The sequence below is a fragment of the Phyllobates terribilis genome, unplaced genomic scaffold (genome assembly GCF_046119375.1).
Source record: "Phyllobates terribilis strain yellow unplaced genomic scaffold, ASM4611937v1 Scaffold_49__1_contigs__length_9717188, whole genome shotgun sequence".
In the NCBI taxonomy this organism is placed as follows: Eukaryota; Metazoa; Chordata; class Amphibia; order Anura; family Dendrobatidae; genus Phyllobates; species Phyllobates terribilis.
This window is the reverse complement of record NW_027362809.1, coordinates 3,917,035-3,989,123: the sequence shown is the minus strand read 5'-3', so window position 1 is coordinate 3,989,123 and position 72,089 is coordinate 3,917,035. Positions and strand designations below refer to the sequence as shown.

The window sequence follows — 72,089 nt, the reverse complement described above, 5'->3', positions numbered from 1 at the left end:
AAGACCCCATACGGAATACTTGCCCCCATATAAGGCCCCATACGGAATACTTGCCCCCATATAAGGCCCCATACGGAATACTTGCCCCCATATAAGGCCCCATACGGAATACTGGCCCCCATATAAGGCCCCATACGGAATACTGGCCCCCATATAAGGCTCCATACAGAATACTGGCCCCCATATAACGCTCCATACAGGATACTGGCCCCCATATAACGCTCCATACAGGATACCGGTCCCCATATAATGCTGCATGCAGGCTGTTACCCCCCACATAATGCCCCATACAGGCTGTCCCCCCCCTTATAATGCTCCATGCAGGCTGTTACCCCCCACATAATGCCCCATACAGGCTGCCCCCCCTCTTTATAATGCCCCATGCAGGCTGTCACCCCTCCTCTTTATAATGCTCCATGCAGGCTGTCACCCCTCCTCTTTATACTGCCCCATGCAGGCTGTCACCCCTCCTCTTTATACTGCCCCATGCAGGCTGTCACCCCTCCTCTTTATAATGCCCCATGCAGGATGTCCCCCCCTCTCTTTATAATGCCCCGTGCAGGCTGTTCCCCACCTTATAATGCCCCATGCAGGCTGGTCCCCACCTTATAATGCCCCATGCAGGCTGTCACCCCTCCTCATTATAATGCCCCAAGCAGGAATCCCCCCCTCTTTATAATGCCCCATGCAGGCTGGTCCCCACCTTATAATGCCCCATGCAGGCTGTCACCCCTCCTCATTATAATGCCCCAAGCAGGAATCCCCCCCTCTTTATAATGCCCCATGCAGGCTGTTCCCCACCTTATAATGCCCCATGCAGGCTGTCACCCCTCCTCTTTATAATGCCCCAAGCAGGATGCCCCCCCTCCCTCCATACATTAAAAAAAAAAAAAAAAATCAAATACTCACCTCCCTTCTCCTCACCTGCTGCCCGCCGCTCGCTGCTCGGCTCCGAACTCCAGCGTTGTCGTTTCTTCCCGCTCAGCGCTCCCTGTGACGGCTCAGGGGAGGGCGCGGTGTAAAGACGTCACCGCGCCCTCTGACCTGAGACGTCACAGGGAGCGCAGAGCAGGAAGACAGCTGATCTGCGGAGGCACGGGGAGAGGTAAGTATCCAGCTGCCGGGGCCCTGAGCAAGCGGCGGAGAAGGGCGGGCGCTGACACCGCTCTCCTCCGCCCATAGCCCAGCGGGGTGCGCGACCGCCAGTGGGCCCCTCTGCCTGCTCAGAGCCCCGGCATTTGCCCGGGTGCGCCGGGTGCTGACGCCGGCCCTGGTCAGCGGCGCCGCGGACCGGCTGACAAACCCCAACGGCCCGGTCCTGGTCCGCGGACCGGCGGTTGGGGACCTCTGGTGTATAGCACTGAAAGGACCTGACAATGAACGCTGGCCTCGTTTTGCTTTCAATAATCCCACAACACCAATGCTTTCAGAACACATTGCTGGTGCACCATCCGCTACCACAGACACCAGTTTATCCCATGGCAGTCCTGCTGGGTTAATACAACCTTCAAGTTCTTTAAAAATGTCCCGACCGGTCGTTGTGCCTTTCATTGGTGATAAATCCAATAATTCCTCGGTTATGTTTAGGTTTTCATCAACCCCACGAATGAACACAGCACAGTATGGAGTATCTGTTACCTTCAGTAAATGGTCGTGAATGATTTGCTATCATGTTACTGAGTAGAAAACTCTCTTTTCCAGAATCTTCACTTGACCCGTTAATACTTGGGAAGAAGTTTCGCTGTTTTTGAAGAGACGCTTTCAGCTGCTGAAGCTTTTCCTCTCTGTTTGCCGGACATTGCTCCATACTGTCCTTCATGCTGCGTCATGTAATGTCCACGCACATTGTAGTCCTTAAGCTGCGACAAACTGAAGACAAATCAGACTCCGGGCTCTCTCTCCGACCTCTGTGACAAAATATAAGTTTTCCCACTTTTCCTGAAATATTCGTTTTTCATCAGCAATCTTGCTCTTTTTTGATGACGATGCCATTTATGATGTTAAACAGGTGCTCTGTGTATTGAAAAATATGTCTGTTAGCAACTCCGTCCTGCTCCCATAGAAATGCATCATAGTCTGTGGGCGTATGCAGAGTATGGACTATAATGGTGCTGGCCGAGTGAACATGCGCTCTGTCGTGCATCGCCTACTTGAGGCAGACACTCGGACACAGTAGACTGCGTCCAGTAGGTGTATACGCCCGAAAATGATGCAGGACAGAGCACACGTTGAGTCTGTCAGCACCATTATATATTCTATGGCCTCGTCGGCACATACGTCCAAATCCCATTTTTTATTGGTTCGGACATAAGCCCCGACGGGACCAACGAACATGGGGAAGAACACAATGTGAAAGGGGCCTCAGCAATATATGAGGCTGCTATGTTCTGCCCATACATTGCTTAGTTCACTGCCAGAGCAGTTTTCAGCTGATAAAGGGATGGGCCGGGTGCCCGCACCCCACTGATCTCAGATCACCGGTTTATTCAACGAAGTGGCCATTTAATCATTAAAGGGGTTGTCAGACAATTTTATTTTGATGGCCTATCATTAGGACAGGTGATGGATATCTGATCGGTGGGATGCAACATCCAGCTCCCCCCACTGATCAGCAGTTCCCGGTGCCCGTGGTATGTGCTCACTTGCGGAGCTGAACTACACAGCTCCATCAACTGCATAGTGGGCACGGCTGGGCACTTCATATCCACTCTTATTGAATAGGCGTAGATTTGCATTACCCATTTGCAGCCATTATAAAGGATAGCCCATCAATATAAAAGCAATGGACAATCCCTTTAAGTCCTGCAGAATCTCTTTATGTAGTTTCTCACCATAGCAATGCCATACATGTCAATATTAAAGAGAACCTGTAATGTTAGAAAACACTATTTACCTGGAGATATAGGGTTAATCTGCAGGTAAATATCTTTACAATGCTACATGGCCGTCTTACTGTAAGTGCAGCTACCAGGATAGAAGTAACTTATTTTCTCCCGGGAGCTATGGGCTTTCAGTCATAGAAGTTACATTCATCGCTCACAGCACTGCTCACTATACTGTAAGCACGCCCCAGAACTTCTGATTTTCTCCGCACAGATGCGCTGCACACTGAGCTGGCAATCCAAGTGCTGGAGCGTGCTTACAGCAACTACTCATAGTGTAGTAAGCCGGCTTAAGCAACTCCTTGCATGACTGAAAGCTGATGGCTCTTGAAAGAAATATAGTTCAGTTTCCCAGTAGCTGAACTTTTAGTAAAGCTGCCAGGAAACGTCGTAACACTATTTACCTGCAGATTATTCCTTTATCTGACGTTTTCAGCTATACCATTTTTGGTATATGGCTTTTTGATCATTTTTTATTCTATTTTCTGACAGTATGATGGAAAAGATACATTTTTGGTGCATTTATTATTTTTTATTCATCATAAGGCTATGATCACACATTTTTGCAGTGTTTTCTCTGCAACCAAAATTTGCTCTTGCTTATAAGGGTGCTTTCACATGTCAGTATCTCCAGTACGAGTGGTGACAGTTTCCACACGTGCTGGAGACATCGATGCACGATGAATGAATTGGTCTGTGCACATCTCAATGTGTTTCCACAGACCATGTGTCAGTGCACTCCACGTGGAGAATGAGCGGCTTCGGAGCTGCGCTCAGTGAGTGAAAGGACACGTCTCCTGAGCTCAACTCCGGAGCCACTCATTCTCCTCGGCGTCAGAGGATTACTGCGGGGGACACCTAGGAGAGATGAGTCTGTGTTTCCACAGACCATGTGTCAGTGCGCTCCACGGGGAGAATGAGCGGCTTCGGAGCTGCGCTCAGTGAGTGACAGGACACGTCTCCTGAGCTCAGCTCCGGAGCCACTCATTCTCCTCGGCGTCAGAGGATTACTGCGGGGGACACCTAGGAGAGATGAGTATATGGATTTTATTATTTTATGCTTAGTTTTACACAGGGACACAGCGGGAGCAGACACTACCACTACCCTCATCCTTGTCCCTGCTGGTGCTGATTGCAGCGCAGGCAAGGAATCATGATGAGGGCCGCGTTCAGCATCCGGCGCTTGGGAACAGCGCTAACTGTACGCTGATTCTCAGGCGCTGGTATGTGTGATCCTGATGCGGCACATGGGTCGCACACGGATGCAACATGTAAAACGCTCACGGACATCTCCGGTAACGGAAATATATGCGAAACTGGCCTAAAAAACAGGTTTTGTGGCTTTTTTTGGTGGAGATTATAGGAATCTACAGTACGTTTAATAAAGTCAGTTTTATTCACCAAAAAAGCTGCAAAATCAGTGTTTTCCCACTTTCTTATTGCTATGGGCAAAAAACGCTTTTGTTCAATGTCCCCGTTGGGGCATACGTTCGAACCCTACAAGAAAACGGGATACGGATATATGTGCCTACAGGGCCATAGACTGTAAGGATGCCGGCAGAGCAAACGTGTGCTGTGCATAATTTTCGGGAGTGCACGCCTACAGGAGGCGGACACTCAGACATAATAGACTGCATCTGAATGTCTGCTTCCAGTATGTGTACACTTCCGAAAATGAAGCCGGCAGAACGCACGTTCGCTCTGTGGGCACCATTACAGTATAAGGCCCCATAGGCACATATGTCTGAATCCCGTTTTGTGGGGGGGACTGGACGTATGCCCCGATGGGGACATTGAGCGTAATGTGAAAGCACAGTAAGCCAGGGATATGGTACAGATTTATAGTTTGGATCATTTCATATGGGGAGATAATACACATGTGTACTTTTTTTTTCACTTTCAAGTTTAGTAGCAGAATACTTTTATTTCATATTTTATTTAGATTTTTTTTTAAGTAGCTTTAACTTTTACTTTACAGTCACTGATCTAATATCCTGCAATACTTCTGTACTGCAGAATATTAGGTCTGTCTGTCTTATATTGACAGTTCACATGTAGGACCCTGCATATTCCAGGCCCCAAAGATGGCTAACCCAAAGGCCATTACCTGGCCTCAGGTTACCATAGGCTTAAGAGTAAGCCCCTCCCCTGAAATAGCCATCTAGATGCCGCTGTCACAATTGATGGCGGTATCTAAGGGGTTAATCGGCTGCGATCTGTGTTAAAACCAATCGTGACCGTTAAAGTAGGTTGTCAGCTGTGATGTACAGCTTACCTCAGCGGATGATAGGGTCGGCTCTTCATGTGAGCCGGCGCTATCAACTCGCTGTACACGCACAGCCACAGCGTATGTCACCTGCAAAATCCAGCAATGGGGGGGGAGTCACGCCTGCGCTCTCTGAGCGCTGGTGTGATGTCATCACCCAGCGCCAGAGGGATGTCATCACGCAGCGCCAGAGGGATGTCATCACGCAGGGCCACAGCCACTATGGAGCAGCGCACTCCTCCTCTCTGCTAGGGTGAGACTTGTGGGGCCGCGTGTTTGAGACCTCTGCTTTAGAGCCTTTATGTGAAACTAAAGGGAGTTTAGCCTTGTTTAACCTAATAAATAATTAAAACAAACAACATGGGGTCCCACTATTTTTTGTAACCCGCAAAGGTGAAGCAGACAGCTGAGAGCTGATATCTGGTTGGAAAGGACCCTGGTTATTGGACCCTCCCCAGCCTAAAAATACCAGTCCACAGCCGCCCCAGAAGTCGCGCTTCACATGAATTGCACTGATGCGTTGACAATCAGTATAAAGTATCTTGGGGTTAATGGCAGCTGTGGTTTGTCAAAAATCACAGCTGGCATCAAACCCTGGTGATAGTAATGGAGAGGTGTCTATCGGACAACCCCATTACTGACTCAGTAATCAAAAATAAAAAACAGACTAAACAATATTTAATTTGAATAAACACTCCCCAACACTGTTCCTGGTTCACTAATTTATTAAAACCGAGAAAAAACGCTTGCAGGTCCGACGTAGTCCACAGAATCCGACGATAATGGTCATTCCCACCATATATGTAACATAGACCCAGCTGCGCCACCACACCGCCTGCAAAGTCTGACACAGAGAGGAACATCCTATGTAGCATAGTGAGACAACGGTACCATGTAGATAGAATCTTATAGTTTTTCTTCTGAGCATGGCAATACATAATTTGTGGCAGAGTATGAATGTTTTTGCCAATCCGCCTATGAAATTTGACTACCCAATTCCTTCTCCCAACCCCAGTAAAGGGTAGGGGGTCATAGCTGGTGTCCCTTTGTGTTGCTTTGTGTAAACAAGATAGAAGTTTAGTACAAGGACCTACCTGAGTGATTAACCCCTTTCTGACACAGGGCGTAATAATACATACCTGCACCTTGGGACTTAACAACCAGGTATGTATTATTACGCTTTGGCGATTGCGCCCGCATAAAGGCTGTGCGAGCGAGATCGCTGCCAGGTGTCAGTTGATTTTGACAGCTGACACTCGGTCCTGCACTGCTCCCAGCACATTAATCCCCGAAATGCTACGATCAAAGTCCACCGCAACATTTCTGGGACAGGCAGAGATAATAGCACCCCTCTTACCTTAGATCGGAGACCCTGTGCTGTGAGCACGGGGTCCAATCGTTGCCATGGTGACCCAATGTTGTCATGACGACATCCGGTAACCAGGCACTAGAAAGTTAGATAGAAAAATAAAAATATACTGTACTCATAAATTAATATTATGAAAAAGAAAAAGTACACCTATTTGGTATCACCATGGCCAGAACGACCTGACCTATAACAGTGTCCCACTAGTTAAGCCCTTTAGTGAACACTGTAAAAAAAAAGAAGCAAAAAACAATGCTTTGTCATCATACCGCCAAACGAAAAATGGAATAAAACTCAATCAGAAATATGACTGTAAATAAAAATGGTACCACTGAAAACGTCATCTTGTCCCCCAAAAAACAAGCTGACATACAGCTCCATCAGCCGGAAAATAAAAAAGTTAAAGCTCTCAGAATAAAGCTGTGGAAAAAAAAATTTTTTTTCTATAAAATAGTTTTTATTGTGTAAGGCTATATGGGCAAGATCAGGATTTGAAGCAGAAATTTCCTGTGCATTTCCACATCTCCTTGGCAGGAAAAATGCATGCGGAAATTCTGCTGAAGCGCTGAGTGCAGGAGAATTTTCCCACGCTGTCAGTGACGTGCATAAGGTGAGCTCATGTCCAATGAACTCAGCTCACCTCCTGCACGTCACTGACAGCGTGGGAGAATTCTCCTGCACTCAGCGCTTCAGTGTGAGAATTCTCCCACGCTGAAGCGCTGAGTGCAGGAGAATTTTCCCACGCTGTCAGTGACGTGCATGAGGTGAGCCGAGTTCATTGGACATTAACTCGGCTCATCTGGATGCCCTCACAGAGAGACACTGTGGAGCGCAAGCAAGCCTGCGCTTCTCAGTGTCTGCGGGATGAGAGGCTGGATGGCAGCGTTCTGCTGCGGTCCAGCCTGTCATCTCGATGTAGCAGAGCTGAAGCTGTCATGGGAACCATGGAAAGGTAAGGATGATGTTGCTTTATTATTTTTCTTTTATTTCAGGAGATCGTTGGCTTCAGCTGGAATGGGCGTGATGGTAAGTATGGTTTAATTTAGAACAATAAAGAATTGTGTGTTTCTTTCAATTAAAGGACTTTTTTCTGGGTGTTGTGTTTTTTTTAAATACTTTACTAGAAATTCATGGTGGTCATGTCTAATATTGGCGTGACCCCATGAATTTCGGGCTTAGGGCCAGCTGATAATGCCAAGCTGGCCCTAACCCCTTTATTACCCAGTGAGCCACCGCATCAGGGCCCTGGATGAGTTGGGTACAGCGCCAGAAGATGGCGCTTCTATGAACGCGCCATTTTCCGGGGTGGCTGCGGACTGCAATTTGCAGCGGGGGTGGCCCAGAAAGCTTGGGCCTCCCTGCGCTGCGGATTCCAGCCCCCAGCTGCCTAGTTGTACCTGGCTGGACACAAAAACAGGGCGAAGCCCCACGTCAATTTTCTTTAAATTATTTCATGAAATAATTAAGAAAAAAAGGGCTTCCCTATATTGTTGTGTCCGGCCAGGTACAAATAGGCAGCTGGTGGTTGGGGGCAGCCCGTTCCTGCCTGCTGTACCTGGCTGGACACAAATATAGTGCGAAGCCCCACGTCAATTTTTTTTAAATTATTTCATGAATTTCATGAAATAATTAAAAAAAATTGAAGTGGGGCTTCGCACTATATTTGTGTCCAGCCAGGTACAGCAGGCAGGAACGGGCTGCCCCCAACCACCAGCTGCCTATTTGTACCTGGCCGGACACAACAATATAGGGAAGGCCTTTTTTTCTTAATTATTTCATGAATTTCATGAAATAATTAAAAAAAAAGTACGTGGGGCTTCGCCCTATTTTTGTGTCCAGCCAGATACAACTAGGCAGCTGGGGGCTGGAATCTGCAGCGCAGGGAGGCCCAAGCTTTCTGGGCCCCCCCCCGCTACAAATTGCAGTCCGCAGCCACCCCGGAAAATGGCGCGTTCATAGAAGCGCCATCTTCTGGCGCTGTACCCAACTCATCCAGGGCCCTGGTGCGGTGGCTCACTGGGTAATAAAGGGGTTAGGGCCAGCTTGGTATTATCAGCTGGCCCCAAGCCCAAAATTCATGGGGTCACGCCAGTATTAGACATGACCACCATGAATTTCTAGTAAAGTATTTAAAAAAAACACAACACCCAGAATAAAGTCCTTTAATTGAAATAAAGACACAATTCTTTATTGTTCTAAATTAAACCATACTTACCATCACACCCATTCCAGCTGAAGCCAACGATCTCCTGCAATAAAAGAAAAATAATAAACCAACCTCATCCTTACCTTTCCATGGTTCCCACGACAGCTTCAGCTCTGCTACATCGAGATGACTGGCTGGACCGCAGCAGAACGCTGCCATCCAGTCTGTCATCCCGCAGACACTGAGAAGCGCAGGCTTGCTTGCGCTCCTCACTGTCTCGCTGTGACGGCATCCAGATGAGCCGAGGTCATGTCCAATGAACTCGGCTCACCTCATGCACGTCACTGACAGCGTGGGAAAATTCTCACGCTGAAGTGCTGAGTGCAGGAGAATTCTCCCACGCTGTCAGTGATGTGCATGAGGTGAGCTCATGTCCAATGAACTCAGCTCACCTCCTGCACGTCACTGCCAGCGTGGGAAAATTCTCCTGCAATCAGCGCTTCTGCGTGAGAATTTTCCCACGCTGTCAGTGACGTGCATGAGGTGAGCCGAGTTCATTGGACATGAACTCGGCTCATCTGGATGTCGTCACAGAGAGACGCTGAGCAGCGCAAGCAAGCCTGCGCTTCTCAGTGTCTGCAGGATGACAGGCTGGATGGCAGCGTTCTGCTGCGGTCCAGCCTGTCATCTCGATGTAGCAGAGCTGAAGCTGTCGTGGGAACCATGGAAAGGTAAGGATGAGGTTGCTTTATTATTTTTCTTTTATTGCAGGAGATCGTTGGCTTCAGCTGGAATGGGCGTGATGGTAAGTATGGTTTAATTTAGAACAATAAAGGATTGTGTCTTTATTTCAATTAAAGGACTTTATTCTGGGTGTTTGTGTTTTTTTTAACTTTGACTATGGGGTTAGTAATGGGGGTGTCTTATAGACGCCTCTCCATTACTAACCTGGGCTTGATGTCAGCTGGCATTATAAGCTGACATCAACCCCAACCCTATTACCCCCTGCCACCGCACCAGGGCAGCGTGGAAGAGCGAGGCTAAGTGCCAGAATTGGCGCATCCTATGAATGCGCCATTTCTGGGGCGGCTGACGGCTGGTGTTTCTAGCCTGGGAGGGGGCCAATATTCATGGCTCCCTTCCTGGGCTATTAATATCAGCCCCCAGCTGTCTGCCTAGCCTTTGCTAGCTATTAAATTAGGGGGGACCCCACGTCATTTTTTTTGGGGGGTCCCCCATTTTAATAGCTAGTAAAGGCTATGTATTCAGCTGGGGGCTGATATTAGTAGCCTGGGAAGCTCCGTGGGTATTACCCCCTTCCCAGGCTTCAAACATCTGCCCCAGCCGTCTGCTTAACCTCCGCTAGAGCCTAAAATTAAGGGGAACCCCACGCCAATTTTTTTAATAATAAATCCTTTATTTTAATACTAAATGACAAGTACAGTAACCAACACTATCACTGTACTTCATATATATGTGACTGACATGTTTCTATCTATCTAATCTATGTGTGATGCTCTATCTTTCTGTTCTAAATTGTCGGGTACCGCTGCTGAATTGCCGGCCGGCTTTTTTAAAGAGACAGTGCATGAAAACACTATTATTTTTTTAAATAAATCCTTTACACTAAATGACAAGTACAGTAAGCAACACTATCACTGTACTTATTATATATGTGACTGACATGTTTCTATCTATCTAAGCTATGTGTGAAGCTCTATTCTTTCTGTTCTAAATTGTCGGGTACAGATGCTGAATTGCCGGCCGGCTTTTTTAAAGAGACAGTGCATGAAAACACTAATATTTTTTTTAATAAATCCTTTACACTAAATGACAAGTGCAGTAACCAACACTGTCACTGTGCTTCTTATATGTGTGACTGACATGTTTCTATCTATCTAATCTATGTGTGATGCTCTATTCCTTCTTGTCTAAATTGTCGGGTACCGGTGTATGCCGCTGCTGAATTTGCCGGCCGGCTTTTTTAAAGAGAGTGTCTTCTGAGCAGTTTGTCAGCTTTTGGACACCTTTGCAGGTGTTTTCTATGTGTTTCTATGTGTTTTTGTTTGCCTGCCATTGGTTTTAACGGTGTTCGACGGTGTTCTAAGGTGTTCGACGAACAGTTCGACGAACAGTTCCTCGAACATCCCGGTGTTCGACGAACCGAACCGAACCCGAACACTACGGGGGTGGCTCAACACTAGTAGCGAGCACTTGTGCTCAAGACTAATGACATCTTATTCAATATGATGAACTAATGTTATCAAATTCTGTGTTGTACCTCTGGGTTCAAAATGTTCACTATACCCCTTGATAAAATCCTTGAGGGGTCTAGTTTGCAAAATGGGGTCACTTGAGGGGAATTTACACTGTTTAGGCACATCAGGGGCTCTCCAAACGCGACATGGTGTCCACTAATTATTCAAGCAGATTTTACATTCAAAATGTCAAATGGTGCTCCTTCCCTTCCGAACCCTGCCATGCGCCCAAACTGTGGTTTTCTCACACATATGGGGTATCTGCTTACTCAGGAGAAATTGCACAACAAATTTTGAGGTCCATTTTTTCCTGTTACCCTTGCAAAAATAAAAAAAATTGGGTCTAAAGTAACATTTTTGTGAAAAAAAAGTTAAATGTTCATTGTTTTCTTCCACATTCCAAAAATTCCTGTGAAGCACATGAAGGGTTAATAAACATCTTGAATATGGTTTTGAGCACCTTGAGGGGTGTAGTTTTTAGAATGGTGTCACTTTTGGGTATTTTCTCTCATAAAGGCCCCTCAAAGTCACTTCATTTTGATGTGGTCCCTAAAAAAAAATGGTTTGTAAATTTTGTTGTAAAATGTGAAATTGCTGGTCAACTTTTAACCCTTATAACTTCCTAACAAAAAAAATATATTGGTTCCAAAATTGTGCTGATGTAAAGTAGAGATGTGGGAAATGTTATTTATTAACTATTTTGTGTGACATCTCTCTCTGATTTAAGGGCATGAAAATTCAAATTTTAAAATTTGCTAAATTTTCAAAATTTTTGCCAAATTTACGATTTTTTCACAAAGAAACACAAGTCATATCGAATACATTTTATATCTATCATGAAGTACAATATGTCACGAAAAAACTAACTCAGAATCGCTGGGTTCTGTTCAAGCGTTCCAGAGTAATTACCACATAAAGTGACACTGGTCAGAATTGTAAAAATTGTCCTGGTCAGGAGTTTCCCACAGTGGAAGAATCATAAATGGAGGCCAGGATCAGCGCTGTCTTCTGTTGTCACGATTGAATCAAGGACGGTGTCTTTTTTGATTTCCTCAATGAGTATTAATTTAAAAATAAAATATTATTAAAAGACTGCTTTACACAACGTGTTTCGGCTGCTTAAAGCCTTCATCAGGTGCATAATAAAAATATACTTATCCAACTTTCCATCTTCCACCACCAGAAAGTGGGAGGAATGGATAAGGGAGGGGAACAGGGGAAGGGAAGGTTTAATCATTTGCCTATTTAATCCTTGCTCTGTACTTTTGTTTGGAACCATATTTACACTGTGGCACCCTCACCCTCATCCTGTTTTATATTTTTCAGCTACAAGGAAAGGTTAAATTACTAAAATCCATCTGTTCAATATATAGTGCATACAAAAATGCGATAACACTGTGCAAAAAAATAAAATAAATGAATAAAAATAAAATAAAAAAATAGAATTAAAATTGTTTTACCCATATATCGCATAATCTATATTGCCAAGGGTTGAGACTTCAGAGATAGAGACGTAATTGGGTTCATATGAATTAACTGACATTAAACATACAGAAAATATAAGTACATAAACACACACATTTCCTTTCTGTCTCCATCTGTTTTATCTGTATTATCACGCACTTCTCTACCCTCAACAAAGCCAACCTGATCGCTGCTGACAATTGAGGGTAGATAGTGGGAGAGCCGTGTTGTAATTATTTTAGAGAATATGGTGACCTCTACATTAATTAATGATATTGGATGAATATTAGGGCAGATATTTGGTTCTTTTCCAGGCTTTGATGAAACCATTATATGAGCCTCAAGTGATTGGGGGGTAAAGGGGAGTCTTCTGAGATATCTGTAGCACCCTGAGGATTCGGCTGCTACAGGGGTATTGCACCTCAACCCAGAGGTGTGATATTCCACTCCCGGGTAAGGATGGAGTGTGGAACTGAGCTAGTAGGCTGCATGCACTACACACATCCCATTTCCGAGGAACAGACCGACGGTACTCCCACTAGAGAAATGTGCAGGTACGACAGTGTCTGTTCCTGGCTGGAGTGGGAGGGGGGTGGAACATCCCAGTAGTGTAGGGGCAGATAGGGGGAGCAGCCTGGGTAAAGTTAGGAGCTCATTGGGTGCTGGTCACCTGAGCTCACACATAGAGGGAGTATATAAGGTGGGAACCATCTTAGATCAGGGTCAGTCAGTCAGTCAGTCTGTCAGAGTGTAACCTGAGGAGCAGAGGAGAAGAGAGAGAGACCCAGAGGCGCAGAGGGGACCCCAAGAGCCCATAAGAGAGCTAATAGGGTGAAGGGTCGGCAACAGGGTACCGGATCCCAAGCTGGCAGAGGCTACAGCACACCTTAGCCAGGAACCGGAGGTCGTGGGCAGGATCTGCCACGATCACCCACTAAATCCACCCGGAAGGCAGACCAAGAATAGGGTCAGGGAGCCCAGAGGAGGCTTGACCAACAAGAGGCCCGAGGGAGCCGGACTTAGGTGGATCCCTGGTGGGAACGACCAGAAGAAGGGAGAGACAGAAAGGAGCTCAGGACCACACTCCGGAGTTGCCTGGGAGTTGACCGAGTCCAGGACCTGGTGGACGCAGCACGGCTTGGGTGGTCACTGCTGTACACAGTGACCTGAGCAACACCAGTAAGTAAAACCCTGGAACTGCATTTTATGCCTCTGAGTCTCCTTGCTGCACCTTCACAACCACCATCCTCCACGGCTGACCCCCTGAGGCTATACCCCTCCCGTTGGGGGTTATACTACCTAAGCTGCACTGACATCATCAGCCTCAGTGGACCCTGCTGCAGCGGCGGCCGTATTGACCGCAAATCAACGGGTGGCGTAGTCGACACAAAAGAACATCTAGTAACATCATAAGGACTGCCACACACTGAGCTTGACACCCTGGGCACGGACCGGGTCACAGCCACTCGGAGACTACAACCCCCATCTGATCCGGCTCCGGGTATCCCCAACAACACTGGCCCAGGGGGCGCGTCAACTTTGGCGTAGTCGGCAGGATAACGTGCCCGCAACAACCGGGTACTGCGTGCCTGAAGAAAAGTACACCGTTACCTCAAAAAGAAGTCTCCTGCCGGTTCCGGAGGGTCCCCGCCATCGGGCCCCATCACAGGTCGTTTCCCGCCGGTTGTCCGCCATTTGCAGCTTTTCCCGCCATCCATGGAGTTTCCCGCCACTGGGAGACGATTCCCGCCATTTCCGAAGATTTCCCGCCTTGGAAGAGCGGACGCCATTATGGGCGTGCCAGAGGGTGGCAAGAGGCCACCTCCCATCGTGGGCCAGGTCGAAGAATGGCGCCAAAAGCGGAAACCGCGCCCACCAACAGAGACTGTGATGCTGGAAGTGTCCATCAGCGTGAGAGAACTGCCCCTGGAACTGACAATCACAAAGTTGCCCCGGGACCACCCTCGATGTGGGCGGAGACAGAAGAAGAGAGCAAAGATGGGTGTCGCCTGGAGCAGTCTGGAGAGAGTGCACCCAGAGACAAGACGTCTGGAAGAGAGTCCAGAGAGAGCCTACCCGGAGATGGAGGGAGAGTCAGGCAGCACCGACCCAGTGGTCAGGAGCCTGTTGCAGGTCACCACTCCAGAAGGCCTGCTGGAGATCCTAGCACAGCTCCCCCGAGACCGGGAGTGTGCACAGACCGCGCTGGAGGGCCTCGCACGGAGGATGGCCCGGGTACAGCGAGAGACGTTGGCGGAGTGGAGCCGAGAGATGGCCCAGCAGACCGAAACCCGTCAGCGGAGCACGCCGCCCGAGACGAGGAGACAGACCGCCTCTGAGGATGGCGCAGGAGGAATGAAGGCAGGAGACGGCGCCGAGAAGGGAGCTGAACGGACGGAGGCAGGTAAAGGGGACGTCTCTACCCCGAGCCGGGAAACCGCGTGCCTGCCCCAGCTCCCCGTCGCAGAGCCCGAAGTTCCCCCTGCCGTGCCCGTCGCTGCATCGTCACCGCCGCCGACTAGGCCTCAACCGGAAACCGCGGCCGCGACCCCTGTGACGTCACACGCCTCGACCTCGAGCGTGGCCAAGCAGGAAATACCACCGGCCTGGTCGCAAGGCCTAGTACCTCCGGGCGCCGCAATACCAACAGCGCCCCCTACCTCCGCGGAGCCACCGGCCTGGCCGCAGGGCCGAGTAACCACGGGCGCCGCCGTTCTTACGGTGCCCTTTGCCTTTAGGGTGCCCCAAGCCTGGTCGCAAGGCCTGGTCGACCCGGGCGCCGCTACCATCAACGCGCCCTCAACATCTAGAGTGCCGCACCTGGGTGAAGACCTGTTCGCCCAGCATACGTGCCCGGATGGGCAGCCCTTTATATGGCCACCGGAGTTTCACCATCCCCGACTCCGGAAAGAGAGACCCCTAGATGAGCCCCTGATTCCGGCTCCGAAGCCTGTAAAGAGGACCTCGCCCCCGCTGGAGGAGGCACAGTTCGAGTGGAACCCCACCGGAGAAGACCTCATGGGGTTCACTCAGGAGACTCGGGCGGCCGCAGCAGAGCGTGCAGAGTGCTGCCGGCAGCAGCTCGAGGTCTTCGAGAGGGAGCGGAGAGAGAGGCGGGTCCGGGAACAGCAAGCGCAGATAAGGAGCGCGGAGCAGAAGAGCTGGACCAGGAGGAACCCCCGTGCAGCTCATGGTCCCCCTTCCACCGGGACTGTGATAAAATTCAACATGCAGCATGGGTGGGGCTTCATAAGAGACCATCACACCCCCGGCGACGTCTTTGTAACCCGCAGAGACGTAGAAAGCCATCTGCCGGAGGGACACAGAGGTCGTGACCTGTATGTAGGGGACGAGGTCACCTTCACCCGGCACAAGTGTGCCAAAGGACCCTACGCCCTCCATGTGCATCGCCTGACGGAGGAGGAGCTGCGGTGTGAGGAGGAGCAAGAGGACCCGGACGGGTCTGAAGAATCTAAAGAAGGAGCAGGAGGACGCCGTCGTTAAAGTACGGTAAAGAGACTGTACATAGTTACCCGTCAGGGTATAAGAACTGTTCTAGTTAAAATATAGTCCCCGTTGGGACCAGCCAATTGAACTGATGCCCGTGTGTCCCTAGTTCCTAATACCTGGCCGAGGACTGAGAGCGGCCATATCCCCTTGTATATAGTTGCGCTTCCTAAAGCGCCCCCTACCGGTTTTATAGGAAACTGTTTTCTTCAAGAGACTGTAGCACTTTACCCGGTCACAAGTTGCACCGTGACCGGAGGAACCAGAAACAAGAATGTTATTTATGAAAAGTTTTTATATGAAGAGTTTATTGCTGCTGATGATGTGTATGATGTTTTATATGTTTTATATGTTTATGAAAAAAAAAAAAAAATTTTGTATGTTTTGGATGTTTATATTTTACAGCCCGAGGACGTGCTGTGATTTACCAGGGGGGAATGTAGCACCCTGAGGATTCGGCTGCTACAGGGGTATTGCACCTCAACCCAGAGGTGTGATATTCCACTCCCGGGTAAGGATGGAGTGTGGAACTGAGCTAGTAGGCTGCATGCACTACACACATCCCATTTCCGGGGAACAGACCGACGGTACTCCCACTAGAGAAATGTGCAGGTACGACAGTGTCTGTTCCTGGCTGGAGTGGGAGGGGGGTGGAACATCCCAGTAGTGTAGGGGCAGATAGGGGGAGCAGCCTGGGTAAAGTTAGGAGCTCATTGGGTGCTGGTCACCTGAGCTCACACATAGAGGGAGTATATAAGGTGGGAACCATCTTAGATCAGGGTCAGTCAGTCAGTCAGTCTGTCAGAGTGTAACCTGAGGAGCAGAGGAGAAGAGAGAGAGACCCAGAGGCGCAGAGGGGACCCCAAGAGCCCATAAGAGAGCTAATAGGGTGAAGGGTCGGCAACAGGGTACCGGATCCCAAGCTGGCAGAGGCTACAGCACACCTTAGCCAGGAACCGGAGGTCGTGGGCAGGATCTGCCACGATCACCCACTAAATCCACCTGGAAGGCAGACCAAGAATAGGGTCAGGGAGCCCAGAGGAGGCTTGACCAACAAGAGGCCCGAGGGAGCCGGACTTAGGTGGATCCCTGGTGGGAACGGCCAGAAGAAGGGAGAGACAGAAAGGAGCTCAGGACCACACTCCGGAGTTGCCTGGGAGTTGACCGAGTCCAGGACCTGGTGGACGCAGCACGGCTTGGGTGGTCACTGCTGTACACAGTGACCCGAGCAACACCAGTAAGTAAAACCCTGGAACTGCATTTTATGCCTCTGAGTCTCCTTGCTGCACCTTCACAACCACCATCCTCCACGGCTGACCCCCTGAGGCTATACCCCTCCCGTTGGGGGTTATACTACCTAAGCCGCACTGACATCATCAGCCTCAGTGGACCCTGCTGCAGCGGCGGCCGTATTGACCGCAAATCAACGGGTGGCGTAGTCGACACAAAAGAACATCTAGTAACATCATAAGGACTGCCACACACTGAGCTTGACACCCTGGGCACGGACCGGGTCACAGCCACTCGGAGACTACAACCCCCATCTGATCCGGCTCCGGGTATCCCCAACAACACTGGCCCAGGGGGCGCGTCATATCATTGAACACTTTGGCTAAATATGATAATGACAGAGGTGCAAATATCTCATAAAATCTATTATTGGATCCATCTGCCCCAGGGCTCTTCCCGATAGGGAATGATTTAATGGCCTCTCCTATCTCTTGTTCAGTGAAAGCTTCTAGTATCTCCTGCCATAGGGGTCTGTAAGGAAGGAACGGCAGTGTCCATAATATATTTGTCATTTTTAGTTTCAAGAATATTAGGTGGCATGTCGTGGTATTGTCCATGAATATTATATAGCGAACTATAAAAGAAACTAAATGCTTCCGCTATGTCATTGGGGTTATGAGTTTCTGGCCCGGGTGCCCCTTTTATGTTGGATACGTATGTCCTTTACACGTGTGGATGTAACTTCCTTGTCAATGAGCAACCACATTTATCTGCAAATTCATACGAGTACCTTCACATGCGATCTTGGTATTTTGTATACGTTTGATCTATTAAAAACCTTCGCTCCTTTCTTTTTCCAACCAGATTGTGTTTAATGAGCAAAACAAAGAATTACCAACATTTTGTTTTTGTCATACAAACTTTGTGAGAAAAACAATAAAAAGAAAGAAAAACCTATTAAACAATATAAATCCCAATATCGCTCTACAGTACAATGTTTTGGAATAGTAATTTTACATTTGTACATAAATATCTGAATACTTCCTGACGGCTTTTTTTCCCTATTGGGACATCAAATGAAAAAGAATATATCTAAGAAGGGGCAATTGTGTGGACTGAGACAATTATTTGCTGACACCTTAGGTATAAGGATATAAATTCCTGGTTTACTGCAGGGATATGTACAAATGGTCCAGTATAGTATTTCTGAAGCAATACCCGGTGTATTTAACCATTGCTCCCATATGTGTATGTATTTCTTGAGAGCGTTCCCTTTCCAAGCATAGAGTGTAATTTATCCTGGATTTTAGTTCTGTTATCGTTGGGGGAGAATTGTCTATCCAATGTAGTGCCAACAACTTTCTGGCTTGGAATAATATTCTTGAGCTAGCTATTGCCATATGGGAGTCTGGGTCTACGTCTTCTCCCAGGAGTCCTAGGATACAGATTTTAGGTTCCAACTGAAGTTGTATCCCAGATACAGATAGTACAAGAGCGATCACCCCGTCCAGTAGTCGACAATATTCCCACATCATATGCATCAGGTGGGCGTCCTTTTGACCACATCTAGGGCATGTGTCATCTGTTCGTATTCAAATTTGAAATAAAATACTTGGGGATCTATATACCCTATGAATGAGAAGAATTTGGGACAATCTTTGTGACTCTGACAATGAAAGTTTCAGTGTCAAATCCAAGTTTTCCCCCATTGCTCCTCAGATAAGGGACCCTCATCCCCCTCCCATTTTGTCTTAATTATCAAAGGATACTTTTCCAAATGTAGGGCCAGAAACTGCCTATTAATAACGGATATTAGACATTTTGTATCTACTGCTGTAGCAATGGTATCTATTGGGTGATGTCTATCAATCAGTATGGCGCTAATTCTAAGTTGTGTGCTATATGCAAGATTTATTTGTAGATATTGATAAAACACCCTATGTGGAAAGTTAAAATCTGCTTTTATTTGTTCCAAACTCTTGAATAATCCATCCCTCAAGAATTGTGATACCAAACATATTGTCACACAAGGTGTGGGAAAGACTTAGTGCAACACAAAGGGAAGGGGGAAAGGGAGCCCAGACTCTAGGGAAAGGGGAGAGTGGAGACCTCCTAGGCTGATCTGATATCACCCTGTCTCCACTGACATCCCTATATTGATTCTTCACCAATCGCCAAAGATGAGCCTAAACCCTGTATTTCCCTAGCGCTTGGTCCTGTATAGGGAAGGGGGGAAATGAGCGCTAGTCAGTTCCCACTAAACACTAAAGACAGCAAGGGGAGACAGACACGGGCGAATTAGCTTAGCTTGAGACGACTTCAGAGAGATTGCAACATGTCCTCTCATCTCCAGGAGGAAACAAGCAGACTGCACCAGCTCCAAGCCTTCACAAGGGGTCATGTGAATATCACCGGCCCCTCCCTCTAGCAACAGCCAGTATTTAAACACCCAGCCTGGGTGTTAATTAGCCAGAGGGAGGTAGCCACTGGGTCCTAGAGTGAGACGTGTAAGAAAGTGTCTGTAATGCCAAACAAAGAGATCTTCTGCAACCAACTGCAGGGCAACTGTCTGTCACTTCTGACACACCCGTAACAGTACCCCCCTCTACGAGTGGCCTCTGGACACTCAGGACCAGGTTTCTCAGGATAAGAGGTGTGAAATGAACGAACCAACCTGGGGACGTACACCTCGGATGCTGAAACTCACATCCTCTCCTCTGGACCATAACCCTTCCAATGCACCAAGTATTGTAAAGAATGACATTGGAGACGAAAATCTACAATCCTCGAAATCTGAAACTCCAGATTACCATTAATCATTACTGGGGGCGGCGGTAGAGGTGAGGGCTCAAGAGGTTCCACATATTTCTAGAGTAAGGACCTGTGGAAAACATTGTGTACCTTAAGGGCCTGAGGAAGCTCAAGACGAAACGCTGCTGAGTTAATGATGGCGGTTATTTGATAGGGACCAATAAACCTAGGTCCCAGCTTCCAAGAAGGGACCTTCAACTTGATTTTCCTGGTAGACAACCAGACAAAGTCATTCACATTCAGGTCCAGACCTGGCAAGCGATTTCTGTTAGCCATACGTTTATACCTGTCACCCATGATCTATAAATTGCTCAGGACTCCCCGCCACACCGAGGAGAGCGAAGAAGCAAACTCCCAAAGCTCCTCCCGCATTAAAGGTACCAAATTGTGGGTGATAACCATATGCACCAAAGAATGGTGACCTGTCAGTGGATTTTTGACAATGATTATTAATAGCAAATTCTGTCAGCAGTAAGTAGAATGCCCAATCCTCCTGATTTTCGGAGACGAAACTCCTAATAATAATAATAATTTTTATTTATATAGAGCCAACATATTCCGCAGCACTTTACAATTAAGCGGGGACATGTACAGACAATAAATTCAATACAGGGGAAGACAGTTCAAACAGTTAAATTAGGAGTGAGGTCCCTGCTCGCAAGCTTACATTCTACAAGGAAATGGGGGGACACAATAGGTGAAAAGTGCTTGTTATTTCAGTTCTGGCAATTATAATAAATAGGGATTTTCTTATGAAACAACATGATCTGGTCATCAGCCTGTATGTTTAAGTGCAATACTCAAGTATCAAGTGCAGTTATTGTGTGCATGGAGGTTGTGGAGACAGATGAATAGTAGGGTGCAGATTCTGAATAATATTTAGAAGGAGGGGACAGGGGAAAGTTAGTTTACTGAGTAATTGAGGTGGTAGGCTTGTTTAAAGAGATGGGTTTTTAAAGTGCGCTTGAAGACATCGGGGCTATGCATCAGTTGGATCGTCTGAGGTAGTGCATTCCGGAGGACTGGCGCAGCACAAGAGAAGTCTTGGAGACGGAGGTGCGAGGTTTGGGTTTTGGGGGATGTTAATCTTAGATCGTTTGTAGAATGGAGGGGCACGTGTAGGGCGATAGACAGACATGAGAGAGGAGATATAAGGCAGTGCAGAACTGTGGAGAGCTTTGTGGGTGAGAGCAATGAGTTTATATTGGACCTTGTAGTGAATGGGCAACCAGTGTAATGACTGGCACAAGATGGAGGCATCGTTGAAGCGGCTGGACAGAAATACGACCCTGGTTGCTGCATTCAGGACGGATTGGAGAGGAGAAAGTTTGGTAAGAGGGAGGCCGATCAGAAGAGAGTTGTAGTAGTCCAGACGAGAGTGAATACGAGCGACAGTAAGAGTTTTAGCAGTTTCAAAGGTGAGAAAAGGTCAGATTCTGGAGATGTTTTAAGATGCAGGTGACAAGAGCGAGTGAGTGATCGGATATAGGGAGTAAAGGAAAGGTTAGTGTTGAATATGACCCCAAGGCAGCAGGCGTGCTGCTTGGGAGTTATGGTTGAACACTCCAGAGTAATTTCGATGTTAGGTTAGTAGAGGGAAGAAACACAAGGGAGGACATGATGTTAGAGACAGAAGACAGACAATCCTTGGTATTTTGTATTAGAGTAGGGGTGATGTCAGGGGAAGAAGTGTATAATTGGGTGTCGTCAGCATAGAGATGATACTGAAACCTAAATCTGCTGATTGTTTGTCCAATAGGGGCAGTGTATAGAGAGAAGAGGAAGGGGCCTAGGACTGAGCCCTGCGGAACCCCAATACTAAGGGGACGAGGAGAGGAAGAGGAGCCGGCAAAGATACAGTGAAGGAGCGGTCAGAGAGGTAGGAGGGGAACCAGGAGAGAACGGTTTCCTTGAGGCCTATAGAGCGGAGCATAGTGAGGAGGAGCTGGTGATCCACAGTGTCAAATGTGGCAGAGAGATCCAGGAGAACCAGCAGGGAGCAGTGACCTTTGGATTTAGCTGTTAGTAAATCATTAAAGACTTTAGTGAGGGCAGTTTCATTGGAGAGTAAAGAGCGGAAACCAGATTGTAGATGGTCAAGAAGAGAGTTATCTGAGAGATAGCGGATTAGACGGAAGTGGACCAAGCATTCCAGGAGTTTAGAGATGAAAGGAAGGTTAGAGACAGGTCTGTAGTTAGCAGTGCAGTTCTGGTCCAGGTATGGCTTTTTAAGTAAAGGGGTTATGATGGCATGTTTAAATGAGGAGGGAAAGATACCTGAAGAAAGAGAGAGGTTAAATATTTTAGTCAGGTGAGTGGTGACCACCGGTGAGAGAGACTGCAGGAGATGTGAGGGAATGGGGTCCCTGTTGCAGGTTGTAGGTCGAGAAGAAATGAAGAGCTGGGTAACTTCTTCTGTAACAGGCTCAAAGATGGCTAGTGAGCTTGAAGTGTGGCAGGGAAGGGGATCCAGGCACTGGGGAGATTGTGCTGAGATGTCCTGATGGATGTGGTTGATTTTTTCTAGGAAATAAATGTCTGGATCCTCCCCGCTGAGGTTGGTGATGGGGGCTTGTGCTTTAGGGCTCAGGAGGGAGTTTAAGGTTTCAAAAAGTCATTTTGGATTGTTGGATAGTGAAGTGATGAGGGTGGTAAAGTAGGACTGTTTAGCTAGATGAAGGGCAGAGTTAGAGGTTTTGAGCATGAATTTATAGTGGATGAAATCCTCTGCTACAAGAGATTTTCCCCACTGACGCTCAGCACACCTTGAGCAACGCTGAAGAAAACATGTTTGCATTGTGTGCCAGGGTTGCCTTTGTCTGTGTCAGGTCTTTCTGCATGTAGAAGGTGCTGCTTCATTTAGGGCACTCTTCAGTGTATTATTGTAGTGTGACAATGCAAAGTCTGGACAGGAGAGGGAGGAGATGGGGGCTAGAGATGTGTGGAGATTGTCTATAAGCTGCTGAGTATTAATGGTACGTGTATTCCTATAAGTTTGGTAAGTGGGGGTGTCCCGGGTGAGGAGACAGTTCTTGACAGAGAAGGAAAGAAGGTTGTAGTCCGAGAGCGGGAGAGGGGAGTTAGTAAAGTCATGCAGCGAGCAGAGACGGGAGAAAACCACATCCAGAGTATTATCGTCTTCATGTGTAGGAGAATTAGTAAATTGTGAGAGGCCGAATGTGGAGGTTAGAGAAAGTAGATGAGAGGTAGATTGGGAGAGAGGATCAATGATGGAGATGTTAAAGTCTCCCATGATGAGGGTGGGGATGTCACAGGATAGAAAGTGAGGAAGCCAGGTGGCAAAGTGATCCAGGAACTGGCAGGAGGAGCCTGGAGGGTGATACACAACCACCACTCGCAGGGAGAAGGGTTTAAAGAGTCTGAGGGTGTAGACTTCAAAGGAAGGACACATAAGTAAGGGAACTGGGGGGAGGACCTGGAAAGCACATTGTGGTAAAAGGAGCAAACCAACACCTCCACTCTGTCTATTCTCAGGTCTGGTGGTATGTGAAAATTTCAGCCCACCAAACAAGAGAGCAGCAGCTGAGGTGGTGTCTGACTGCTGGATCCAGGATACTGTAATAGCCAGAAGATTAAGGGAGTTAGAAAGGAAACAATTGTGAATGTAAGTTAGTTTGTACACACAGACCGTGCGTTCCAGAGAGCACAGTGGAAAGCAATAGGAGAGGGCATGCATTGAATGTTAATAAGATTGGCAGGGTTTCTATATGCAGCTGGAGGAGAGTAGAGTATGCTAGTGGAGGGAGGCACAGGGTTGGGGGAGATGTCGCATGCGACTAGTAAAAGGAGATAAAAGAGAAAGAGCAGGTGGTGCAATGATTTGTATGAATGTTTTGAGTGTTGTATGGAGGTAGTGGATGGTTTGGAGTGGGTGAGAAATGTCATTAGAGCCTCAGGGTTATACATGGGAGAGGGGAGAAGGGATGGGTTGATATGGAGAGAGTGCACAGAATTTGTTAAAGGGTGGGCGAGTTGTGAGAAAGTAGAAGTTAAAATCAAGTAAGAAGCAGATTGCTATGACCAATGCATAATGCAATAGAACTGACCAAGAAGCAGCATGTTTGTATGAATATCTAATGCACCTTACCTGTCTCCTGCCCTGTCCAACTGCCATTGTATAACTGCTTATTAAAAGCTCTTTAAGCTATTGCACTTAAAGTCTATCGCACACGTGACCCCACATGTGTGCTATCCCGAGCCAGAGCTGAATATATATGAATTGAAATGTCTGCTAACATGCAGCACCAGTTGGCCAAACTGAGTAATTAGCCAATTAGCACTAGGCCAGAGCAGACATTACTATGCAGGATAACAAACCAATGTACAACAGAGGGTCATAAAACCGTGAAATAGATAGCTTTGAACACTTTAAAACAGAACCAAAAAACAAAAAACCACAGCAGCAATGAATTAAATAACATGTAGAAATCATGCTAGAATATGACTCTGTTCACACCTAGACAGCACAGAAATGGATGAATGAATTAAATACCATGTAGAAATCTTGCTAAAATATGACACCTGAGGTAGGTCTCCAAATTCTGATTGACACGCCCGGTCTGTCCATTCGACTGAGGGTGGAAGGCAGAGGAAAAGGACAGCTGAACCCCCCGTCGAGAGCAGAATGCCTTCCAGAACTTGGAAACTAACTGGGTCCCCCGATCTGACACCACATCGGAGGGAACCCCGTGAAGCTTCAAGATCTCATTTATGAACACCTGAGCAAGTGTCTTGGCATTTGGAAGTGCAGGTAATGCGACGAAGTTAACCATTTTACTGAACCTACAACCACCAAAACCAGCGTTTTGCCTGCAGAAACCGGTAGGTCAGTAATAAAATCCATGCACAAGTGTGTCCATTGCCTACTAGGATTAGGAAGCAGAAGAAGAGTACCAGACGGACAGGTATGCGAAACCTTAGAACGCGCGCAAATACTACAAGCAGATACATGTTCAATCACATCCCGATGCAACCCCGGCCTCCAACACCTCACCCTCCAGTTCAGGATTCAGTGCTGAAATGACTACCCCTTTCTGTAATATCGGGGCAGGGTTCTCATGGTCACCACCACCAGGGAAGCTCCGGGACAAAGTATCAGCCTTGACATTTTTGACCCCTGGAACAAAAGTGACAACAAGCTTGAACCTAGTAAAAAACAGGGACCATCTGGCTTGCCTAGGGTTGAGACGTTTAGCTGACTGGAGATATGACAGATTCTTATGGTCAGTAATAACAGTAATAGGATAAACAGCTCCCTTCAACCAATGTCACCATTCTTCGAACGCCAATTTGAACGTCAAAAGTTCCCTATTACCCATGTCATAATTTCTCTCAGCTGAAGACAATTTTTTGGAAAATAATAATAATCTTTATTTTTATTTAGCGCCAACATATTCCGCAGCGCTTTACATACATTATCATCCCTGTCCCCATTAGGGCTCACAATCTAAATTCCCTATCAGTATTTCTTTGGAGTGTGGGAGGAAACCAGAGAACCCGGGGGAAACCCACATAAACACGGGGAGAACATACAAACTCCATGAAGATGTTGTCCTTGGTGGGATTTGAACCCAGGACCCCAGCGCTGCAAGACTGCAGTGCCAACCACAGAGCCACCGTGCGCATGGATGCCATTTACCAGGGGACAGACCCTGAGACACACAGTCCCAACCCCCACATCCAATGCATCAACCTCCACAATAAAAGGTTGGGAAACATTGAGTTGACTGAGTATAGGTGCAGTGGCAAAATTATTCTTTAAGGAAGAAAAAGCCTGGAGGGAGGTCATGTCACTAAGGGGTTTCACAATTACTGAGTCATTTTGGATAAATTTCTGGTAAAAATTAGTAAAGCCCAGAAAATGTTGTAGAGTGTTCAGGTTCTCAGGACGGTCCCAATCAAGGACTGCACAGATATTCTCCGGATCCATCCGAAAACCCAAAGATGACAACAAGTACCCCAAAAACTGCACCTTCTAAACAGTGAAAACACATTTTTCCAGTTTGGCATAAAGTTTGTTATCCCTTAATATCTGGAGCACCTGTTTAGCATGCCCACGATGTGTCTCAAAATCAGGTGAGTAAACCAAAATATCTTCCAGATAAACCATCACAAACCTCTCCACTAAATGATGGAAAATATAATTTATGAAATGCTGGAATACCGCAGGTGAATTGGTCAAACCGAAAGCCATAACCAGACTATTGAAATGCCCTTCATTGGTATTGAATGCTATTTTCCATTGCTCCCCTTCTATGATTTTAACCAGATTGTAGGCTCCCCTTAAATCCAACATGGAGAATACCTTAGCTCCTACAACCTGGCTGAACAAATCAGGAATCAAAGGAAGAGTGTATGGATCACGGATGGTAATTTTATTTAATTCCCGGAAATCTAAACAAGGACGTAGACCGCCATCTTATTTCTTCACAAAGAAGAACCCTGCCGCCATAGGTGAAGATGAGGGTCTGATTTGTCTCTTCTCCAGACTTTCCGCAATGAAATCCTTTATGGCTTGTCTCTCAGGGCCTTAAGGATTATAGTCTGGACTTCAATAGTTTAGCTCCGAGGGTCAGGTTAATAGCACAGTCATATGCACGATGAGGAGGCAAATCCTGACACCCCTCTCAGAAAAAAACATCCTCAAAACCAGGCAAAAAAGCAGATAATATTTCCATAGAGACAGTAGCAAGGGAAATACCTAAACAGTTCTCATGGCAGTAACCTCCCCATTCAATAATCTCCCCGGTTTGCCAATCCACCAATGGATTATGTTTCACCAGCCAGGGTAGACCCAAAACAATAGGTGTGGGAAGACTGTCAAGGACATAGCTAGGGATTATTTCATATTGAACCTACTCCACCCTCAGTTTTACATTATGTACAATCTGAGTAAATGCTTTCTGTGCAAGTGGTGCCAAGTCGATGGCGAAGATGAAAATAGGTTTAGCTAAAGTACAACAAGCAAGGCCATGAGTTTTCACAAACTCAGCATCAACCATGCTGACTCTGGCTCCACCAGTGGCGCACCGCCAATGGCAGCAGACCACGGGACCGTTATGGGGCCCGGCGGCTGTGCTGTGCTGACAGTGCTGTATGCCTTTAATTAAATGTAAGCGACGCCCGCCGGCCGCCGTATACCTTCCTCTAATCTTCTTCCTTTCTGGTTCCTGGTCTGCTGCTGGCTGAATGCTCTGGCTGGATTTGCATAAGAATGTCACGCCTCCTGGCTGACGTAGCTTTCCAGCCAGAGAGCAGCCATGTGCAGGGCCCGGGCCGGAAGCAGGAACTCAGCACATGAGGGCCGGCAGTGTGTATTTTTTTTTTTTAATGTGTCCCCTCACTGTGCTGGCGCTGCACTTTGCTGACTCCTGAGGGTGGAGGTGGAGGCCCCTGGCCCTGGCTGCACACAATGTGGAGGTGGGGGGCCCCTGGCTGCACACAATGTGGAGGGTGGGTGGAGGTGGGGGGCCCCTGGCTGCACACAATGTGGAGGGTGGGTGGAGGTGGGGGCCCCTGACTGCACACAATGTGGAGGGAGGGTGGAGGTGGGGGCCCCTGGCTGCACACAATGTGGAGGGTGGGTGGAGGTGGGGGCCCCTGGCTGCACACAATGTGGAGGTGGGGGCCCCTGGCTGCACACAATGTGGAGGGTGGGTGGAGGTGGGGGCCCCTGGCTGTACACAATGTGGAGGGTGGGTGGAGGTGGGGGCCCCTGGCTGCACACAATGTGGAGGGGGGAGGGGGAGTCCTGCACACAATGTGGGGGAGGGGAGTAAATAGGGCTCTGGGGGGGATGCTGCGGGCTTGTGGGGCCCTGGGGGGGATGCTGCGGGCTTGTGGGGCCCTGGGGGGGATGCTGTGGGCTTGTGGGGCCCTGGGGGGGATGCTGCAGGCTTGTGGGGCCCTGGGGGAGATGCTGCGAGCTTGTGGGGCCCTGGGGGGATGCTGCTGGCTTGTGGGGCCCTGGGGGGGATGCTGCGAGCTTGTGGGGCCCTGGGGGGATGCTGCGGGCTTGTGGGGCCCTGGGGGAGATGCTGCGAGCTTGTGGGGCCCTGGGGGGATGCTGCGGGCTTGTGGGGCCCTGGGGGGGATGCTGCGAGCTTGTGGGGCCCTGGGGGGGATGCTGCGGGCTTGTGGGGCCCTGGGGGGGATGCTGTGGGCTTGTGGGGCCCTGGGGGGATGCTGTGGGCTTTTGGGGCCCTGGGTGGATGCTGCGGGCTTGTGGGGCCCTGGGGGGGATGCTTGTGGGAGCTCTGTGGGGGATGCTGCGGGCTTGTGGGTGCTCTGTGGGGGATGCTGCGGGCTTGTGGGTGCTCTGGGGGGGATGCTGCAGGCTTGTGGGTGCTCTGGGGGGGATGCTGTGGGCTTGTGGGAGCTCTGTGTGGGGCCCAGGAGGCATGAGGCATTACATGGGGTCCAGCCTGCGAATGGCATTACATGGGGCATTACATGGGGACCAGGCAGTATTCTCTAAGGTGCATTATATGGGATCCAGTATTTTGTATGGAGCATTATATGGGGCTCATAATACTGTATGGAGGACTATGTGGTGCCCATAATATTGTATGGAGGACTTAGTGGTGCCATAACACTGTATGGAGGACTATACTGTCCGGTCTGCACTGTGCGCTGTGAGGATTCACCGGTTTCTGAGCTATTGTAGAATTTACAATAGATATCACTCATGACATGTAAGAAGTCAGTGACATTTTTGGCATTGTACTATATCTATATCTATAATTTCTCTGCTGTATCTGTGCATCATGAATGGTTGGATGTGTTAAAGGGGCCACTGAGACTCTTTTGCCCGGGGCCCATGAAAACCTGGAGGAGGGAGCATCATGTGACATTCCCTCTCCCATCATTTCTCCTCTGCGTCTGACGCAGCAGCATGATGACGCGCCACGCTGTGTCAGACAGTGGAGCTGGCAGCTGCTGAGGTGATGACTGCAAAGACTGAAGCAGCGGGGAACGAGGAGCGGTAAGTATGTATTTATTTTTAAATCAGTGTGTACTGATAATACTGGAGGACTGGGGCTGCATTTTACCCTATGGGGGGCTGCATTATACTGTGTACAGGACCATGGGGGAATGCATTATACTGTGTGGAGGACCATGGCGAGTGTCTTCTGCTGTGTGGAGGACCATGGCGGAGTGTCTTCTACTGTGTGGAGGACCATGGCGGAGTGTCTTATACTGTGTGGAGGACCACGGGGGAGTGCATTGTACTGTGTGGAGAACCACGGGGGAGTGCCTTGTACTGTGTGGAGGACCACAGGGGAGTGCATTGTACTGTGTGGAGGACCACGGGGGAGTGCATTGTACTGTGTGGATGACCACGGGGGAGTGCATTGTACTGTGTGGAGGACCACGGGGGAGTGCATTGTACTGTGTGGAGGACCACGGGGGAGTGCATTGTACTGTGTGGAGGACCACGGGGGAGTGCCTTGTACTGTGTGAAGGACCACGGGAGAGTGCCTTGTACTGTGTGGAGGACCACGGGGGAGTGCCTTGTACTGTGTGGAGGACCACGGGGGAGTGCCTTGTACTGTGTGGAGGACCACGGGGGAGTGCCTTGTACTGTGTGGAGGACCACGGGGGAGTGCCTTGTACTGTGTGGAGGACCACGGGGGAGTGCCTTGTACTGTGTGGAGGACCACGGGGGAGTGCCTTGTACTGTGTGGAGGACCACGGGGGAGTGCCTTGTACTGTGTGGAGGACCACGGGGGAGTGCCTTGTACTGTGTGGAGGACCACGGGGGAGTGCCTTGTACTGTGTGGAGGACCACGGGGGAGTGCCTTGTACTCTATGGAGTGTGGGGCAGTTGGGAGATCATACTGTGTTGTGGTCACCATACTTTACCCTGGGAGTTGAGGTGGGGTACAGTAGGGACATTATACTGCGCATGTGGAGGAATTCACCATGTGGGTATCATACCGTGTTTGGGGGACACTTTTGTTGGTATCATACTTCATGGGGGCAATGAAAAAGGGATCTAGGACTTCAGCAGGAGGAAAATTACTATGTAAAGGCTGGAAGATTGTGAGATCTGCTCTTCTGTGACCCCGACAATTATTTAAATTTTTACATTTTTTGGGGGGGATGGGCGCCCAATTAGAACTTCTGCTATGGGGCCCCATGATTCCTATGTACGCCCCTGGGCTCCACTGTCAAAAAACACAGAAATTTTCTCGGTTTTGTACTCTAGCACCACCTCTGCTGTCAGGACAAACCGAGGACTGCAGGTTGGCAACAAATGCACCCCTTTTTTATCCAACTATAGACTACCAAGAATTAATGAAGTCTCCTTTTGTGCAAGAATTGAAGGACAGGTCCCAATAAAATGTCCCTTTTTCCCACAAAAAAAACACCTTTTTTCTTGCGAATCTCCGGGGAAAATGTATGATGCAGAGGCACCCCCTAACTGCTTGGGTTCCTCCACCTCCCACAGTACTGGTTCACCGCCAGACCGCTGCCCCGGCAAAGGTACATAATCCCGACAAGAAGGCCCCGTAGAAGGTGGTCTCACCCGCCTATCCCGAACGCGTCTATCAAGACGTATGGCCAACGACATGGCAGCCTCCAAGGATTAAGGGGTTTCATTTACTGCAAAGGCATCTTTCAACCTTTCAGTAAGACCCTCACAAAATTGACTTCTAAGGGCTGAGTCATTCCATTTGGAATCCGTTGCCCATCTACGGAATTCAGAACTGTATGTCTCCACTGACCAATTCACTGCTGAAGGCAACGTAGCCTAGACTCAGTTAAGGCGACTCAGTTACGGTCATCATAGATGAGGGCCAGAGCCCCGAAAACCACCTCTACAGACTGGAGACAAACCGAATCCTGTGGTAAAGAAAATGCCCACGATTGTGGATCTCCCTGCAGTAGAGAGATCACAATTCCAACCCGTTGCTCCTCATGTCCGGAGGACTAAGAACGAAGTTTAAAATACAGTTTGCCCACCTCTTTGAATACAAAAACCTTGTCCCTACCTCCTGAAAACCTGTCCGGGAGGGCAACCTTGGGTTCAGGCTGGATAGGCCTGCCTGCAGAGACCCCCACATTAGCGACCTGTAGCCGCTGATGCTGTTGCTGAACCTCACAGCGCAGGTCATTCACCTCCAGAGACAGACTATGCAGCCACTCTGCGAGCTCTGCAACTGAACCCATACCAAGGGAGAAAGGAAAAAAAAACACACCCGACAAAAAAACACACAATTAAACCCAAGTGTCAGGTTTTTTTTTCTCTAAATGTGCATGGCCGATGATAATGTCACGTAAGGTGTGGGAAAGACTTAGTGCAATACAAAGGGACGGGGGAAAGGGAGCCCAGAATCTAGGGAAAGGGGGGAAGTGGAGACCTCCTAGGCTGACCTGATATCACCCTGTCTCCACTAACGTCCCTATATTGGTTCTTCACCAATCGGAACCTAAACCCTGTATTTCTCCAGCGCTTGGCCCTGCATAGGAAAGGGGGGAATAAGCGCTAGTCAGTTCCCGCTAAACACTAAAGATAGCAAGGGGAGACAGACACGGGGGAATGAGCTTAGTTTGAGTCGACTTCAGAGAGATTGCAACACGTCCTCTCAGCTCCAGGAGGAAACAAGCAGACCGCACCAGCTCCAGGCCTTCACAAGGGGTCATGTGAATATCACCGACCCCTCCCTCTAGCAACAGCCGCTGGGTCCTAGAGTGAGACATCTAAGAAGTTGTCTGTAATGCCAAATGAAGAGATCTTCTGCAACCAACTGCAGGGCAACTGTCTGCCACTTTTGACAGACCCATGACACATATACCCCTATCCTCCCACTCACTAACATTGTTTAGTTTCTCTAGCTCTGGTAAGTTATAGTTGTGCCATAAAGTAGTATAGTTTGTGTACTTTCCAATTCCCAGAAGATTTTTATCCCTATCCCACACCTTTAATATTAAGTTTAGTGTAGGACATTTTAAGTCATTTTCTCAAGGAGGCCCCATATCTAGTACCGAGAATGGAAGCTTCCACTTGGTTCCTTCGATAAGTAGGTGCCCTGAAATTACACAATATTTGCGAGTACCCCATCCATGAAACACTTTTCCAAGTGATGCTCAAAATCGCTTGGAAAAGTGCTTGAAAAAAAGCATGCGAAAACGCATGAAAAAATGCTGAAAAAACGCTTCTCTTTGGCAGAAAAAACGCATGTAAATCTGCATGCGTTTTTTTCTGCCAGAGAGAGGCAAAAACGCACTGAATCAAATCTGCTACATGGGAACATAGCCTAACAGTTGAAGCTTTGGTGGAGTCCGGTATAGTCAGATTACAATATACAGGAGCATGATCTGACCATATAGCAGTTCCTACCCGAGATGTAGGTTGCCATGTAAGCAAGTGATGGCAAATTAATGAAAAGTCTGTACGGCTATATGTATTGTGTAAAGGAGAATAATACGAATAATCCTTTACATCTGGATATACAGTCATATGAAAAAGTTTGGGCACCCCTATTAATCTTAAGCTTAATGTTTTATAAAAATTGGTGTTTTTGCAACAGCTATTTCAGTTTGATATATGTAATAACTGTTGGACACAGTAATGTTTCTGCCTTGAAATGAGGTTTATTGTACTAACAGAAAATGTGCAATCTGCATTCAAACAAAATTTGACAGGTGCATAAGTATGGGCACCTCACCAGAAAAGTGACATTAATATTTAGTAGATCCTCCTTTTGCAAAAATAACAGCCTCTAGTCGCTTCCTGTAGCTTTTAATGAGTTCCTGGATCCTGGATGAAGGTATTTTTGACCATTCCTCTTTACAAAACAATTCCAGTTCAGTTAAGTTTGATGGTCACCGAGCATGGACAGCCTCTTCAAATGATCCCACAGATGTTCAATGATATTCAGGTCTGGGGACTGGGATGGCCATTCCAGAACATTGTAATTGTTCCTCTGCATGAATGCCTGAGTAGATTTGGAGCGGTGTTTTGGATCATTGTCTTGCTGAAAGATCCATCCACTGCGTAACTTCAACTTTATCACTGATTCTTGAACACTATTGCCAAGAATCTGCTGATACTGAGTGGAATCCATGCGTCCCTCAACTTTAACAAGATTCCCAGTGCCGGCATTGACCACACAGCCCCAAAGCATGATGGAACCTCAACCAAATTTTACTGTGGGTAGCAAGTGTTTTTCTTGGAATGCTGTGTTTTTTTGCCACCATGCATAACGCCTTTTTGTATGACCAAACAACTCAATCTTGGTTTCATCAGTCCACAGGACCTTCTTCCAAAAAGAAATAGGCTTCTTCAAATGTGCTTTTGCATACCTCAGCCGACTCTGTTTGTGCGTACTTGCAGAAACGGCTTCTTTCGCATCACTCTCCCATACAGCTTCTCCTTGTGCAAAGTGCGTTGTATAGTTGACCGATGCACAGTGACACCATCTGCAGCAAGTTGATGCTGCAGCTCTCTGGAGGTGGTCTGAGGATTGTCCTTGACTGATCTCACCATTTTTCTTCTCTGCCTTTCTGATGTTTTTCTTGTCCTGACACTTCTGGCCTTAACAAGAACTGTCCCTATGTTCTTCCATTTCCTTACTATGTTCCTCACAGTGGAAACTGACAGGTTAAATCTTTGAGACAGCTTTTTGTATCCTTCCCCTGAACAACTATGTTGAATAATCTTTGTTTTCAGATCATTTGACAGTTGTTTTGAGGAGCCCATGATGCCACTCTTCAGAGGAGATTCAAACAGGAGAACAACTTGCAAGTGGCCACTTTAAGTAGCTTTTCTCATGATTGCATACACCTGGCTATAAAGTTCAAAGCTCAATGAGGTTACAAAACCAAAAAAAGTGCTTTAGTAAGTCAGTAAAAAGTAGGCAGGAGTATTTAAAACGAGAAAATGATAAGGGTGCCCATACTTATGCACAGGTCAAATTTTGTTTGAATGCAGATTGCACATTTTCTGTTAGCACAATAAACCTCATTTCAAGGCAGAAACATTACTGTGTCCAACAGTTATTACATATATCAAACTGAAATAGCTGTTGCAAAAACACCAATTTTTATAAAACATTAAGCTTAAGATTAATAGGGGTGCCCAAACTTTTTCATATGACTGTAGTATCCTCCATACATCGACCAGTTGGAAAGACTAGAGCACATTTAGCAAAGGTTTTGGGTGATTTAGATTGGCGACTCCGGCCCGGGGATGCATCTAAAAAAGGATCCTAGACAAAATTAAAGACACATCCAATGATGATAAGGTCCTCCACAAAATGTTTTTGTTTATTTAAGTATTGACGGCATGTCTTAAAGGGAATCTGTCACCCCTTGGAGATATCAGACCTCTACTATGGGCATACAGGTTATAGAAAAGTAAATGTATACTTACCGGTATGGCCCATAGTAGAGGTCTGATTGCAGAGAAAAGTAGTTTTATCTTTTTGGTTTTCAACAGGCTTGGCATTCGGGGGACGTTAAGCAATGTCCGCCTATCTGATTATTATTCCCCTAAATCGCTGCCTACCAGCCTAGTTACCATTCTCCCTCCCTCCCCCGCACGTCACAGGTCCCTGTGATGTGCGCTTTCCTTCCTCATTTCCCGGCGCATGAGCAAAGCGCGGCTCTTGTAGACCGTGCTTCGTTTCCTCCCGGCCGGGTTTGTATGAGCACAGTGCCGCAGAAAACCTTCTTGTTATGCACCGAGAGTCACTGGAGCAGAAGTCACAGTGACTCCCCGGCGCCTGCGCAATAGAGCACTGCGGCACTGTGCTCATACAAACCTGGCCGGGAGGAAACAAAGCGCGGTGTATAATTGCCGCGCTTTGCGCATGCGCCAGGAGGTGAGGAAGGAAAACGCACGTCACAGGGACCTGTGACGTCCAGGGGAGGGAGGGAAAATGGTAACTAGGCTGATAGGCGGTGATTTAGGGAAATAATAATCAGATAGGCGGGCATTGCTTGGCGTCCCCCGGATGCCAAGCCTGTTGAAATCCAAAAAGTCCAAAAACTACTTTTCTCTGCAATCAGACCTCTACCATGGGCCATACAGGTAAGTATAGATTTACTTTTCTATAACCTGTATGCCCATAGTAGCGGTCTGATATCTCCCAGGGGGTGACAGATTGCCTTTAATTTGGTCACAATTAGGGAGATAGAAGTTTGGCAAAGTCAACATTTTGGAATAGATCAGGATCTTAACAAACACATACCTCCTCTCCGTGTCAGACAGTGTTTCTGTCACCTTGCCGCTGGTGGGACGGCTTGTATACTTTTTTTGATCAAAAATAGTTCACTAAGTACCCTATATTTATTATGCAATTTTGCTTTACATTTATATATAATTATGGTAGGGTATGAGATATATTTTTGTCTTGCTTCTTTTTTGCTAGTGTGAACATGCCTCTGTTTCTTGTATGTCTGCCATCTTAGACCTCAGTTCACATTGTCTGGTTTTTTGACTTGTTTGCATTCTGTGCAATTTAAGGGTGTGGCATGCCCTTTGTTGAGCTGATTGGTATATATGTAGCTTACCACGGGCCTAGGTGGTCTGGAGTTGGGACCCGGTCCTATTTGTCTACCCTTTTATATGCATTACTTCAACTTTGATATACAGTAAGGTTTTTAATATAGGCAGTATAGGTACCGTCCCAATTTAGGGTCACCTTGCCGCTGGTGGGACGGCTTGTATACTTTTTTTGATCAAAAATAGTTCACTAAGTACCCTATATTTATTATGCAACTTTGCTTTACATTTATATATAATTATGGTAGGGTATGAGATATATTTTTGTCTTGCTTCTTTTTTGCTCATGGGCCATACAGGTAAGTATAGATTTACTTTTCTATAACCTGTATGCCCATAGTAGCGGTCTGATATCTCCCAGGTGGTGACAGATTGCCTTTAATTTGGTCACAATTAGGGAGATAGAAGTTTGGCAAAGTCAACATTTTGGAATAGATCAGGATCTTAACAAACACATACCTCCTCTCCGTGTCAGACAGTGTTTCTACAATAGTATGCAGCAGTGATCTGTGGCGGCCGATACTCAGCACCTTAGACTTCAAAACTGCATTTGTACTGTGATGCCAAGATGAATAATATCTATTAGTAAACTGAAGTGTATGATCGCCTCTAAAGTGTGACTCCTGAAGAAAGAGAAAATGTACGTGCTGTTTATGCCTACGATAAAACACTTGAGCTCCTTTCTCTGGAACATTAAGTCCTCTGACATTTAATTAACAAGTTTTGAGTTGTGCCTTATTATATGAAAAAAAGGAGGAATGGAAGAGAGAAAGGTTAAGAGAAAAGAGAAAGTATAGACGGTAGATAGTAACGTCTACCTCTCAGTGTCTAAGAAGTATAGATTATGAATATATCAAAACAGTAGGAAATTGCGAAACAGGTAGATCCCAATGCAAGTCCCTAACTGGGGGTTGTCGTTACAGGCGTAAGTCAAACTTTCAGTTCTAGGCTTCCTATTAGGTGGAACCATGGATTATATAGCGAGTAAAGTAATACAGCCTGATATTACAGTAGTATCATGTGAACTCAACTTAAATGCCGTTCTAAGATATGAACGGAGACATTCTGTGTAGTGGAAGAGTGGCACCTAAAACTCTATTTAGATAGATCTTATTATATGCTTAAAGAAATAAGTATCTGCAAACTGTCTCTCATCAGGGAAGACAAGATTCATTTCAGGAGCTCATATGATTGACAGCTTCCTTTCCCATCTGGCTGCATCACCATCAAGTTCCTGATCCATTGAACGCCTTCTGTGACGTGCTGGAACTCTCTGTGCAATGGTGGAGCAGGTGGCCAGTCAGATATATGGATTCTGGGAACGTCCAGGAGATCACAGAATTGTCTCATGTCGCTTGGATCTTTCAAAGTATACAGTACAGACCAAAAGTTTATACACACCTTCTCATTTAAAGATTTTTCTGTATTTTCATGACTATGAAAATTGTACATTCACACTGAAGGCATCAAAACTATGAATTACCACATGTGGAATTATATACTTAACAAAAAAGTGTGAACAACTGAAAATATGTCTTATATTCTAGGTCAGTGATGGCGAACCTTTTAGAGACCGAGTGCCCAAACTGAAATCCAAAACCCACTTATTTATCGCCAAGTGCCAACACGGCAATTTAACCTAAATATTGAGGTTTTACTGATACAAACAACTGATACAAAGAGCAGGCGAGGGCAGCATAGAGCAGCCACAGGAAGGAGCAGGGGTATGAGACTGCAGAAATAAAGAATGTGCTCACCCCCATCTTGATATATGCCCCCATCCTTGTATATATGCTGCTCTCCCCCCATCCTTGTATATATGCTGTCCTCCCACCATCCTTGTATATATGCTGTCCTCCCACCATCCTTGTATATATGCTGTCCTCCCACCATCCTTGTATATATGCTGCCCTCCCTCCATCCTTGTACATATGCTGCCCTCCCTCCATCCTTGTACATATGCTGCCCTCCCCCCATCCTTGTACATATGCTGCCCTCCCCCCATCCTTGTATATATGCTGCCCCCATCCTCGTATATATGCTGCCCTCCCTCCATCCTTGTACATATGCTGCCCTCCCCCCATCCTTGTATATATGCTGCCCCCATCCTCGTATATATGCTGCCCTCCCTCCATCCTTGTACATATGCTGCCCTCCCCCATCCTTGTATATATGCTGCCCCCATCCTCGTATATATGCTGCCCTCCCCCATCCTTGTTTATATGCTGCCCTCCCTCCATCCTTGTATGTATGCTGCCCTCTCCTCATCCTTGTATATATACTGCCCTCCCCCATCCTTGTATATATGCTGCCCTACCCCGTCCTTGTTTATATGCTTCCCTCCCCCATCCTTGAATATATGCTGCCCTAACCCATCCTTGTATATATGCTGCCCTCCCCCGTCCTTGTTTATATGCTTCCCTCCCCCATCCTTGTATATATGCTGCCCTCCCCCGTCCTTGTTTATATGCTTCCCTCCCCCATCCTCGTATATATGCTGCCCTCCCCCATCCTCGTATATATGCTGCCCTCCTCCATCCTCGTATATATGCTGCCCTCCCCCATCCTCGTATATATGCTGCCCTGCCCCCATCCTCGTATATATGCTGCCCTGCCCCCATCCTCGTATATATGCTGCCCTCCCCCCATCCTTGTATATATGCTGCCCTCCCCCGTCCATGTATATATGCTCCCCCCCAGTCCATGTATATATGCTCCTTATCCCCCTGTCCATGTATATATGCTCCTTATCCCCCTGTCCATGTATATATGCTCCTTCTCCCCCTCTCCATGTATATATGCTCCTTCTCCCCCTCTCCATGTATATATGCTCCCCCCCTCAGTCCATGTATATATGCTCCCTCCGTCCATGTATATATGCTCCCCCCAGTCCATGTATATATGCTCCCACTCCCCCTCTCCACGTGTATATTCCCCTATTCCCCCCCCCAGCCTGCTGGCGCCACTGTGCATCGCATATTAAAAAAAAACAAAAAACATAATAAACACTCCTACTCACCCTCCTTCTTCTCCCACGCAGCGTCCTCTCCTGTAGCCGGCAGCTGACTCCAGAGTCCTAGCAACGGGGCGCATGACGTCACTGCCATGCGCCCAGTCGCGTGTACGCTGACGTCAGCTGCTAGTCTCTGATTGGCCAGCAGCTGCTGGTCTCTGATTGGCCGTGTATTGCAGCACACGGGCCTGGCAAGTTCGTGCGCTGCAATACACTTCAGCTAGATGTGCGTCAGAGTTCTCACCCGCCGGGCCCGATCCAGTAGAGCTAGTGCTGCAGCGATGGCGAGGGTGCCCACCGGGAGGGCTCTGCGTGCCCCCTCTGGCACGCGTGCCATAGGTTCGCCAGCACTGTTCTAGGTTCTTCAAAGTAGCCACCTGTTGCAGACAACTTTATTATAATGGAACGCAACCGACCCCGGGGTCCGCGATGCAGCCTGGTGGACTGCTGCCGAAAACTTTCCGGGTGGAAAGGAAAGTAACCAACTTAAATGATAACCCTTCCATGTTACTGCACACAGGAATGGGTATAGCGGTTCGCTCTATCTTCGTTAACTACACGGCAGATGCGCGACCGGGGAAGTAGCTGTAGCCCTGTTAACTACGCAGGGCCTACACTGGCGGCGCTAGGATGTGTGTGTGACTACACCGACGGGTACACGTGCCTCCAGCCGGTGTGCTACCAGACTGAAGGGTACAACTCCACGTAGCTGACACGCGATAGCCATGGATAGGACACCTGCAGGCTGCTCAGGGTGTTAGGCGACCCCTTTGGCAGAGCCAGACTGCTAGGCGAAGCTACCTGCCTATTTCAACTAGCCTGCCTACGTGGAACACAGTCGTCCACACAACAGCATCACTTGCTCAATGATCAGAGCGCGCCGCCATGTTTGTGGGCGGGTCTTTTAAAGACTAAGCCCTGCCCACCTTCGCACTATTGGTGGCGTCACCCATGACGAATCAGGCGGTTCCAGGTCACCAGATCAGGTGGTTGCCAAACCACCAATCACGGTCCACCAGGTCACGGACATGCTCAGTGCGGAGAATCCTGGACTTAGGCTCCAACAGCCCTGTCTCCCTCAGCAACCTATGCTTTACATTGCTAGGCACAAATACCCGAGAGACAATCTGTACATCTCGTGGACCAGCTAGGCGTTGGGGCTGACGACGATGCTGAACAGCATCAGCCCTGGCTGGACCGAAATAGGAGACCACAGAAGGCTCTGGACCCATTTCGAATCCAGCAACAGCTCGACGCCTAACACCACCTTTTGCATTGATGACTGCTTTGCACACTCTTGGCATTCTCTTGATGAGCTTCAAGAGGTAGTCACCGGAAATGGTCTTCCAACAATCTTGAAGGAGTTCCCAGAGATGCTTAGCACTTGTTGGCCCTTTTGCCTTCACTCTGCGGTCCAGCTCACCCCAAACCATCTCAATTGGGTTCAGGTCTGGTGACTGTGGAGGCCAGGTCATCTGGTGTAGCACCCCATCACTCTACTTCTTGGTCAAATAGCCCTTACACAGCCTGGAGGTGTGTTTGGGGTCATTGTCCTGTTGAAAAATAAATGATGGTCCAACTAAACGCAAACCGGATGGAATAGCATGCCGCTGCAAGATGCTATGGTAGCCATGCTGGTTCAGTATGCCTTCAATTTTGAATAAATCCCCAACAGTGTCACCAGCAAAGCACCCCCACACCATCACACCTCCTCCTCCATGCTTCACGATGGGAACCAGGCATGTAGAGTCCATCCGTTCACCTTTTCTGCGTCGCAAAAAGACACGGTGGTTGGAACCAAAGATCTCAAATTTGGACTCATCAGACCAAAGCACAGATTTCCACTGGTCTAATGTCCATTCCTTGTGTTCTTTAGCCCAAACAAGTCTCTTCTGCTTGTTGCCTGTCCTTAGCAGTGGTTTCCTAGCAGCTATTTTACAATGAAGGCCTGCTGCACAAAGTCTCCTCTTAATAGTTGTTGAAGAGATGTGTCTGCTGCTAGAACTCTGTGTGGCATTGACCTGGTCTCTAATCTGAGCTGCTGTTAACCTAGGATTTCTGAGGCTGGTGACTCGGATAAACTTATCCTCAGAAGCAGAGGTGACTCTTGGTCTTCCTTTCCTGGGGCGGTCCTCATGTGAGCCAGTTTCTTTGTACCGCTTGATGGTTTTTGCAACTGCACTTAGGGACACTTTCAAAGTTTTCCCAATTTTTCGGACTGACTGACCTTCATTTTTTAAAGTAATGATGGCCACTCGTTTTTCTTTACTTAGCTGCTTTTTTCTTGCCATAATACAAATTCTAACAGTCTATTCAGTAGGACTATCAGCTGTGTATCCACCAGACTTCTGCACAACACAACTGACAGTCCCAACCCCATTTATAAGGCAAGAAATCCCACTTATTAAACCTGACAGGGCACACCTGTGAAGTGAAAACCATTTCCGGTGACTACCTCTTGAAGCTCATCAAGAGAATGCCAAGAGTGTGCAAAGCAGTCATCAAAGCAAAAGGTGGCTACTTTGAAGAACCTAGAATATAAGACATATTTTCAGTTATTTCACACTTTTTTGTTAAGTATATAATTCCACATGTGTTAATTCATAGTTTTGATGCCTTCAGTGTGAATGTACAATTTCATAGTCATGAAAATACAGAAAAATCTTTAAATGAGGTGTGTCCAAACTTTTGGTCTGTACTGTACAATGTTCCATTTTTTCAGACTTGCAGCTGGAATGGGTACCCCCAGGAGTACATCAGGCCATTTTCCCGGATGGCATCAAGTAGTGGTTTCAGTACCCTTCTTTTAGCAAGTGTCATTCAGGATAGGTCTGTGAGCAATTATATGCGTTTTCCATTGAAATCACCAGGACACAACTCCCCTGCTTTCATCACAATGGCCTCTTTTACATTGAAACAATGTAAATTACAGATTATGTCCCTTGGACGCGCAGGATCTGGGCAATGATTGCCTTATGTACGGTGCGCCCTGTCAATCTTCAGCTCCTTATCAATAGGGTCACCAAGGATATTATTGAATAATGTCCATAGTGTTGACATGATCACTTGTGCATTGATGCTTTCAGGTATACCCCTGATCCGGATATTATTGTGATTTTCTTCATCAACCATATTAAACAGATGGTTTATTTGCTGGCTGTGAAGATCCAGTGTTTGTTTATGAGCATTTTGATGGCCTCCAACTTGTACAACATCAGCCTCTAATCTCTGTACCTTGTCAGTAAGCTGTGACAGGATAGAAGTGAGGGGACGTATTTCAGTTTTTTATGTGGTCTCTCGCCTCTGAATATATTGCTCCATATCTTCTTTAGTAGTGATAGACACAATATGAAATACAAATCAATTATGGTGCTCTCCATATCAGAATTCCCTGTGGCTGGGAGGTAAATGTCCCTGTGAAGCAAGCACTGCTCAGTATGGGGGCTTTGGTGAGAGTACAGGGAGATTTGTGGAGCTGTTTTCTTGTGAGGCCTACATTAAGAGAGAAGTTGGTGCAGGACTTACAGGCTGGAGCTGTCTGGCATCATGAGGGTTAAGACTGCTTCTTTTACCAAGCTGAGGTGAGGCAGTAATGGCTCCGGAGCAGGATGATAAGACTTTCAATAAGAAACACTGCATACCAGACATGCTGACAGAGGTGGAGGACCTCAGATTAACCTTGGATCTCTTCTTTCTTTCCCATAACGGACGTCATGTTTGAGGCTGTAAAGTGCTTATAATTCCCCCAGGAACACGGTCTGAAGAGAGTGCTCTCAGTGTGTGCGTTCTCTCGGTGCTATGGCCAGGCCATGTCCCTCCTGTTGATGTTCAATACATCCGAAGGCGGCGTTGATTGGGAGCAGGATCGTATGATGTAACAACCTTGTGTGATGTAACAACCTAGTGTGATGTCATAACCTTATGGAAACGCGAGTTGTGACACTAATGGAATGACGCCAGAACAGGAGGTGCGTATGAGTGTTTTTATTTTAAGAAAGCCAAACATGAGGAATGAGAAAGAGTTATCCTAGAAGTGGACAACCCCATTATGAAGATACAATTTTCGGTTAAAAATGAAAAAGGCTTCTCCCCTGTGTGACTTCTCTGAAGTTTATTAAGAGTTGATTTCCGTGTAAAACATTTCCCACATTAAGAACATGAAAATGGCTTTTCACCTGTGTGAGTACTTTGGTGACTAAGAAGTGATGATTTCTTCACAAAACGTTTTCCACATTCTGAACAGGAAAAAGGCTCTTCCCCTGTGTGAGTTCTCTGGTGCTGAACCAAAGCTGATTTCTGGCTAAAATATTTCCCACATTCTGAACAGGAAAAAGGCTTCTCCCCTGTGTGAGTTCTCTGGTGTTTAATCAAAGCTGATTTCTGGCTAAAACATTTCCCACATTCTGAACAGGAAAAAGGCTTCACCCCTGTGTGAGTTCTCTGGTGCTTAACCAAATCTGATTTGTGGTTAAAACATTTTCTACATTCTGAACAGGAAAAAGGCTTCTCCCCTGTGTGAGTTCTCTGGTGATTAACCAAAACCGTTTTCTGGCTAAAATATTTCCCACATTCTAAACAGGAAAAAGGCTTCAACCCTGTGTGAGTTCTCTGGTGATTAACCAAATCTGATTTCTGGTTAAAACATTTCCCACATTCTGAACAGGAAAAAGGCTTCTCCCCTGTGTGAGTTCTCTGGTGCTTAACCAAATCTGATTTCTGGCTAAAACATTTCCCACATTCTGAACAGGAAAAAGGCTTCTCCCCTGTGTGAGTTCTCTGGTGATTAACCAAATCTGATTTCTGGTTAAAACATTTCCCACATTCTGAACAGGAATAAGGCTTCTCCCCTGTGTGATTTCTCTGGTGATTAACCAAAGATGATTTCTGGATAAAACATTTTCCACATTCTGAACAGGAAAAAGGCTTCTCCCCTGTGTGAGTTATCTGATGTCTGATAAAGCTTGACTTCAATGTGAAATATTTTCCACATTCCGAACAAGAAAATGGCTTCTCTCCTGTGTGAGTTATCTGATGTCTGATAAAGCTTGACTTCAATTTAAAACATTTTCCACATTCTGAACAAGAAAATGGCTTCTCTCCTGTGTGGGTTGTTTGGTGGTTATCAAGATGCACTTTCTGTTTAAAACATTTCCCACATTCTGAGCATGAAAAAGGCTTCTCCCCTGTGTGAGTTCTCTGATGTCTGATTAAACTTGAATTATCTGTAAAACATTTTCCACATTCTGAACAAGAAAATGGCTTCTTCTGTGTGTGACTTCTCTGGTGATTAACAAGATTTGATTTCTGGTTAAAACATTTCCCACACTTGAAACAAAAAAATCTATTCTCTGCTGTGTGAATGCTTTGATGTTTAAGAAAAGACTTTTCGAGGGAAAAACTATTTCCATATTCAGAATGTGAAAATGGCTTCTTTGCTTTAGAAGCAATTTGTTTTTTAATGCTTATTTTGTGACTTTGATTTTCCTTAGTAGTCGTTAATGAATCAGAAGACAGAACCTGTTTCATAGGATCAGATGACAGATCTTTGCTGTGAAGGAATGATGGTATATCTGGAGTAATGGCATTCACTTCAATTGTATCTTGTGGGATCTCAAGATTATCTGATTTAAAAATTGAAGATGTCAGCTGTCCCTCTGATCTCCTGGTACAGTCATCTGCTAAGAATAAAACCAATTATTATTTATGAATAACATATCCTTAAAATTTATATTGTTGAACATTTCTACTTAAACTCTCCATAAAAATGCACTTTATGTTAAAGTATCATTATTTACCAAGTAAAACATCACAGAAAAAAATCAGCCTTACCAACACCAAATCAGATAAATGCATTAGCATTTTAGTGTTGGTTGGGTGTACTGGGGTGTCTGTCCATGTGGGGTGCACTTATATAGTGCTAGGCAGCCCTCCTGATCTAATTGTATGGGCATCATCAATAGGCTAAGCCAGACACTGTGCATCACACCTACCTGTGTGACTGGCGTCCTATGCAAGCTTCATCTGTGTGCATCTTTAATACTAGGCAACCATCCTCTACATTAATTTGATAGGTTTGTGAGTGGTTTCTCCATAAGTATTTTGCACCTGCGCTGCCCCCACCTTTATCATGGGGGTCTGCAGCATCCTGCTAGTGCATTTGTTATATGATTTGTGTTGGTATGGCTGTATCTTTTCCTGTGATTTTTTTTTTAAATTTTGCCTTATGTTAGCCATCATTATTCACCAAGACAATAACAGTTCACAGTCTAATAGAAAACCTCATAGGATGAACCAGTGGAGCGTGGTGTTCAACTGTTTGTTCATTTTGCCTCCCAAATATGGAATAAAAAGCCACCAAACAATGTTATGTAGGTGAAATAATATCAATAAAAACTTCTACTCATCTCACAAAAAACAAGTCCCCACTCAGGTCCATCATCTGTCAGTGGAAAACCAGAGGTTTCCACATTATTAGTGGCTCAAAGGCTTTTGAAAAGCAACATGGCTTCCATAAACCAATCCAGCAATATCCGCTCTCCCAAAGTCAAATCTCACCCTTACTTCAGAGCCTTGCAGTGAGCCAAACCACATTCAGCATCCATGTATTTGGCATTACTATAGTGAGAAGAACCCACCTAATTTACGGTTAGTGTCTCCTGGAGCACTATGTGTTGGGTAATGAAATTATATATTTGTAATTTTCACTCTCCAACATCCACTGCGTGCTAATTTCTGGAAAGTGCCTGTGGAGTCACAATAGTCACTACTTCTATAGATTAATTCACTGAGGGTTATCATTTCCAAAATGGTGTCACTTTATGGGGATTTCTACTGCTCTGGTTTTCTGCAATTTGGTCACATTAGGGCTTCTGCAAATGGTGTGTCCCATCTCTTCTGAGATCTGCTCCTGCGACGCCTGCTTCTGTCACCAGAAGCCCGGTATTATCCAAGTGCACCCCATGGGAACAGACACCCCAGTTTACAATGCCAGCACTGATGGGCCTGGCTGCACCCTGGAATAAAAAAGTGCAAAAATGCATATATATTATGTGGATAGTACCGGGCAGCCCGCCTAATCTAATTGTATGGGCGTAACTAATAGGCTGTAAGTCGGATACTGTGCAGTACCCTAGTGTAAACAGCACCCTATACAAGCCTTTTTGTGAGTAATTCAAATACTAAGCAGTCACCCCCTCCATGAAATGGTAGGTTGTGAGTGATTGTAGGTAGGTTGTGAGTGATTGTCTCATCAGTATTTTGCACCTGTGTAGCCGCCATCTTTATGTGGGTTTGCTGCACCCTGGTAGTGCATTTAGTTCTGAACATCTGGGCAAGTAAACATTGCTGCCCTTTTTTGCTGTGTTTCTTCTTGAATATTGGGGGAATATTGGGGGCTTTGCTTTTTGTGCATATTGCCGGAAGCTGCCAGATACAGCCTTGTTCTCCTCTGGTTCAGTCCTCTGTGCTCAGCTCCCGGCTTGTGTATTTGTTTCCTGTTGTGGCCTCGGCCCGTTTACTGACTTCTCGTGTGATTTTCTATTTTCATTGACCTCCATGTTGTGACCTGGCTAAGTGACTATTCTTCTTGCCATCTCACTCAATAGAACAGCAGGTAACACTGTGGCCCAAGCCTAGGGGTCTCTGTGTAAGTCCAAATTCATGTAGAGGGGTTAAAGGGTGATGAGTAAACCCTGGGATCTGGAAAAAGGAGTAGATGACGCCAAGCCTGTTTGTGGTAGCCATCTTTTGAGCTGTCAGGTGACCATGAACAGCGCCCCCAATACATTGTGTCTGCAAACTATTCCAGCAAGAACTGCATTTAAATAGCTAAATGGTGCTCCTTCCCTTCTTAACCTGCCATGTGCCTAGACAGTAGTGCACAACCGTATATAGGGGATTGTCGGATTCAAAATAAGTTGGAAAATAATTTGTAAGGTTCATTTGTTTCCTATTAACCTTTGTGAAGAATTCCAGAGTTATCGCCACATAAAGTGACACACGTCAAATTTGAAAAATGGGACCTGATTAGGAACACAAAACTGGCTGCAGGAAGGGGTTAAATCAGAGTATTTTGGGCACTAACTACTGTAGTCAAAACTGAGTTTAGACAATAACATCTACTGAAATGATCAAACTCAACAGTCTCCATCAGTAAATAGTGAGTAACTAGTGGTGAAACCTCTCTGGGGTAATTAGAGTATGGGGCTCGGTGGCTCTTGGGAATCTAAACTATCTTTAGGGACAATATTTGCTGTCAGATGAATTTCAAGAAGAAATATTATGTAAAGAGAGGAGAGAACAAGGCGCAATTGGTGACTCAGTGTTGCAATTGTTAGAGGGGTGTGGGAATGGCTACTAACCTTATGAAGTTGTGCACCTCTGCACAACCCCAGTGTAAAGCTCCACAAGCTCCGCTCTGTTGGTGGCTGTCATCTAATTCCAGCGGCGTTCACAGATCCTGATCTCTCGGTGGTGGATCACGTGATCAGGTTAGTTGCATGTAACGCCGTGATGGATGCCCGGCTTCACCAACACCCCCGGCAGCGTTACGGAGGGGTTAGGGCAGCGCAGCTTGGAAAACCAGGGTAGTAATTCTAATTAAATTCCTCCCATAGGTGAATGAACAATTAATTAAAGGCAGCTCTACCGCACCCCAACAGGGGGAAAGGGACAATCAGTAAATGTGAATAGCGGTACCAGAGCGCCAATAACAGGGCAAAAATATTAAAAGGACTGATTTATTAATACACACAATGCGTTTTGGTGGACACAGCCACCTTCATCAGGTGACCTGATGAAGGTGGCTGTGTCCACCGAAACGCGTTGTATTAATAAATCAGTCCTTTTAATATTTTTGCCCTTTTATTGGCGCTCTGGTACCGCTATTCACATTTAAAGCAGAAATATTAGACATTTAAAGAGAACTTTTTATAATAGTGCAGAGATGAGGTGTCTTAAATTTAGGTTAGAGTTATATCATGGCACAGGTGTAATGTTTTTTGTTTAGTTTATCACTATCCTGTTTGAAGTTAGTCGGTTTTAATAGAAATTGAAAACTCAGGATAAAGGGAAACTCTGTTGTTATTGTACAGAAATTCACACTTGGCCTCACTGCACATTTAATGTTGTCGATCATAAAAGTGAAGTTTGGCCAGAAAGACTGGACCTGGTCTTGTAGGGACCCTATGAGGACATTCAGCAGCACAGAAGGGAGAGAAGGTAGATTCATCCAATAAGATATCAGGGTTCTAGGAAGCCAACACCATCATTACCCTCCGCTTTCTCTTACAGGGTCATCATAATATTTTTCTTCAAGTGATTTTCTAACTAGTCAGCACTTTCTACGGACGCTGTCATTTGGTTTTGTGGTTTACAGATCTGGGCAGGTAACGGTCAGCATCTTCTAATCCCAGGGGGTAGGTGGATCCTCCAGGTTGTAAGTTCTATGGAAAAAGGCTTTCAATGCCCAAAATCATCTGAACAGTTTTGAGTGGAGGAGAATGTTGTGGTCTAGATGCAAAATGGTGATTACACAATTGTGATATGGCCGGACTACACCACTGATAAAGCAGCCACAGCCGGTGACTGAGAAGAATCTGTGACTTCTCTGCATTTAGTGGTTACTACTCACCTGGGTAGTCATATGTAGAAATCTCCTCTTTACACCGCTCATCACCCCTCACATATGTCTCTGTAGTATTAATATGGGTCAGATCTTCACCCTGAAACAGATATTGTAAAAGTCACAAACAGATGAGACGTAGTGATGAGCGAGCATACTCGCAAGTACTCGGTACTCACCCGAGCATCTCAGTACTCGAGATGCTCGGAGCTCGCAGAGTACTTGCGAGATGCTTGGGCGGATGCTCGGGTCCCCTCCCTACATGTTTGGCGTCAATGAACATGCAGGGATTGCCTGCCACTCACTGTAATGCAGCAGCCATGTTTGTTTTGGCATTACAGTGATTGGCTGGCCGCACAGCGTCATCAGGTCTATATCAGACCTGCCACCGCTGTGCTCGTCAGTCTATTCTGCAATCAGACAGTGTAGGGAGAGGTGCTGCTGATCTAGGGAGAGATTTGGTTGTGTATTAGGTAGTGTAGGGAGAAAACAAGTACATTACACATATCCATCTCAACAAACAATCCTTCTGAGGACTAATCCATCTGCAGAGATATCAGGCAGGCAGTGTATATAGGCTGGCAGGCAGTGTATATAGCAGACTGCAGTGCATATAGCACAAGAGGCTCCATTCCAGTTCTGCTTTCTGCTGGTGTTAGATATTTCTAGACAAAGGCCCAGGTCTCAGGGGCCAGGAATATTTTATTTTGGATCTTAATCCTCATTATTTGCTTAAAAAGCAATCTAGAGAACACCGTTTTTCTGCGCCATTTGCTTGTTGGCACTGCAGAATACAGCCAGGTCATTTCCATATTACAGCGCTAAAAATCCAGCTATTTAAAACCGTGGTTTGTCCATCACATGGATCACATATAATTGCGCTGAAAATACTGCCATTTTTCGCCTCCATTCAAATTTTTTTTCAGTGTGTCAGCAAAGTTTTTGGCACCAGTTTGCTGTTCAAAATAGTTACCTACAGGCCAGGTATTTAAAACTGTGGTTTCTTCGTCACGCGGATCACATTCACATATAATTGCGCTGAAAATACTGCCATTTTTGGCCTCCATTCAAATTTTTTTTCAGTGTGTCAGCAAAGTTTTTGGCACCGGTTTGCTGTTCAAAATAGTTATCTACAGGCCAGGTATTTAAAAATGTGGTTTCTCCGTCACACGGATTACATATAACTTCGCTCCAAATTCAGCCATTTGTAGTAAGCGTGGAAGATATTGTCCTCCATTTAAAATGGGTAAGGCGCGTGGCAAGGGACGGGGAACTGGACGTGATGGTTCATGCAGAGGCAGAGGCCATGGGCAAGCTGAAATTGTGCCACAACAAGCACCCACATCTTCCTGTCCCAATTCCTAGGGGACCACAGCACACCACTATTGAACCCAGAGCAGTGTCAAAAGGTTGTTAGTTGGATAGCGGATAATGCTTTCAGTCACTTATCCACCACCACCACCACCCTGTCTTCCACACTCTCAGTAGTCTCAGTAGCCGTGAGTCTGAACCGCATATTCTTCACCTTGATCCTCCTTCCTCCCACCATGCCGAGTGCCCGGAAACAACTGATCCCACACTTGGACACTCTGAAGAACTGTTCACTTTTCCATTTATAGATTCGGGCCTCTCGCCCGGTCCACTTGAAGCGGGGCAAGAGGAGATCGCATGTAGCGATGCCCAAATATTTCAGCAGCCACGGTCACACGAAGGCGATGGTGGGAAAGTGTCACAAGAGGTGGACGATGATGAGACACAATTGCCAGAAAGTCAGGAGGAGGACCAGGGTGCGGAAGGGGAAGACGAGGTGGTGGATGATATAGTAACTGACCCAACCTGGCAGGAGGGCATGCAGAGCGAGGACAGCAGCACACAGGGGGGGAGGCAGAGCACCCCAACAGGCAGGAAGAAGCAGTGTGGTGGCCGCAGACACAAGGCAGGCAACCGTTCCCCGTAACACCAACACGAAGGAAGTTGCCAGTACAACTGTTAGGTCTTCCCGAGTCTGGTTGTTTTTTAAAGACTCTGCCGATAATCCCAAAAAGGCCATTTGCACCACCTGCCAGGCCAGCATCAGCAGGAGTGGCAAATCTAGCAGCCTGACCACCACCAGCATGATCAGGCACATGGCAGCAAAGCACCCGACTTTGTGGGCCGAACCCAAGGGTCCAGGAACAGTGTCTGCGGGTGGCACCATTGCTTCTTCCGCTGTTGTGCATGCAAGCCAATCCCCTGTCCATGGTGATGGGGAAGATGCCTCCTGCCCTGCACCTGTCGTTACACACTCTCAAGTAGCAGCATCAGGACGCACGTCCACGTCCTTGTCCCAGCGCAGCGTTCAGTTGTCCATACCCCAGACCTTGGAACGCAAGCGAAATACACAGCTAACGCCCCACAGGCCACACTACTAAATTCCCACATTTCACGACTGCTTGTGCTCGAAATGTTGCCTTTTAGGCTCGTGGAGACGGAAGCATTCCGCAACCTGATGGTGGCGGCCGTCCCTCGGTACTCGGTCCCCAGCCGCCACTATTTCTCCTGGTGTGCCGTCCCCACATTACACAAGCACGTGTCCCAAAACATTAGCCGTGCCCTCAACAACGCAGTTACCGGGAAAGTCCACCTAACCACGGACACATGGACAAGTGCTTGTGGGCTGGGACGGTACATCTCGCTGACGGCACATTGGGTTAACTAGTGGAAGCCGGGACCCAGTCAGACCTTGGGACAGTACACGTCCTCCCGACGCCAGGGATTGCGGGCCCTAGGTCAATAAGGGTGGCCCCCACAGTCTACAGCTCCTGCACCTCATCCTCCTCTTCAGCCTCCATCTCCGAAATGACCACATCAGTCACAAGCTGGAAGCACTGTAGCACTGCCTCCGCCAAGCGGCAACAGGCTGTGCTGAAACTAATATGCTTAGGTGACAAACCGCACAATGCTGAAGAGTTGTGGACAGCTCTGAAAGAGCAGGCAGATCTGTGGCTCACACCGCTGAACCTACAGCCAGGCATGGTGGTGTGTGACAGTGGCCGGAACCTGGTGGCGGCTCTGAGGCGAGGCGAGCTCACACGCGTACCATGCCTGGCCCATGTGCTTAACCTCGTGGTTCAGCGGTTTCTCAAATGCTACCCGGAGCTGCCGGATCTGCTTGTTAAAGTACGCCACCTCTATGCCTATTTTAGAAAGTCACCTACAGCTTCCTCTGCCCTTGCTGTGTTTCAGCAGCATTTGCAGCTTCCGGCTCACAGGCTGGTGTGTGATGTCCCCATGCGTTGGAACTCTACACTGCAGATGTTGGAAAGGATTTGTGAGCAGAAGAGGGCAGTTCTTGAGTACCAGCATCAACAAGGCCGTCGGTATTCAGTTCAGACTCCACACATAAGACCTCAGGAGTGGACATGGAAGCCAGACATATGTACCATTCTCCAAAACTTTGAGGACTCCACCAAGATGGTGAGCGGCGATGATGCCATAATTAACGTCACCATCCCGCTTCTCTGTCTTTTGAAATACTCTCTGCTCACAATCAAGAGGATGCATTGCAGGCGGAGCACGATGAGATTGAGCAAGGAACCATACAGGGTGATTACACACAGCCCAGCCTCATCTCATCTCAATGTGGATTGGGTGACAATGAGGAAGGGGAGGAGGAAGAGGAGGAAGAACAGGAGCTAGTTTCATGCGCTATAGATAGTACTACCAGCACAACTGTCATACCGTCTGTTCAGCGTGGATGGCCAGAGGACAGAGAGGAGGAGGAGGGGAGCATGGTCAGTCATCCTCTTGGTGAGGACACGGAAGTCTTGCCTGTTAGCAGTCTGGCACGCATGGCTGAGTTTATGTTACGCTGCCTTTCCCATGACCCTCGCGTTCTCAAAATTTTGGGTGACAGTTATTACTGGTTGGAGACACTTCTAGACCCACACTACAAGGAGAACTTTATATCTCTTATTCCTGAGGCGGACACGTCTACAAAAATGGGGCAGTACCAGAAGGCCCTTGTTGCAGAACTATTAAAAAAATTCCCATCTGAAAATGCTGGCGACAGAGGTCACAGTTCGTTGGACAACCAAGGAGTACAGGCAAGAGAGACACAACTTCAATTCAGCAAAAGGCAGGGGAACACTGTCAAAGTTCTGGGAGAATTTTCTCGGCCCCTCCCATCGCACAGGCCCTGAGGCGCGGGGTACTCTCACAAGGAGTGCAAAGTTTGGGAAGATGCTGAGGGAGTACCTTGCCGACCGTACCAACGTCCTCCGTGATTCCTCTGTGCCTTATAATTATTGGGTATCCAAGCTGGATACGTGGAATGAACTGGCTCTCTATGCCTTGGAAGTCCTGGCCTGCCCTGCCGCCAGCGTTTTATCAGAGCGGGATTTTAGTGTCGCTGGTGGAATTATAACTGATAAGCGCATCCGCCTGTCAACTGAAAATGCTGACAGGCTGACACTTATAAAAATGAACAAGGGCTGGATTGAGCCAGACTTCTCAACACCACCGAATGAAAGCATCGTAACATAAACTCAAATCCAGTGTCTTTTTTTGGGAGGTGTATTCCCATGCACCTCTTCACACCCACACATTGATATATGCTTCCTGATTTTGGCAATTTGCTCTTGTCCCCCTCCTTCTCCTCATCCTCAACCACCATATCACCAGGGTGACCGTGGTCCGTGATGCAACACTCACATAATATTTTTAAAGGGTGTTTATGATGCCCGTAAAAAAAATTAATTTATACAGTATGTTCATGTATACCCCCCAGGGGTAAATGTTTGTCAGCCCATACACATAGTGCATGGGCATTAAAAGTATAGGAGACCCGCTCCTTTCTAATGGAAACATTTTTTTATGAGGCCCTCCTCCACGTCTCTTCCAAGGGGCATTGGAGTGCCTCCCAATATTTGGCAGCCCTTGCATTCACTGCATAGGCAAACACAATGGGAGACCTACTTCCTAATAATGGGAACATTGTTTTCAGGAGGCCCTCCTCTAAGTCTCTTCAAAGGGGTATTGGGGTGCGTAAAAATTTTGGGCAGCCCTGCCACTCACTGCATACGCAATAACAGTATAGGAGATCCACTCTATAGTAATGGGAACAATAAAACATAGCCAGCTGATGGCTCTCTAAGAATAGTGAGGGCTGACTGCTGGCCCTTTAAGAATAGTAAAGGCCGCCTGATGGCCCTATAAAAATAGGCTTGTGACTTTCAGAGTCCTTCCTTCATAAGTGAAACACGATGGTCTGATGATATCTCACACACCACATGGCCAGATAAGGTTGTAAAATGTTAAAATGACATTTCCTGGTGAATGCATTTGTCACGGTTGAAAGCAATGCAAAAGTGAAAAAACGCATCAAAAACGCTACATGTGAACATAGCCCAAGGTGAGGAGGAGCATTTTTGTTTTTGGTTATTTATTTTGCTTTATATACGAGTCATTACCCTGGGAAGGATGTTCCTTAACATATTTACATGGAAAATCCATTTCTGTTTCGTTTTTGTATGTTTTATTGTGAGTCCGTAAAAGTGGCGTAATACCTCTGAAAACATTGTTGACAGAAGTGACCTGGGAGTCAGAAATGCTTCCAGGGGTCTTCCCCATGCTGTCCCCATGTCATTTGAGTACTGCTCCCATCGATTTGGGCAATTTTTAGGCCCTCTGCAGACCGCCGTGGAGAGAAGCCTGAAAAATGCTCGAAATTCCCATAGACTTACATTGGGCTCGTTACTCGAGTCGAGCACCCGAGTATTCCAATGTGCTCGACCCGAGCTTCGAGCATCCGAGCATTTTAGTGCTCGCTCATCACTAATGAGAAGTCACATCTATGATCAGCTCTAATCCTGCCATCTCCACCATTCTACACAAGTAGAAAACATATAATACTGGTGGATAAAACAAGACTGAACACAAGACCTTCACAGCCATCTACACATCAAAGGGGAGATCTCATTACACTTTCTCTCCATCTACCTGATGATCCTGAGGAGCATTGGGATCTTGTTGTTTACAGTCATGTTGAAGAAGAGGACGGGGACATCTCTCTGGTGTTGTCCTCTTACTGGATAGATCTGGAGGCAACACATACAGGGACTGAATTCATTCTTTACAAACAGATAATTATAGGCCGTGTTTATTTAGTCCTGTCTATTACCTGGTGATGTGAGGGGCTGGGGAACCTCCATCATGATGTCTTTGTACAAATCTTTGTGTCCTTCTAAATACTCCCATTCCTCCATGGAGAAATAGACGGCGACATCCTGACATCTTATAGGAACCTGACACATACAATGATACAGTCATCTCCCCGATCCTTTCATAGCGTTATTGTATAATGTCCCAGTATTCCCAGCAGTGTCACCTCTTCAGTCAGCAGCTCAATCATCTTGTAGACAAGTTCTAGGATCTTCCGGTCATTGATGTCCTCATGTATCAGGGGGTGAAATGGAGGCCCTGTGATTGGGCTCTGGGGTCTTCTCCATCCCTCAGACACAGGGTCCGGACAGCGCTCACTAGAGGTCTTCTTCACTACTGTGTAATCCTGGTTATGGAGAGACACATTAATAAATCTCGCTACAGACATGTCCAGAGTACTCACCTCTCCAGTTCTGTCCATCTGTAATTCCCATAGCTAAGAATGATGCAATGTGACGTCATCAGAATCTCTCACCTCTCCAGTAAGCCGGAAGAGGATCTCTAGTGTGAGAAGTAATATCCTCTCCGCCATCTTGTCTCTGTCCATATCCATCTTTCATGGCTCCATAAGAAAAATTCTCTTAAATAGAAGATCTTCACTGAGAGGATCTGATATTGTGTAATAATACAATTACTAGAGATAATAAGGGGAAACATATGAGGAGATATATTATTTTACAGTATTAGGTTTTCTGCTTTACATCTAGTATTAAAACCTATATATTTTTGGCCACAGACAACAAGCAGTTTCTTCCTTGGAGTCTGTAGCTGAAAACGTTTCTCAAAGACTCATCTTCCATAAAGCTAATTCTCGTCTCATTTACCGACGCTGCAATCGGTATTAGCAATACTGCAGGAGATATTCATTACACGTGACATGAGAAATAACTACTTCATGAGGAGGACGACGACGACATCTTCATCTTCTACTACGGCTCTAGAAACATATTTGGCTAGAGTGCTTCACTGACTACATCTCCACCAGTCATCTATATGAATGTTTCCCGTCTTCCCCGGACTGTAATCTTCTATCTCGTTAGATCTCATGTCTGATTCACACACACAAGTTTGAGGCTTTGACACATGGTAAGGTTTTTAATATTATACAGAGTAGGACTATCCCGAATGGGTTCCTCTTGCCATGGTGGGATAGCTTTCATGCTATTTTGGATCAAAAACAGTGTTGCTAAGAACCCTATTTTATTTAAATGCACTTTTGCTTTTTTTTATTCATTTATTTACAGCAGGGTTTATGATCATTTTTCTTAATAGGTTTTTTTCTGATTTATGGCCATTGTAAACATGCATTTATGTGCTGCATGGATACCAACTTAAACCAAGCTCAAATTCTGTGTTTTTTCACAGGCACCATAGTGGCCGTGTGGGCTGCCGCTATGGATCACACACCCCTAACTATCCAACTATCATTTGGTAAAAATCTCATAGGTCCTGGATTCATTAGAACCTGCACCAAGAATGGGGCTAAGTGAGTATTTATTAAAGGGAATCCACTCCACCGACTACCCCATAGCTGATTAAAGGGAATCTGTCACTCGCTGGGACTTATCTGACCTCTAATATGGGGATACAGGTGATAGAAATGTGAATCTATACTTACCTGTATGCCTCATATTAGAGGTCTGTTTGCTGTGAAAAGGCTTTTTATTCAGTGAAGATTCCGATGCTTGCGGGCCGGTGGACGGGAAGAAGTGCACCGGTGACGTGCAGCCATGCCCATGTCCTGCGCCTGCGCACTTCACTTCTTACGGAAGGCGCAGTTGTGCTGTATACTATGCAGTCATAGTACTGCAGGGATCTTGTCCGCAGGCGCCGGTGAGTCACGGTGACTTGCCGGCGCCTGGGCACAAGATCCCTGCAGTACTATAACTTCACAGTACACAGTACAAGTTAGTCACTACCGTAAAAAGCACGCAGGTGCGGGATCTGGACATGGTGACTGCACGTCACAGGGCACTGTGATGTGCATGGGAGATGGGAAATATTTTAATTAACACAGAAGGTGGGGATTTGTTCCCGGAATTTTCACTGAATAAAAAGCTATTTCACAGCAAAATAACTCTAATATGAGGCATACAGGTAAGTATAGATTCACATTTCTATCACCTTATGCCCATATTAGAGGTTAGATAAGTCCCAGGGGGTGACAGATTCCCTTTGATCAACCATGGGGTTGTCATAAAACCAGATATGTATCAAGGTATTGTAAGGTGGCTAATGGTCGCGTAGTCAATGGGAAGTATGTGTCACAGAGATGGCTGGTCTCTGTGATGTAACCCGGAGTGTTTCTCTAGGGTATATAAGCACTAAGAGGATCGTTTGGTGCACCTGGGAGCTGGGTTACAGGTAACTAGGAGAGAATGGGCAGGTCCAGCTACCCACATACCTCACCTCTGGGTGTGGTTAACAGCCTATAAAATGGAGGCTGTTGTTTGGCACATGGTCTGTGTGTCTGGAGGGAGAAGGCCTCCTGTGTATGTTTGTCTTCAGACCAAGCCAGGACACTGGACGCTACCCCAGCTTGTGTGCCACACAGGCCTGGCTGAGCAGAGACCTGCTAAGGACATTTACTTTGTTTGCCTGATCTAAAAGCTATTTGCTTTTCTGTTTGGCTTCTGGATTTATGAAGCAATAAACTCACATGAACTTTTAAAGGACCATGCCTCCTGTTTTCCTCCTGTCGCATCCAAGTGAGTAAAACTCCTACAATATGTATAAAGCAAAGCGTATGGTACTCAGAGAATGTTTCAATAATCCGCCTCAACGCATTTCCCCAACAGATTCATCAGGAGGCTTGATACAGGGATGATAATTCATGATGTTCAGCATAGTGTGCCTAATAGCCAGGTGTCCATGTTTAAATATCCCACTTCATCCAAAACCCCAGACTAGGAGACCCATTCCCATTCCTAGAGGTGAATTGTCACAGGATATACTGTACTGCGCCTACGCTACTTCACATGAGCTAGAGGTCTGATAATTTCCATCCCCTAGTGTGCAAGTCCGGAAGTGACGTGCTTTACACTGAAATGCCAGATAAACTGATTGCCTCCGTGCCCCTGGTACCTGTGACTGCGCATGCCTGTAGTTATCATTCCACGCCGGAGAGCATCTAGGATCATTGTCCACGATTGCGCATGCCCAGATGTCTGCATTCCACGCCGGATCGCATATGGTATTGGATTGCATTCCATCTCAGAAAAATCCTCTCTCTGAGATCAGCGTCATGGGAGACTAAAAACAAATATTGCACATCCTCCCATCATGCAATAGGCATGTAGATCTACCTTATCATTACAAAAAATATGGGATGGTGGCCCACAGTATACTCCTAAATGGTCATATTTGACCCCTATTGCATAATTAGAGATACACAAGGAACACCACACTTGTTAGTTACTAAATAGTATAAGTGGGATATAACTGATAAGAAATAATTCTGATATAGAAGCTCAGATCTCTCGATAAAGTAAAACAGTATGTGAACCTCATTCACTGGGAACTGAGTAGCAATGGGTAGAGTATAAAATCCAAAAATGTAATCCAGAATGGGGCTGTATTCATACAAAACAGGCATAGGAAATTTGCTCATTCAGTCCCTTAGGGGCTCGTGAATCCAGTCTAACAACCCACTCACTTTCCTTTTTGAGGATACATCTATTGTGATCACCTCCTCTCACATTGGGTTTAACCACCTCAATGATACAAAAGTAGATGTCTCTTGTTTCACCTCAATGTGCACTGTTTATGTGTCTCACTAATGGGGTGTCCTGACCATGGCGTATTTCGCCCAAATGCCCCCCACACTCCTCCTAGACTCCCTCTTGGTCGTGCATACATAATCTAGGGGACAGGTGCATGTGGCCATGTATAAAAGTCCTGAGGTTTTACAGTTGGAATAATCCCTCTGGAAAAAGATTTTACATGTAGAGGAACTCGAGAAAGATTTACATGATCTCATCCAATTACATGTACAACTTTCTCCACATCTAAAGAAAAAGCAGTTTCTTCTATCTAGTCAAGTCCCCTTTGGTGGAGGTTTTTATTGAAACTATGCACTAAACGGTCCCTAATTGACCGACCCTTTCTGAAAGTTATTGTGGGAGTAGATCCCGCAGCACCCTCAGGTCCAGGTCGGCCAGGGTTTTCTGAGGATATTAAAAATATGGTCACTCTGATTCTCGTAAGTTCCTATTACTTGTGTTATCCCATCTTTTTCTTGCTCTCTTGGTTTGGTATGGAGGAGTGTCTGTCTCTCCCATTTTTCTGCAAACAATAGTGTGGAATCCAAAATGTACTATGGGTACCTTTTTCCAAGAATCAGGTGTTCATGTCTATTGCCTGTATATTAAAATCTGTGACATTAGAGCAGTCTCTTCTCAACCGTAAAAATTGGCCCTTGAATATTGCTTTTTTTTAAAGGAGGATAGGGTGGTGCCTATCCCACTTCAATAGTTTATTAGTGCTTGTAGGTTTATGGCAGATGAGTGTCCCTAAGGTCCCATCCCTTTCTTTCTTGTTTAGTAAATCCAGGAAAGGCAACTGGTAATAATTAAACTCTGATATAAGTCTCAGACCGACTCTATTGATGTTGAGTTCCCTGACAAATTCAAGAAACTTTTCACTTGTTCCTGACCAGATGATAAAAATGTCGTCAATATATTTATACTAAGCCCCAATATATGGATGCCACCACTTATGATCATCTATGAATATTGTGGTTTCCTCCCACCAGCCCAGGAATAGGTTAGCATACGAGGGGGCACAGCGGCTCCCCATCACAGTACCCCTGAGCTGGTGGAAGTACTTCCTGTCAAAAAGAAAGAAGTTATGAGTAAGAGTGAATTTTAGAAGATCCTCCATGAACTCATTATGTCTGCTCCACTCTATTGATCTCGATTTCAAGAAATGTCTTACTCCTCTGATACCATCCTCATGCGGTATATTACTGTACAAAGCCTCGATATCTAGTAAGGTCTGCTCCCCTACATGAATGTATACATGCTCGAGAGTATACATGTAGGGGAGCAGCCAAAGGGAAAGCAACTCCAGAGGGATTATTCCAACTACAGGACCTCAAGTGGTATTGTGGGAACATTATACTGTGGGGGGCATCATACATACTGCATAAGGGGCATAATGGGGGCATTACACTGTGTGGGGGCATCATACATCCTGCATAAGGGGTATAATGGGGGCATTACACTTTGTGGGGGCATCATACATACTGCATAAGGGGCATAATGGGGGCATTACACTGTGTGGGGGCATCATACATACTGCATAAGGGGCATAATGGGGACATTACACTGTGTGGGGGGCATCATACATCCTGCATAAGGGGCATAATGGGGGCATTACACTGTCTGGGGGCATCATACATACTGCATAAGGGGCATAATGGGGGCATTACACTGTGTGGGGGCATCAAACATCCTGCATAAGGGGGGCATTACACTGTGGGGGGCATCATACATCCTGCATAAGGGGCATAATGGGGGCATTACACTGTGTGGGGGCATCATACATCCTGCATAATGGGGGCATTACAGTGTGTGGGGGCATCATACATCCTGCATAAATGGCATAATGGGGGCATTACACTGTGTGGGGGAATCATACATCCTGCATAAGGGGGGCATTACACTGTGGGGGGCATCATACATCCTGCATAAGGGGCATAATGGGGGCATTACACTGTGTGGGGGCATCATACATCCTGCATAAGGGGCATAATGGGGGCATTACACTGTGGGGGGCATCATACATCCTGCATAAGGGGCATAATGGGGGCATTACACTGTGTGGGGGCATCATACATCCTGCATAAGGGGTATAATGGGGGCATTACACTGTGTGGGGGAATCATACATCCTGCATAAGGGGCATAATGGGGGCATTACACTGTGGGGCCAGTAAAGGGGTCCTGTACTATGAGAACAATACGTTTCCTCCCTTCCTGTCTCCATAGTTGGGTCGTATGTATCTATTACAGGAAACAGAACAAAAACCTTATGATTCTTATAAAGGGGCAACACAAGACCACAAAAGAGTCTCCGTGCTGAAGGGGTTAATGCCCCCTGCGCCCAGTAATGGGGTCTCCACATACCTCCACCTGCAGAGCCGCCACCACATATATGGCTGCTCTGTGCGCACAGGAGCTGTGATGAGATCACAGGAGGGGAGGAGTCGGGGGTCACATGATCAGGGGCCTCAGTGGATGCAGGACTCTGCTGTGCTGGTTGTCATGGTGCTGGATGAGCTGAAGTTTATGTGTGGGGTCAGGAGGGGTTTACAGTGTGGATGTAGCAGAGCCGCGTGTGTACGAGGTGTACGGAGCAGAGCCGCGTGTGTACGAGGTGTACGGAGCGGAGCCGCGCGTGTACGAGGTGTACGGAGCAGAGCCGCGCGTGTACGAGGTGTACGGAGCGGAGCCGCGTGTGTACGAGGTGTACGGGGCGGAGCCGCGTGTGTACGAGGTGTACGGAGCGGAGCCGCGTGTGTACGAGGTGTACGGAGCGGAGCCGCGTGTGTACGAGGTGTACGGAGCGGAGCCGCGTGTGTACGAGGTGTACGGAGCGGAGCCGCGTGTGTACGAGGTGTACGGAGCGGAGCCGCGTGTGTACGAGGCGTACGGGGCGGAGCCGCGTGTGTACGAGGCGTACGGAGCGGAGCCGCGTGTGTACGAGGCGTACGGAGCGGAGCCGCGTGTGTACGAGGCGTACGGAGCGGAGCCGCGTGTGTACGAGGCGTACGGAGCGGAGCCGCGTGTGTACGAGGCGTACGGAGCGGAGCCGCGTGAGTACGGAGCAGAGTTGTGTGTGTACGGAGCCGTGTGTGTACACTGTATACAGCTGTAGAATCCCCAGGTTCAGTCAGAGACACCGCGGCTCTTTATCAGACTGTAGAAGAACTGACTCTGGACACTCGGTAAAACTGCGCTCGGACGTCTCTTGTTTCTCGCACAGATATTGATAACATAAGATGGAGTCAGACGAACCCTCCTACAAAACCTGATAACAAAATCATTACTACAGGACTGGATGAGAAAGGGATTAATTCTACAAGAAACACTGGAGCCACAAATGAGAGAATCCGGGCCCCGTCGCTGGATACGCCTGGCCCCCAGCGTGTTAGGACCAGACGGGGTTATTGTCCCTGGAGCTTCTCTTCTCGGTATAATGAGACTCTGATCTTGTTCATACTAAGAGGTTTGAGTAAAATATAAGCTGCGTAAATCTGAGGAGTTTGAGGAGCTGGCCATGGACTAAAGATTGCTGGACCAATGGTCGTAGAGCGGAGTTCACATCTCTAAGGGATGCAGACTTTTTCCAGCACGGAGCACCGGTTACATCGATCTTATTGTTGTATTTTATTAGCAATTTGCTTGTTCATCAGTTGACATGGGTGAACCCGAACAGTAAAGTTCAGGGTCTGTTCCGAAGACAGACTTCATCTGACAGCATGAGTGCGCAGCGCTTTGACCGGTGGTAACAACCTTACCGCCGATCAGAGCCTGTGTTTCCCAGGCTGTCACACAGATGACAGTGTGGGAAACCACAGATGCTTGGGCCCCCCATTCATATGACTGGTCAGATACCGTTCGAGTACCCAAACTGAAGGGTTTTTTTAGATGTTCGGCAGAACCCGAACATCCATGGGTTCACTCATTACTACTCATGAGATTAAGGTGCACAAATCTCTCCTGGAATGTGTTCAGCCTCAGGAATTGATGTTTCCATTCAGTTACAGTAAGCAGAGGAACACGTGCGGGCTGGATCTTATGAATATATAAGGCAAGACAGGAGATAGGTAAAGATAATGCAATCATTCCATTACTCTCATCAGTGTCTCAGGGGCTTCAATTAAGCTATTCACCCAGTCACTATGAGGAGATGGAAGACATGCCCTTCATTAGGCGCCTTTCAGATGTCAGTGTTGTGAGTACGTGTTGTGTCCTTTTCCATACGTACTGGAGACACTGACACTCGTAGACCCATTAAAATGAATGGGTCTGTGCACATGTCAGTGTGTTTCTACGGACAGTGTTTCTGTTTGGAAAACACGCTGATATGTCCGTTTTTTTCTCACAGCACGGGCGGCAAAACGTCTTGCACACGTGCACAGTGATGACACTTGGATGACATCCGTGTGTCATCAGTATCACAGGTATCGGCACCTGGGAATCAATAGTACAGGTAGTTCTGTTCCCAAGCGCCGGGTGCTGAATGCTTCCGTCATCATTGTCCCCTGCTTGCGCTACGATCAGCACGAGCAAGGGACAATGTTGAGAGTAGTATTTTGCTCCCGCTGTGTCCTGCTGTAAAAATAAGAATACAATTAAAAAATCCTAATATTCACCTGTCCGAAGATGTCCCCCACTGGAATCCACCTGACTGCTCATGCCGAGGAGCCGGAGAGAATGACTCGCTACAGCGAGTAGGCCCCTGCTCTGTGCTGAGCTCAGCGGGAGCAAAATACTATTCTCATCATTGTCCCTTGCTATCGCTGATCGCAGTGCAAGCAGGGGACAATGATGAGGGCAGCATTCTGCACACGATGCTTGAGAACAACATTAACAGTACCACTGATTCCCAAACGCCGGTACTGATGGGGCACACGGGTAACACACGGTTGCTAAACATATCACACACATGGACACAGATATCTACGGTACTGGGTTTTCCTGTACCGGAAATATTCGGACGTGTAAAAGAGGCATTACAGAGAGGCATTCTGGATACTGGTGCTAGTTTTGTCCTGCCTGTTGGACTTGAAGAAGCAAACCGATTTAATTCTGCATGATTAAAGATCAATTATTCATATAGAAATGTATGATTATATTTGTTTTTTTACTTTGTTCTTGAAAATTAAGAGGCAGAAAGAATCTACTCCTTCTGGAAATGATGGAGACAATCAGTATTTCACTGATAAACACAGCAAGTCATCCTCACCCTCTTTGTCCGGTCTGCAGTGGTCTATAGGCCATCGTGTTGTAGCTTGTGATCCAAAAGTGTAATGTAAATGTGCACACGAATGAACAGTCCAGCTTCTCAGTGTATAAAAATTCTCCTTCTTTTTTAGTTTTCTTACATTTTTTTTAAAAGAGGCAAATTCAGTCTTGTTCCAAACTGCCCCTGAATTCTGTGCCCATGACATGATATGAGCCCATACTGATTCTATATATGCCCTTAATGTTACAATGAAGTTTTAGCGAATTGATTCTATGACAACAATGCGGCATACTGCAACTAATGTCATATTAATAATGGAACAAAGCTCATTGAGGAGACAAAAAGAAATATAGAGCTTCATATTTATCAGGTTGCGAAGTAATTTAATGCAAACTGATTAAAGGGAACCAGTCAGCAGGATTTTGCCAAATAAACTACAGGCATTGTCATGTTCGGGCTGTTGCTGTTGTCCCTGTTGTTACATGTAAATTGATATTGTTGCCGTTAAATGGAAGTTGTTGCTGCCGTTAGATGGAAGTTGTAGTTGTTATCGTAAATGGATGTTGCTGTTGTTGCCGTTACATGGAAATTGCTGTTGTTGTTGCCTTTAGATGGAAGTTGTTGTTGTTGCCATTGGATGGAAGTTGTTGTTGCCGTTAGATGGAAATTGTTGCTGCCGTCAGATGGAAACGTGCGTTGGGGCGCAGCATTTTTCAGCCTTCTGCATTCCTGGCTGGGCCAGATCTCTTCCCTAATAATGGGTAAGGTTACTCATCCATGAAGATCTTAGGATTACTTGGGGCGCAATTTCTATGTTATAAAAACTCTTCATATAAATTTCTATTTATGTTACCTTTGCTCCTTATCCTAGATTTACTATTAATGTGACAGTCAAACTTTTGGTCACTGTGGCTTGTACCCGGAATGTTTATTACCACTTTTGTCCATCATGTCTATTCCTATGTGATTTCTATGTGATTTTTTAATCTATATTTTTTTAAAAAAGAGATACTCCTTTGTTTCTCCTGTTTGATATATATTTCTCTGTTGGAGTATGTAGTTATATGTTATATGCACTAATGATCCATAAGGGTCTTACTTAAATTAACTAATTATGCCCATGGGATTTTCTTTAATCGTTAGATGGAAATTGTTGCTGCCGTTAGATGGAAATTATTCTTGCCGTTAGATGGAAGTTGTAGTTGTTGCCGTTATATGGAAGTTGTAATTGGTGCTGTTAGATGGAAGTTCCCGTTGTTGTTGCCGTTACATGGAAATTGCTGTTGTTTTTGCCTTTAGATGGAAGTTGTTGTTTTTGCCGTTAAATGGAATTTATTGTTGCCATTGTTGCCATTATATGGAAGTTGTTGTTGCCGTTAGATGGAAGTTGTTGCTGTTAGACAGAAGTTGTTGTTGTTGCAGTTAGATGGAAATTGCCATTGTTGTTGCCATTAGATGGAAGTTGTTGCCGTTGGATGGAAGTTGCCGTTGTTGTTGTCGTTAGATGGAAGCTGCTGTTGTTGTTTCCGTTACATGGAGATTGCTGTTGTTGACGTGAGATGGAAGTTGTTGTTGTCGTTGTTGCCGTTAGATGGAAATTGTTGTTGCCGTTAGATGGAAGTTGTTGTTGTCATCAGATGGGGTAGTTTTTGCTGTTAGATGGAAGTTGTTGCTGTTAGATGGAAGTAGTTGTCATTAGATGGAAGCCAGTGTGTGCGTTTCTGTGCTGCATGTACTCCAACGTAAACCAATCTCAAATACTGTGTTTTTTCTTTGTACTTTTTGCATTCTGTGCAAGTCAGGGTGTGGCCTCCCTTCCTAGAGCTGGATAATACATTTAAAGCACTGAAATCAACTTTGACACATGGTAAGGTTTTTAATATTAGACAGAGTAGGACTATCCTGAATGGGTTCAGTTTGCCTTGGTGAGATAGCTTTTATGCTATTTTTGATTAAAACAGTGTTATTAAGCTTTTTATTTATTTATAGCAGGGTTTATGTTAATTTTGCTTCTTGTAGGTTTTTGTTTATTAGATGGAAGTTGTTGTTGCCATTAGATGGAAGAAGTTGCTGCCATTAGATGGAAGTTGTTACTGTTGCCGTTAGGTGGACATTGTTGTTGTTGCCGTTAGAAGGAAGCTTCTGTTGCCGTTAGATGGACATTGTTGATGTTATTGCCGTTAGATGGAAGTTGTTATTGCCGTTAGATGGACGTTGTTGATGTCGTTAGATGGACGTTGTTGTTGCCGTTAGATGGACGTTGTTGTTGCCGTTAGATGGACGTTGTTGTTGCCGTTAGATGGACGTTGTTGTTGCCGTTAGATGGACGTTGTTGTTGCCGTTAGATGGACGTTGTTGTTGCCTTAGATGGAAGTTGTTGTTGCAGTTAGATGGAAGTTGTTCTTGCCGTTAGATGGAAGTTGTTGTAGTGCTCTGCATTTCCTGCACTTCTCTGTTTAACTGTTGCTGTGAGAGTGGTGCCACATTGCCTCCCCTGCACAGTCTCTGTATCTCTCTTCCTCTGTGAGCATACCTGATCAGGTTGTAAATCATCTGAAGGGTCAGAATCTAAGGTCAGTCTGGCAAATCTCCCCAGCTTTGCTGCAGCAGCCTCAGCATCTCTCACTCTGGCTGGTGTGGGGGAGGAGGCGCCATGTTGGAAGGCCCACTATCTGGACTCTGCTCCTTCTGATGCTTGCTTCTGGTCATGTCTGAGTGCACTTTAAGCTTCTCTGTGTACTTTCCTCCAGCCTTTGGTGTGAAGGAATCAATATTTCACTGCTAATAGGTGGAAATGAAAGGATGCAGAGCAGGAGCAAAGCACAGAGCTTCCATGTGAAGAGGCTGTCAGCAAAAGGTCCTTTTTAAAGCGGAATCTGTAACACTCCCAACATCTGCTCCTGAGCTCACATCAAAGACAGTCTGTATTATATGTATTTTATATGAGCACTGCACTTGGCTTTTTCTGGCAAAGAAGATGACACACCCGATCTGCCGCTCCATTTTACAATAGGAATAAAAGTGCCCTGTCAGGGATAAAAATTCCCCATTCTTTCAATCGGTACAGACCCAAATGGTCAGACCAATCAATCACTGACCAATAAGATATCGCCTCTCCTGTGGATCCTATGGTCATAACTTGTTTTCACCAACAAAGTCCTTTACTGCAAATTACCGTAATTTTACATCCCAGTTATGGTAGCGCACAGTAAGAGGTGCAGGAGCCTCCTGTATTTTACAGCCGACGCTCCACTATAATCGGGATAATGGCTAACAGGTTTTCATATACAGCTGTAGTGTGGGCCCCTAGAATCAATTCCTATTGGGGCCCCAGACACCCCAGTTTGATCCTGGTTCTGGGTGGGGAGGGTAATTTTGCACCCTGTCATAAAGAAAAATTGTAAAATCCAAAAAGACATCTCTGGAGAGGGGACATATCACCCTCACATTGAACATATAGGATTATAACTAGAAAAGTGAGAAAGAGCTGACACTTCAACCTCTATTGACGTATGGCCTCCTGCCATGGTCAGGTAAATTCAACAAAGAATCTGATGCGAACCAGCCAACAAGTCTAGAATTTGCATACTCAGAGGCGGATAAGTACATTTCCGAAGCAAGGGCTTCCTCTTTTCAAAGGACTTGTCTCAGACACTCTGAAGACTCTGGTCAGTGATGAATATTGGGGTTTGCATCGATCCAATATTCATGGGAGATGTATTTTCGACATCGTAGCAAAGGGACGATCATAACGCATTCACTCACATCATTGTAAGGCCAGCCGAACACCCCCAACTTAATATCGTTTAGATGGATAATGCTATCCATGCCATGTTTCATCTCTATAGAAAGGTAAAATCATGATAGAAAACATGACCATGATATTTCCCGCCCGAGACCTCCATGGGCGAAGAGATCCTGAAAGTTGGGGATCTCATAAACTTCTAAAAGATCTAGCACACCTATGACAAGTCCTCATATGAGCTCACCAATAGAAGGTATGTGGGTGTAACCGTGATCTTATTAAATCAGAGCTTGGATTTTGGTCATTGGTCAGTCCTGGAAGGTACAGCTTGCTGTAGTTGTATCTGTTTTCCTAAGGAGTGCTTCCTTGCGCTAAGCTCTGAGCTATTTCTCTGACACAGGTTTAGCACTTTTCTTTTATTATCTTTTTGATTTTATGTTAATGTATATATCATATTGTTTCTATCATCTTTGTGTATTTTTTATACACACAGCCTACTTTTCAAGATTAGATCACTTGTTTTTATTCTGTTATTCCCACACCCTATCATTTCTTTACTTAGAAAATTGGGCGTGAGGAACGATCAACACGCCCATATGATGGCGCGGTCGAGCATGTAAATTGTAACTCCCTACATGTATTTCTATAGCAGGACGAAGAACGTTTGGCGTTCGAAACGTGTAGGTTTCACAGAGGTCTCCACCTTTATTTATTTTATTTTTGCAATGTGTATATCTTTTTAATGGATTAACAATAAAATCATAATTTTATCTGCAATTGGATCTGGAAGCTGGTGCATCACAATTTCGGTGGATATGGACCTTCTCTTTTTGGTTGAGGAGAAGGTGACTCCTACAGGGTGAGATAGAAAAATGCAATGAGCCTAAGAACTATCAGGCAGGTAATTGCTTACTACGTGCTTGTTCTACCCTGTGGTGGCTCAGATTGCTCCTGGACCGCTCCTAACAGCGATTCTGCTGCTTCACGTCAACAGAACAGCTCTTCCTCTTCCCGACTGCTCTGTCAAAGAGGCGTGACTGCCAACTTTATGCTGATTGACAGACGGCTCCCTGCAGTTAGGCAGCAGGGAGCCAGCTGTCAATCAGCATGACACCGGCAGTCACACCCCATCAACAGATCAGAGCGGGAGCTGAAAAATCACTGTCAGGAGCGCTCCGTGACCACTCTGAACCAGCAGATATCGGCGCCTGGCACAACAGGCACATAGTTAGCAAATACTTGCCTGTTAGTTCTTAGGCCCATGGTAAAAAAAAAAAAAAAAGTCCCGGACAACCCCTTTTAATATTAAGGAGCAGGAATTATCCGCATGATGCTATAATCAAGAAAACATGAAATTCTCTCCTGCCCAGTCAGTCTGCCCGATCTGTTACACCATGATTACCAAAACCTCGACTCTGTTACCAGGCCATTGGCTTGTCTGACTGCAAGTGCACACTTCTGAACCGGGAGTCCCTGTGGATTTTCACATCCCCTCAATTTGACATAATGAATTTCAGTGACACAGAGGATTGTTCGGCTAGACTGAACAAACTAGCATCTATTTTTGATAATAAACCGTCAGTGGTGACAACAGAACGGGATGAATTTAAAGATCTCATGTTCCAGATGGAAAACAAAATGACCAGAGAACTTAAAGTTTGGTGGGATCTCACAACCTTGGACACATATATAAAAAAGGAAATGATCCCTAGAGGTCTGCGTTTAAAAAAAAGTCGCCACCACTATATACAATGACGGTTTTCAAGAAGATCAGAATGCGATTCTTAGTCAATGTTCACTGAATCTTATGCACCTCAAACATGAGGAACTGGAACTGACTTAAATTAAATTGGATATTAAAAATATACAATCGTCTTTGGGGAAATATGTGCAACTAAAAGAATGTAATATTTGTAGTGACAAACTGAAATCTAATTTGGCCAAGTTGGAGAACACCATTATGGATATAAAAAGATCCAAGTTCAAAAGGGACAGTGAGGACTATGCGCAGAACAAGATTTATAGTTGGAATAAACAATTACCATCCATCTAAAAAAAAAACGCGCCCACAAACGTTTTCAGAGATCTGGAAGATGGAGTTTTAAGGAGCATGATGATACTGATAATTCTTTTGCTGCCACCTCTGATGATTACTCAGATTCATCTATGAGTTCAATGGGAGAAATGCAACAATTGTATTTTATCAAAAATAAATTATCTAGTGCTGGTGGAACGATTACAAAAAACGGAGGAAGAGGGTGTGACGCCCCTGAGGGTTCGGTCGCCACAGGGGGGTACTGCATCTTGTGAAAGAGGTGTGGTATCTCCTCTCCCAGGTTAGGATGGAGCACCTGTCAGGACCCCACTTCATCACTCAACACTACACACTCCTGTCCTATGGGGGGCTAGTATGCACTAAGGTGCTGCCCCAGCAGGATAATGGAGATGGGGGAACCAAAGATAGGGGGAACCATGTAGTGGGTGAGGGTGGAGGACGCACTTTTAGGTTACACTTGTAGATACATATTTAATAGCCAGCCATCTTAAGATCAAGGTTGTTTGATTGTGGTCTTCAAAGCTGGCAGTGGCCTTGTGTAGGAGCCTGCAGCGTGCTGGAGATGCACGGTCCTCATGCTCTGGCCTTGAGACGAGGAGCAGGATAGAGTTAACGGAGGTCTCTACCCGGTCAAGGTCCCTGCTTAAGAAGGCCTGGAGGGGAGCTGAGGAGGAGAGCTCCGCAGGCAAAAGGATCCCAGGGAATACGGATGGAGCGGCATACGCCACCTGTACTCTCCATTCTGGCCTAGTCAGAGGGACTCCTGCTGCAAGAGGGGTACTGGCCCCCGATATCTGACTTTGTTACTTCACGTCTCAGTCGGAAAAGCCCAGAGGCTAAGTGGTTCCCACCGGGTAACGGACGGAGCGGAGTCGCCACCCGTGCCCTTGTTCTGTGTATAGCCAGAAGGAGACCCAGCCTTGCAACACGCACCGCACACGGACAGGAGAGGCCCAAGGGGGAGATTTCTAGGAACACGCTGGTGCTGGGGGTCCTGATAGACGCACCTGAACTACCGGGGTGTGCCGAACCCCCTTCTCTGGTGGCCACAGCACGCCAAGAGGAGCAAGGAGAAGCCTTGCAGCTGACCTCTAACAACGTGAGTAAAGCTTGGAAGACTACATCCATTGCCTCCGGTCCATTATTGCAGCGCGACACCACACCGCACCACTGCACCTACTACGACTCCCCTCATCCTCCTTTTTCCTCTGCCCTAAGGCCCTGCTCCGCCTGTGGAGAGTAGTACTACCATCGGCTGCCACAACATCCCGCCTCAGAGGACTGCAGCAGCGCTGGTGGCGCATCACCAAACACCACAGGTGGCGTAGTCGTTTATCCACTCATAATTGCCACTCATCAACTGGCCCCTATTTTTAATGTGTGCGCCCTGGGCACGGACCGGGCTGAGGCCGCGACTGCATCCCCATTCTACCAACTGGGCCCGCCGTCCGAGTACACCCCTTTCCAAGGGAGGGCTAGCCGCTACTGAAACAGCTAGTGGCGGGTCACACAAGGGCGGGACGTAAGCGTAAATGCAAACAAGTACCCAACACAGAGCAAAAAACCCCATTATTAGAGTCACCTGTTTGGAATCTCTCTAGCTACATCTTATCTGAGAGTCAAATTTCTCTCCTGGCTAAAGGCCTGAGCTTTTCACCTTCTAACGAATTTGACATTTTCAGAACAATTCTGGATGTTAACAAACTAGCACGTAACCTCACCATCCGATGTCATTTTATGGACATGAAAAATCCACAGAATACAGCTTCAGAAGAAGTTTCTCCTAGGACAAGCCAGGATTCCATGTTATTATTCACAGAACAACAGTCTTTATTACAAATGAAACAATTCGAGACGGAATCTTTAATTCCAAATGTAAATTTAAATGACGACTTTCGGGCTGGTAATCCTTTCTTTTACCCACTTCAGTCCAGACCATTGGTTCTGGATCAGTTCCAGGACTTAATTGAAAAAGAACTAGTGGAATTAAAGAATGAATTATCTTCTACTAATCATTTGGACTCTAATCTGACATATAGAGAAAAAGACGCTCTGAAAAAATTAAAGGATAATTCAGACATACTAGTCCGCTCAGCAGATAAAGGTGGCACTATAGTACTGAATGCAGGATTGTATAAAAAATTGAATTTGATGGATTTAGAAAATAGGGATGTTTATTTGGAGTTAGCTAGAGATCCTACTGTTGAGTTTAATGCTGCTATGTATAATCTATTAAACGAAGGTTTGCACTGAGGGGCCCTAAAAAAAAAATTAATGGAATATTTATACGTAGATCACCCAATTGTTCCAGTTTACCATTCGCCTCCAAAAATACATAAAAATATTTTCCCACCACCTTTAACCCCTTTACTACCCAAGGTGGTTTGCACATTAATGACCAGGCCAATTTTTACAATTCTGACCACTGTCACTTTATGAGGTAATTACTCTGGAACGCTTCAACGGATCCCCCTTATTCTGAGATTGTTTTTTCGGGACATATTGTACTTCATGACTGTGGTAAAATTTCTCCGATAACACTTGCATTTATTTGTGACAAAAACTGAAATTTGGTGAAAATTTTTGAAAATTTCGCAATTTTCAAAATTTGAATTTGTATGCCCTTAAATCAGAGAGATATGTCACACAAAATAGTTAATAAATAACATTTACCACATATCTACTTTACATCAGCACAATTTTGGAACCAAATTTTTTTTCTATTAGAGAGCTATAAGGGTTAAAAGTTGACCAGAGATTTCTCATTTTTCCAACAAAATTTACAAAACCATTTTTTTAGGGACCACATCACATTTGAAGTCACTTTGAGGGGTCTTTATGACAGAAAATACCCAAAAGTAACACCACTCTAAAATGTGCACCCCCAAGGTGCTCAAAACCACATTCAAAAAATGTATTAACCCTTCAAGTGCTTCACAGAAATTTTTGGAATGTGGAACCAAAAAAATTAACATTAAACTTTTTTCACAAAAATGTTACTTTAGACCCAATTTT

At 46.3% G+C, this 72,089-nt stretch overlaps 1 protein-coding gene across 3 annotated transcripts; it reads right to left on the bottom strand.

The window, feature by feature from the left end:
• Positions 1-42,459: 42,459 nt before the first annotated feature.
• Positions 42,460-60,510, bottom strand: LOC141191621 (uncharacterized). Of its 3 annotated transcripts, none has more exons than XM_073661550.1 (8): positions 60,429-60,510; positions 57,386-57,553; positions 54,777-54,935; positions 54,468-54,647; positions 54,261-54,384; positions 54,080-54,177; positions 48,110-48,200; positions 42,460-44,156 (listed from the first exon to the last, which is right to left on the bottom strand). In XM_073661550.1, exons 3-8 carry the CDS (start codon positions 54,852-54,854, stop codon positions 42,628-42,630), a joined length of 2,100 nt encoding a protein of 699 aa, XP_073517651.1. In that variant the 5' UTR covers positions 54,855-54,935; positions 57,386-57,553; positions 60,429-60,510; the 3' UTR covers positions 42,460-42,627. The 3 variants fall into 3 exon arrangements, with proteins under 3 accessions (XP_073517651.1, XP_073517652.1, XP_073517653.1); XM_073661552.1 differs by having other exon boundaries at positions 42,461-44,153; XM_073661551.1 differs by lacking the exon at positions 57,386-57,553 and having other exon boundaries at positions 60,429-60,495.
• Positions 60,511-72,089: the final 11,579 nt, after the last annotated feature.

Excerpts from the sequence above, each read along its gene's own strand:
- LOC141191621 (XM_073661550.1), bottom strand. The coding sequence starts at position 54,854 with ATGGATATGGACAGAGACAAGATGGCGGAGAGGATATTACTTCTCACA. Across the intron at positions 54,178-54,260 it reads CCAGCCCCTCACATCACCAG|ATCTATCCAGTAAGAGGACA; the intron begins GTAATAGACAGG and ends TGTTGCCTCCAG. Across the intron at positions 48,201-54,079 it reads ATGCTCCTCAGGATCATCAG|GGTGAAGATCTGACCCATAT; the intron begins GTAGATGGAGAG and ends TATCTGTTTCAG.